At 40.0% G+C, this 72,089-nt stretch overlaps 1 non-coding gene and 3 pseudogenes across 1 annotated transcript; 1 reads left to right on the forward strand and 3 right to left on the reverse strand.

The window, feature by feature from the left end:
• Nucleotides 1–33,175: 33,175 nt before the first annotated feature.
• On the reverse strand, nt 33,176–33,915 carry LOC116479763 (large ribosomal subunit protein uL30-like 1; annotated as a pseudogene).
• A 9,960-nt stretch (nt 33,916–43,875) lies between these two features.
• On the forward strand, nt 43,876–44,835 carry LOC116479779 (putative protein ZNF321; annotated as a pseudogene).
• A 16,238-nt stretch (nt 44,836–61,073) lies between these two features.
• LOC116466197 (small nucleolar RNA U2-19) lies at nt 61,074–61,152 on the reverse strand. The gene has a single exon (XR_004247436.1). It is a non-coding gene; the product is annotated as a small nucleolar RNA U2-19 (small nucleolar RNA).
• A 682-nt stretch (nt 61,153–61,834) lies between these two features.
• Nucleotides 61,835–62,375, reverse strand: LOC116481016 (pleckstrin homology domain-containing family B member 2-like; annotated as a pseudogene).
• Nucleotides 62,376–72,089: the final 9,714 nt, after the last annotated feature.

The raw sequence follows: 72,089 nt of genomic DNA on the forward strand, positions 1-72,089 counted from the left end.
AACAATCCAAGTGAGTAATAATGGTGACTTGAACCAGTGGAGTTGCAGTGGGAGTGGTGAGAAGTGGATGGATTCTGTAACTATTTTCAATGTAGTGGTAACAGGCTTTGCTGATGGGTTGAATGTGTGTTGTGAGAGAAAAGGAAGGGTCAAAGATGAATACAAGTGTTTTGGCCTGAGCAAAAGAATGGGTAGAGTTACCATTGATTGAGATGGGGAAGACTGAGGGAGGAAGAGAGGGAGGAGTAAGGTAGGTTGGATGAGAAGAGCAAGTTCTCAATTAAAAATGCAGATGCCCATGCTGTAAAAGCAATTGAAGATGTTCTCGCTAGAAATATACTCCTGGGAGTCATCAGTTTGATCTCATTCAGTCATCAATTGAATATCATCAGGTGATGGTATTCAGTGCCTTGGGATGGGAAGAGATCACTGAGAGAGTAAGTCCAGAGAGTTGCAATGTCTTTTAAATTTTTGTATGTTCGACAACTAACTCAGTACTTGACTTCCAATACTTATTATTAATTGAATGAAGATGTTTGTACTTGTCCCCCTAGGAGGAAGCTATGCACATAATTTCCAAACTAGTTACTGAGGAAGTGTTAAGCCCCCTTGTTATATACACGTAGCTCCCTGATATTTTTCTTGGGACATTTATTTCAGTTTGTACTTCTATGTTTATCTGGATGATTATTTAAGTTCTAGCTCTCCACCTAAGCCTTATGAGGGTAAAGACCATATCCTCTATTCTTCTTCCCCCTGGCATCCAGCACAGTGTCTAAAATATAATGATTAATTTGTTGAGCAAAAAAATAAATGGAAAATACTTTTTTATATTAAAGTCATTTTATTTGGACTTATCTATTGAATAAACTTGCTTGGACTCTTAAAGTCTACTTTAAAAAAAATCTAATGGGGAAAACCACAATAAGCTTAATCTTCATTTTCAACTAGTAGCATTAAGTTGATACTCCTTCCTTATCTGCTCATCTGCCCAGCTCAATCATCAGTAGATAGAGAGTTCACCACATACTCTCCTTACAAAGTCTGTATATAACCTCACACCCTCCCCAGACACTGTCTCAGTTGCCCACTACCACATCATCTGATTGGTACTCATGACAAAACTCATCCACTATCCCTTATCTAAATCACATCAGGTGACCTCAAATCAGCTTTATGCCCCCATTGGGCTAAATCCATAAAAATAATATCACATTTATGGATATTATATCTGCAAAGTCAACATGGCTAATTAGCACCCATATCCAGCAACTCCTTGCTGTTCTTGCTGAAAGGAAAGGCTTTGCTATCATTGGGCCAGCTGTCACTTAGTAATAGCTGGTCTACGATGCTACTGCAGCAGATGCTTCCCAGCCCTCCCTCCCCACAAATAAAACCCACTACTTAGTGAAGGATTCTTTGGTGTCCAGCTTTTGTAGTTCAGAATTTCTCTTGAGTCCTAGAATGTTATTATGTTTCAAAAAAGCCATTCTTTCTGAGATGTCTGTATATTTCTCTGATTTTTTCATGATTTCCTATAGCATTAGCTCTCAGAAGTTTTTAACCCAAACTAGCAAGGGTATTGCTGGTCCATTGCAACACTCAAACTACAAGATCCTTTCTAGCCTCCATTCATTTCAAATGATTCCAGCCCTGAGAAATCAAATAAGGAGACTAGAATTTGGATGAGAGAGTTTGAGTGCTCTACAGTGCAAGGCTTCAAGGGGTTGGGAGAATCTGATTTGAAAAGCATGTCTGGGTGGAGGATGCTAGTGGTGCTTTTGAGGTCTGCTCAAGCAAAAGATGGTATGAGGTCCCAAGTTCTGGAGCAATGTGTGCTTGCTCTTTTCGTTATTTTAATTACTACTGATTGTGCATTGTCTTTGTGCTTAATAATTGTATAGATTTTATTATTCAATTCCCTCACAAATCCTACAATGCAGGTATTATCATTTTTCCCCATTTTACAGATGAGGAAACTGGGCACTAAGTTATATACTTCAAAAAGTCTCATAGCTAGCAGATGGTATAACCAATATTTGAACCTCTATCTCAGAATTTGTCCACTTAACTATTTCCTTATTTTTGCCTCTTGGTGTTCAGTACCAAAGAGGCTTGCTACTGAAGCCATACCTTAGGGCATAAGGATTGGAAAAGACTTGAAAGGCACGCAATTCCTGTTTTCCTATTTTTATCTGAAGCTAGTCTTACATCCCCAGATAAAATGGGAAAGAACTGAACTGTCTTGATTACTGCTGTTTCCAATGCCTAGGCAATATTTGGTGTACAGGTGCTAGACAAATATTAGTGGAAGGAATACATGATTTGGAATCAGAAGTTCAAAGCCATCATCATATAGTCTTTTTTCCTAGCACCAATATTTCCATAAATATTTAAAAACCTCATGAAAGTCCATAAAGACTTTCATGAGGTTTTTAAAAAGAAATGGCATTCAGTGGCTATCTGTGGTTCTCTAATGTCATGGTGCTCAGGGTGGATCTTTGCAGAGCACACTGTCAGAGGACCCCTGTTTATCAACTTTTTTGTTTTTTTTAGAGACAGGGTCTTGCTCCTGTCACCCAGGCTGGAGTGCAGTTGCATGATCATAACTCACTACATACTCAAACTCCCGGGCTCAAATGATCCTTCCACCTAAGCCTCCCAAGTAGCTGGGACTAGAGGTGTGTGCCACCACATGTGGCCTGTTTATTAACTTCTTGAGTGATCCCTGATTTTAATTGGAAAAGTTCCCTTTGCTTTCTATTCTGAACTTCAGCACAGTACACTGATGATGTTTAAACAGCTGCTAGTTTCCACTCTAGAGGAGTCTACTTTTCAATGATGAGCAGGAGAATGCCAATAAATAGGGCTGAGGCAGGGTTCCTGGAATAAAGTGTGAGACTCAGCTTATCCTTATGGGATGTGTCAGGTGAATCATAGGGCCGTCATGGAACTCCTTGCTCACCTACGCTCCGGAGAGTTTAGAAGATGTCCTCCATATCGTTAGTTACAAGACCTATCTGTATATAATTACTTCCTGGTTTTGACGTAGATGACCCAAAATCTTCTGTCATGATCAGGCTCTCTTCCAGTGTTTCAGTCAGTTTTGCTGATAGGAGATATTTAGATAAGCCTTTTAAAAACAGTCATCTAAACTTTTAAGCTCTGTGCTACCTGAATATATGTCTAGCCCATCCCTTGTGTTAGTTTACTACTGGGCAAATATTCATAAAACAATGAAAAACAGTTCTATATTGTACTATTGAAAACCATACTTGAAGCTAACCCCATATCCTTGATTGCCCATTCCGCTGTCCTGATGGATCTCTTCCCTGTCTTCCCTTTAGTTACCAGAAAAGCCCCCTCGAGTAATGGTTTTCAGCTGGAGGGAATTTTGCCACCAGGGGACATTTGGCAATGTCTGGAGACATTTTTGGTTGCCACAATTTGGAGGATGCTATGGGAATCAGAGACCAGGGATGCGCTAAACATCCTTCAAGACACAGGGCAGCCCCACAACAAAAATATTCCTTCTCAAAATGTCAACAGTGCTGCTGTTGAGAAACTTCACTCTAGAATATGGGGGATGTTAATATCATGGGGATCACAATAAGGACATCTCTTGTTTACACATCAAATTTAATTTTATTGACATTAAAATAATAAACCTGGTATTTATAAATAGGTAGAGGAAAACACACTCTCTTGACAGAAATGATAAAGATGAATTATAAAGTACCAACTTCATGCTAGCCACTCTGTTGGGTCCTTTATGTGTATCTTCATCTCATCCTTACAATTCTATGAAAGAAGTATTGCTCTTTCCCCCGTTTTACAGGAAGGTAACTGCAGTTCGTAGGTGAATAAATGTGCTTAAGGCCACATGGATACAAGGGAGTAGAGCCAGGATTTGGATCCTAGTATGACTACAAAGTTCACGTTCTTTCCACTATAGCTTCAGAACGATCATTTCCCATTCGGAAGGAGAGCACAGAAATAAAATTCTCAAAAATTTCAATCTCATCTTTGATGACTTTTTTTATTTCCTTTCAATTAATTCACTTGACCAGAAATTCCTGTTCCACAGCAAGTCAGGCAGAGCAGCCCATCCCCTGACTCATTTCCACAGTTTGCAGCCTGCTGTCTCCAGCTTGCCTTTCAAGCACAATCCTCCCATGCATGGGAAAGCTGTGGTGCACTGGAGACACCACATTGTTCTTGTGGTTTGTGGCCAAACTCCCTCACTGAGCCTCCCTTTTAACTGTTTCCTGGCTCGTTTGTGAATAATTTTGTGGGCTTTTCCCCCAGAAAATATCAAAGACTACCATTTTGATGTTCTCTGGTGAAGGCAATGGCCTTTTTTCAATTTTCTCACTTATCTAATATTGTTGGGATAATGTTTAGCCAAGCCCTACCCACCCCATTTCAGAATATCTGCTTAGCTAGGTCTAAATATGTATATAAAACTTTTGAGTCACTTTAGTACTGTACCATAAGGATGTATACTCTTTTACACTATTATAAATATTTCTTCTGGCTTTCTCAGTATGAGCAGCCAGGGCTAATACTTCAGGGAGATCCTTCTCTTCTCCTTAAACTGAAATCATGATTCCTGTGCTGTGGGGCCTTGAAGATGATGAAATGAAGTTCATTAAACTATCTAGCTGTGAACTCCTAAGAACAAAAGATTGACTACTTGGCAAAACAATTTAATTGAAATCCTCATCCACATCTCAAAATAAATTTCACTAAGCTCAGTGATGTACAGAAATAAAACATTCTTTTTTTTTTGAGATGGAATTTCATTCTTGTTGCCCAGGCTGGAGTGCAATAGCACAATCTTGGCTCACTGAAACCTCCGCCTCCCGGGTTCAAGTGATTCTCTTGTCTCAGTTTCTCTAGTAGCTGGATTACAGGCAGATGCCATGATGCCCAGCTAATTTTTGTATTTTTAATAGAGACAGGGTTTCACCATGTTGGTCAAGGCTGGTTTCCAACTCCTGACCTCAGGTGATCCACCTGCCGAGACCCCTCCAAAGTGCTGGGATTACAGGCGTGAGCCACCACGCCTGGCCAACATTCTTAATACTAGATGAAAATATGGGTGAGTATTCATTTTATCTCTAGATGAAGAAAGACTTTTATGTACAAAAGCAATGAAAATATTCTCAAAGGAATAGAGCAATAAGTTGAAGAACCAAAGCATAGTAGACCTTTCTTTATAAAAATTAGAAATAAAATTAGAAGTCAGCCATGGAGATAGAGATTGAAAGGGAGAAGGGGAGGTGTCTGGGCCTAGGATGCTGATAGTGCTGTGTTTGTTGATCTGGGTTTGATTACATGATAGCTACACTTCTCACTGAGCAGTACACTTATTTTATATTCGTCCATAACTATATAGTCAATAAAAAGCCAAAGGCAAACAGGTAAAAATATATTTCATGGGTATGACAGATAAATGTAAAATAATAATGAAACTTTAATAATAAAAAAATTGACCATGGAAAATATAAATGACTAATAAACACCAAAACAGTTTAAAATGTAATTATTTTTAAAAATAAAAGCAATGCATGCATATGATTAAAAACTCAACAATACAGAATAACAGAAGGAAAATTAAGTTTACCTCATTCTTCCTTGACTCAGTCTTGCTCTTCTGGAAGAAATCACTATGAACAGGTTCTTCTTCATTCTTCCAGAAAATTTCTATGTATATTAATAATGGAATTATACTATGGTAATGTTCATATTATTATCCTTCCTGAAAATGTCTATGCATACACATATATACTTAAACCAAATGAAATCATACTGTACTGCATATTCAATTACTTTTTTTTTTTTAGCTGAACAATGTCTTCTGAAGGTTGTTGCTTATTAGCACATGAAATTCTACCTCAATTATTTTTATGGCTTCAGATTATTTCAGTATATCATGATCTAGTTAAATATTTCTCTATTAATGCACATTTAGGCTGGTTTTTGTTTTTTTTTTGTGATTACAAGCAATGTTGCAATTAAAATTTCTACATTTATCTTTGGATATTCATTTGAAAAATTGTCAGAAAAATTCTTAGAAATGGAATTGCTGAGTCAAAGGGAGTTATATGAATATACACACACACACCTTTTGCATTTTGCAAAATATTTTTCAAATTGCTCTCCATTACAATTATTTGTTAATCAAAAAATTTTAAAAAGACAGGAAAAAATTGTTCTCTAAAGAGTTTGCTCCAAAATTTTGTTCAGCGGAAGTGCTGTCTTCCCATACCTTTCCAAACATTAGGCATCTGCAATTTTATTATTTATTTACATACTTCCATTTTTTAAAGACAAGGATCTCACTCTGTCACCCAGGCTGGAGTGCAGGCTAAATTTTTTTTAAAAAAAATTTTTGTAGTGACACGGTTTTGCTATATTGATCAGGTCAGTCTGAAACTCCAGGCCAAAGGCAATTCTTCTGACTTAGTCTTTTGAGTTGTTGGGATTACGGGCGTGAGCCACTGTGCCCAGCTCAATTTTATTAATCTTTGACAGTCTAATAGTTAAAAACGGCTTTTTATTTTAATTTGCAGTTTGTAATCATATGCAAAGTTGAGCATTTAGGAAGAAATATTTAACCTCAGAACTTGAGCAGAGTGAGGAGGTTGTCCATGATGGAGTGGGGTGGGGAGAGAAGAGGGAGCAGCATTGAATGGAGCCCAACTGGGTACATCACTGACATATGGGGAGTATTTAAAGCCACAGCAGTGGATGATAGGACCATGGTGAGAGAAAGAAGAGAGAAAAGGCTGAGGATGGAATCTGCCTTTGGTTTTAACCTGACCACAGCTTCTCTAAAACCAAGATATCCATTTCTTTTTATCCTCACTAAGACCTCCCAACCCACCTAATTTTCTGACAAATGACCTGCCACTGATGTTTGGGGCTATTTCACAGGTGATGGGGGTCAGTTCGTAGGTTTGACCTTTGCTCTAGGAGCAAGGAATTGCTAACATTCTCCTTTCAGGTCCCTAGTGGTTTTGATTCCATTTGATTTCTGGCTCAACAGCTATGGCCTTGTAGAGAGGCCCTCACCTCTCCCCTCATACTTATCTGCATCCCTTTGAATTTTCCCAGCCTCTCAGAGCAGCTCTGCGGCTGAGAAACAAAGCTGGTGGATATTCTCACCAGTTCCACAGCCTGTTGCCAGAGGACTGCTCTAATTTGGTATCTGGCTCCAGCTCGCCGTCCTCTGACCTGCTTGGATTCAGCTGGGACTCTGATTTCCTTGGTTCTACATTGGCTATTGCTACCACCCTGGCTCTGAGTGGAGCTTCCTCAATCTGCCTCTCACCCTTCTACTGCTGCCGAAGGAGACATTTCTGAAAATTTGCTGCAAATGTGAATATTTTCTGCAAGGGCCTGTGGCTGACCCAGGCTACTGACGCAGTCAGCCTGCTCAGCACTGCTTCGCTGGAACAAACCCTTGACCCCTCTTCCTTTCTCTCAACTTGGACTTTCAGCCCTTTCTATTCCACTTTATTCTGAAGCTCTGCTCGGCTGGCTTAGCTGTTAATTTTTTTTTTTTTTAATTCCATAGCTTTAACTCTTCTAAGAATTCTGCCATTTTCTCTTTTGATAATTAAGTACTCTCCACCAATGTAGTCCCCTAGGAGGGGAGGGGTTCAGGAGAGAGGAGAAAAAAACAGAAGATAATTAGCATGAATTAAGCAAAGATTCTGTGCCAGGCACCAAAGCTAAGGTGCTTCACACATTATCTCCTTAATCTCCTCAAAACTTTGAGAATGGATCATTGTTAGCTCATTTTACAAACAGGAAAATGAAAGATTTGAAAGGTAAGATTATTGGACTCTAATCATTCAATAGAAAGAATTGAAATTCAGCTAATATAAATGTAAAGGCTGTTCTATATTTAGTGTGTGAGGGAGCTTCATGTTCCATAAGTTGGATGATATATTTCTATTATGGCAGACCAAAACCCCAGTGGATGTTTTGGTTTTGTTTGTTTTTGCTTCTGTAACCACGTCAGATTATAAAACTGTTTGGATTTTGTGAAGTCCCTTAAAACATTTTTATATGAGTGGAATCATCCTGAGAGTATTGTTTTTCAGCATTAAGCCTATTGCATTTATTGCCGGCTAACGCCATAGGTGTTCTTCCACATGGGCATTTGCACAGCTGCCTGTAACCACTCTGTACTCACTGCATTTGGACTTTACAGTTATCTGCATCACAACCATTTTATTAGTTTATGCTCTAATAATTTCTTGTCTTTGGGATTTTTTTTTCTTAAAAAATTTCAGAAGTTTTGGCTGGGCGCAGTGGCTCACGCTTGTAATCCCAGCACTTTGGGAGGCCGAGGCGGGCGGATCACGAGGTCAGGAGATCGAGACCACGGTGAAACCCCGTCTCTACTAAAAATACAAAAAAATTAGCCGGGCGTGGTGGCGGGCGCCTGTAGTCCCAGCTACTCGGAGAGGCTGAGGCAGGAGAATGGCATGAACCCGGGAGGCGGAGCTTGCAGTGAGTCGAGATTGCGCCACTGCACTCCAGCCTGGGCGACAGAGCGAGACTCCGTCTCAAAAAAACAAAAAAAACAAAAAAAACAAAAAAAATTTCAGAAGTTTTAAAATGGCAATATAATTTGCTAAGCAAAAATAGCATTTTAGTATAGTTTCATTTTGGATAGGCTCTAATTATGAATGAGATTAAGCATCTTTTGACTACTATGTAAAAGCCATTTATAGGTCCCTCTTGTGAATGACACTCATTTTCTTTGTTCATTTTTCTAGTGGATCATTGGTCTATTCTCACTGATTCACAGAAATTCTTCATATATATATTGAGGAAATTAGCGCTTGTGATAAGGGTTGCAAACATTTCTCCCAGTTTGTTGTTTGTGTTTTGAACTTTATATTTTAGGATACACAGAACTTTCAATTTTTTTGTTGTCCAATTTATCATTTTTTGAGAGTTTTATAACAAACTTAAAAAGAATTTTCCCTACTTAAAATTGTAAGGAGATCTTTTCATGTTTTCCTCCAGTATTTTTACACATTTCTTTTAAAACTATCATCATTTTGTCATGATTTTGTGATAGGCTCTTAATGAATCTCCCTGCCTACAACCTCAGGACCGCCTGAATCCATCTTTCCCCTGGTGGCCACCATGATCTTTAAAATGCAAGTTGGATCCTTGTTACTTTCCTGTTCAAAGTAGTTCATGGTTTTCATTACCCACAGATTAAGACCAGCTCCTTAACATGGTGCACCCAATGATAGGATTGTTATTATTTCTTCTCTGTTCCCTCTTACTTTGATGACTATTCACAAGATGCTCCTTTTGTCTGGAAGCTTCAGCTATGTGCCATCTCAAGTTCCATCTTCTTGGAAAATCCTTGTAAATCCACCACTGTTAGACTTAGCCATCATCTCCTTGATGAAGCCTGTCTCTGCCCAAGGTAAGTCTTTCCTTGTCTGAGCTCCAGAACTCTGTATGTACTTCTATTGTATGTTCCTCATGTGGTGGCGTTAGCTGGTTTACTTTTCTTCTCTATCATCAGGGCAGGGCTGTGTTTTATTAATATTTGCACTCCTAGCGCATGCACAGATTTTGGAACATAGCAACAGCTCAATGGTGGTTTGCTGGAATGAATGAGGTTCCTTGTTTTGTTTCAGTATTATTCAAAGTAGGATTAGGAAACACATCAGAATAACCTAGGGTACTTATTTTGAAAAATGGAAATTATTGGACCCACCCTAGATACACCACATCAGACTCTGTAGGGAATGAAGCTCAGGAATCCTTATTTTTTTTACTAAACTCCATACATGATTTTTACACATACTGAAGTTTGAAAACTACTCTTACTCCTTATGCCTACAAAGGGCTTTTAAACATGACACCTTAGAATGGAGGACCATTTGGAGAGAAGTATTAGGTATTAGGGTGCAAGGGAAGTGAAATAAATTATGGTATGTCCATAAAATGGAATATTATGCATGTGTTAGAATTTATAAGCTAGATATATTTTCTCTTATGAACATTCTCCAAGAGCTGTTGTTAATTGAAAAAAAAAAAAGAAGGAAAAAACAGGACTATATGGTTATACATATGCTCAGAAAACCTTCTGAAAAATTACACAGAGAACTGTTAAAAATGCTTATCTCTAGGGAGTGAGATTGGGGTGGCTGGAAAGTTGTAAGCTTGTATTGTTATCTGTGCTATTGTATACTGTTTAAACTTTTTCATGTACCTACTTCATTTTTTTTTTTTTTTTTTTTTTTGAGACTGAGTCTCACTCTGTCGCCCAGGATGGAGTGCAGTGGCATGATCTCGGCTCACTGCAAGCTCTGCCTCCCAGCTTCATGCCGTTCTCCTGCCTCAGCCTCCTGAGTAGCTGGGACTACAGGCCGGCCACCACGCCCTGCTAATTTTTTTTGTATTTTTAGTGGAGACGGGGTTTCACCATGTTAGCCAGGATGGTCTCAATCTCCTGACCTCGTGATCCACCTGCCTCAGCCTCCCAAAGTGCTGGGATTACAGGCGTGAGCCACCACGCCCAGCCTTCACTTTTATATTATTTAAACTTAAAGTCTTTCTTGTTGTATCGCATATTAAAGCAAAAAGGTAAAAAAGTAATAAGGTAATAAGTTGCTTTTCTATATCTACTTTTACAATATAATAGAAGATAATAAAATTTTTATGTATCTTCAGAGTTGGCAAACAAGTAATTCAGTGAAAGAAGTTCAGGCTGTGGAAATCCAAAGACCTAGGTTTTTAAAAAAAGATTGACATGAAATTCACATGACATAAGTGTAACCATTTTATTTTATTTTATTTTTTCATTTTTTTTAGAGATGGGGGTCTTGCTATGTTGCCTAGGCTGGTATATAGTGGCTATTTACAGGCACAGTCATAGCCTCAGCCTTCCAAGTAGCTGGTACTACAGGTGTGGCCAACATGTCTCGCTAAGCTGAACCATTTTAAAGTAAGCAATTCAGTTTGTGTTGTGCAACCAACACCTTTATTTAGTTCCACAATATTTTCATCACCAGTTTCATTATCAGCAATTTTATGGGCAGCTAATAATCTGTGTTCTGTCTCTATCCTGAGTACTCATGTGAATGAAATCATTTAATGTGACCCCTTGTGTCTGGTGTCTTTCACTTAGCGTAATGTTTTCGAGGTTCATCCACATTGTAGCATATCCCAACATTTTATTCCTTTTTTGATGAGTTATATTTTATTGTACAGTTGTAAGACTTGGTTTTGAGACCAGACTCCACTTAGTTCTTGCCTTGAGGTGGGCAAGACATTAACCTTTCTGAGCCTCAATTTCCTGAACTGTAAAATGGGGATGGTAATAAGAATTTGGATACCTGTATCACAAAATCGTGTGTATGAAATGGAGGACTGCACATGAAAGTGCCTGCTACATGATCAGGCCAAACAGAATGTGCTGGACCCAGATCCAGACGCAGACCCACACCCAGACCCAGCCACTGGAGTGGAGCTGGAGGGAAGAGCTGCAGGCAATAACCCTGGCTGCAGGCTACAGAAAGAACTCTAGCTAGAAGAGAGCGAAGCACTAAGGATGGTCATCTATGCAAATTGTCAGCAAGAGGGAAGCTTGCCAAGAGAGAAAGGCAGTGACTCCTTGATGGCTGGAACTCAGTCTCAGGGCATCTAGGCGTCCCCGAAATCTGAGATTTCTGTGAGGAAACAGTTCCTTTTGGGGGTTAGGGACTGGTCTGTTATCTCAGTGGGGACAGGCAGGAGTGGTCATCCAAGTCGGATTTCTGAATCTAAGGAAGCCGACTAGCAATAGGCACTCAGACATGAGGGAATGAAGTGGACCTCAGCAATTAGAATAAGTCAGTCTGGCCCTAAGATTCACTTGTGCTGTGTTGTTGAACTAGGGTTTACTTTCTGTCCAGGGGCAAGACTGATCCCAAAGACTCCCTCCTTAGGAGGGAAAGGGGAGCCGTTGGTTGTGAGGCAAGGGCATACATGAGTGACATTTTGCAGAGATTCAAGCGATATGTGGTCATGGCTTTATTTCTCTTCCTCATAATTCCATATGTTATAGAATTGGTTCATATAACAACCTATATAAGTTGGTACAAAAGTAACTGTGGTTTTTGCATTGTTGAAATTTGCCATTTGACACTGGAATACATTCTTAAGTAAATGTGGCTATGTTATACATCATTCTAATGCATATTTCTCATTTTACTTTTTTTTGCTAATGACTTATTACTTGCTGTTTATTTTATATTGATTTTAGACTATGGAAATAATGCTAGACAAAAAGCAAACTCAAACGATTTTCTTATTCAAATTCAAAATGGGTCATAAAGCAGCAGAGACAACTCACAACATCAAAAATGCATTTGGCCCAGGAACTACTAATGAACAAATGTGCAGTGCAGTGGTGGTTCAAGAAGTTTTGCAAAGCAGAAGACAGCCTTGAAGATGAGGAGCATAGTGGCCAGCCATCGGAAGTTGACAACGACCAACTGAGAGCACTCATGGAAGCTGATCCTCTTACAGCCACAGAGAAATTGCCCAAGAACTCAACGTCAACCATTCTATGGTTGTTCATCATTGAAGCAAATGGAAAGGCAAAGAAGCTCGATAAACGGGTGCCTCATGAGCTTAGCAAACATAAAATAAAATCATCATTTTGAAGTATCATCTCTTAGTCTACACAACAACAATGAACCATTTCTCCATTGGATTGTGAAATGAAAAGTGAATTTTATATGACAACTGGTAATGACCAGCTCAGTGATTGGATCAAGAAAGAAGCTCCAAAGTCCCAAAGCCAAACTTGTACCAAAAAAAGGTCATGGTCACTGTTTGGTGATCTGCTGCCGGTTATGATCCTCTACAGCTTTCTGAATCCCAGTGAAACCATTACATCTGAGAAGCGTGCTCAGCAAATTGATGAGATGCACCGAAAACCGCAATGCCTGCAGCCGGCATTGGTCAACAGAAAGGGCCCAATTCACCACGACAATGCTTGAGGGCACGTCACACAACCAATGTTTCAAAAGTTGAACGAATTGGGCTACAAAGTTTTGCCGCATCCACCATATTCACTGGACCTCTCGCCACCAAACTACCACTTCTTCAAGCATCTCAACAACTTTTTGAAGGGAAAATGCTTCCACAACTAGCAGGATGCAAAAAATGCTTTCAAGAGTTTGTTGAATCCCAAAGCTCGAATTTTTTTTTTTTTTTGAGACAGTCTCGCTCTTTCACCCAGGCTGGAGTGCAGTGGCGCAATCTCGGCTCACTGCAGGCTCCGCCCCCCCGGGGTTCACGCCATTCTCCTGCCTCAGCTTCCCGCCTAGCTGGGACTACAGGCGCCCGCCACCTCGCCCAGCTAATTTTTTGTATTTTTAGTAGAGACGGGGTTTCACCGAATTTTTGTACTACAGGAATAAACAAACTTATTTCTTGTTGGCAAAAATGTGTTGATTGTAATGTTTCCTATTTTGAGTAATAAAGATTTGTTTGAGCCTAGTTATAATGATTTAAAATTCATGGTCCAAAACTGCAATTACTTTTGCACCAACCTTAGATGGTGACTCCATAACATAACAATAGGCAGTTCAGTCATCAAGAGTAGGTCAAATTGGTTATTCAAAAAAAACTCATTTAAGTATTTTTCCATTTTTCAGCTAGCACTTTTATAAGTACAATCATGGAATAATAATAATATAATTATTTTATTTTAATAATAATATAATTATTTTATTTTAATAAAATAATAATTACACAATTAATTAAATAATAATGAAAGCCTGTAATTCTTTTATTTTTTATTGATTTACTTTTTTTGAGATGGAGTCTCGCTCTGTCGCCCAGGCTGGAGTGCAGTGGCTCAATCTCGGCTCACTGCAAGCTCCGCCTCCTGGGTTCACGCCATTCTCCTGCCTGAGCCTCTCCGAGTAGCTGGGACTACAGGCGCCCGCCACCACGCCCGGCTAATTTTTTTTTTGTATTTTTAGTAGAGACAGGGTTTCACCATGGTCTGGATCTCCTGACCTCGTGATCCACCCACCTCGGCCTCCCAAAGTGCTGGGATTACAAGCGTGAGCCACCGTGCCCAGCCCCTGTAATTCTTTTAGATCATTTAACAGCTTATGTGATTTGAGAATAGCAATGATTTGTACCGATTCCCCCAAATTCACAAACTCATCATCAGAAGGGGGAGAAGTTGGGTGAAAGGGAGGTACTGACTTGTTTGAGAATCATGTGATGAATAGCTTCTTTGCTTCTAGGATTACTCTTCTGTCACTGGATGATATGTCTGCAATGGAATTTGCTGACAAAGGACAACTTTGCTTTTATGTGCCTTTGCTTATGGGATGGTTAATAATCTCCTGTGCCTGCCTCCTCATTCAGCCGCTACAAGACTGCTCAGGGGACTCAGAAACAGAAGGCCTCTGTGCTCCCCTCTGTTTAATTATACTCTGCATTCCCAGAGAAATGAAGTGAGCCTTCTGACTTAGAACAACCTTGTGACCACAGCCTTGGCCTTTGTCCTATGTGGTGCCACTTCTCCGTTAATCATATTGTGCTTACTCAGCTGTCTGGGGTACAGCTGTTCTTAGCTTAGCTGCATACATATAGTTGAATTAGAGATGGTCAGCTTAGCTACAGACTCCCCTGCAGTTCACAAGCTTGCTTTTTCAGTTCTAATGTCCAAGATAACTGCATCCTCCACCTCTTAAACCTACTCATTCTCTGACGCCCCCAGCCTCTTGAGATTGAGTTTAATAACGATGACAACTACTATCAAAACACCTACTGTGGGCTAGATATGTCCATCACAACTGTTATACCTTTTTGACAGCTTCCTGTGTGCCAGCCGTTATTGCAGACACTTTACATATATTATCTCCTTTGATTTTCCCAACAACTCTATGCATAGATACTATGATTAGTTCCATATTAAAGGTGATAAAACCAGAGACCAGGGAGGTTTAGTAACTTTCCCAAGGTAACATGCCTATTAAGCATTAAAGTTAAATGGGAACTTACATAGTCCGGTTTCAAAAGCTGTACTCTGGACTGCTACCCTATACATTTTTTGCTTTACAAGCACTATCTCTAATTATTCTTCATTCATTCAACAAATATGTCTTGAGCATCTACCAGGAGCCAGAACAATTCTTGGCACTAGAATATAAATGATCAGAATAGAAGGAAGTCCTTGTCTACATGGAGCTTCTGTTCTAGTTGTAGAAATAGACAATAGCTAGCATAAGTAAAATATATTGTATGTTAGAGTCTTAGTCTGTTCAGGCTGCTGTAACAAAATATCATAGAACAAATGGCTTATAAACACAGAAATATATTCCTCATGGTTGTAGAGGCTGGAAATTTCAAGATCAAGGTGCCAGCAGATTTGTTGCATGGTGAGAGCCAGCTTTCTGGTTCGCAAATGGTGTTTTCTTGCTGTGTTGTCACATGATGGAAGGGCCGAGGCTTCTCTCTGGGGTTTCTTGTGTAAGGGCACTAATCCCATCCATGAGGGCTCATTACATAATCACCTCCCAGAGGCCCCACCTCCTAATGCCATTACATTAGAGGTTAGGGTTTCAACATATGAATTGTGGGGAGGACACACTAGGTTCATTGCAGTTAACTAGTGATAACTGCTAAGAGGAAAAACCAATGCAGAGAAGGTATCTGGGAGAAGGAAAGGTTGAACTTCTTGGCAGAACACGAAAGACAGATCCTAACTAAGAGGGTGATATTTGAGTACAGAAAGCCAAACAGAGACCTGGAGAAGAGCACTCCCAGCAGAGAGTAGAGTCAGTGCCAAGGTCGTGAAGTAGAAGCGTGCTTGGTGTGTTTGAAGCATAGCAAGGAAACCTGTGGAGCTGGTCTGTGGTGAGTGAGGGGAGAGAAGCAGAATAAGAGGTCAGAGACCTAACAAGAGATCAGATCTGATAGGACTATGGTAGTAAGGACTTGGGCTTTTACTCTGAGTGAGATGGAAGAACCCCTCTGAATCTCACAGATTGACACGATCTGACAGGCTGATGGGCAGGAAATAGACTGGAGGGAGAGCAGCAGTGAAGGCAGGGAGAGCAGCAGTGAAGGCAGGGAGAGCATTCAGGAGCTTTGCATTAATCCAGTGAGGGCGGATGGTGGCTTGGGCCAAAGTATGTAAGATAGTCATCGTTATTATTTTCAGAGAAGGTGTTCTTATTTCAGTTTTACAGGTTAAGAAATTGAGACTCGGCCGGGCACGGTGGCTCACGCCTGTAATCCCAGAACTTTCAGAGGCCGAGGTGGGCAGATCACGAGGTCAGGAGATCGAGACCATCCTGGCTAACATGGTGAAAACCCGTCTCTACTAAAAATACAAAAAATTAGCCAGGCGTGGTAGCGGGCACCTGTAGTCCCAGCTACTGGGGAGGCTGAGGCAGGAGAATGGCGTGAACCTGGGAGGCGGAGCTTGCAGTGAGCTGAGATCGCACCACTGCACGCTCCAGACTGGGTGACAGAGCGAGACTCCGTCTCAAAAAAAAAAAAAAAAAAAGTAATTGAGACTCAAAGAGGTTATGTAACCAGACCAAAGTAAACTAGCTAGTGAGAGCAGCACCGGGAGTCCAATTCTGATTTTCCTGAGTCCATGTTTTTTTCTCTGCTGCAGCAAGAATCTTTGAAGCACAGTCCTCAGTTTGAAGTCAAAACTAAATTCTCTCTGGGATACTGAGGATAAAGATCCCTTGAATTTTGATGAATGATGTCTCCCAATTCATTGACCTGTTTACTTTTTTTATTTTTATTTTTATTTTTATTTTTTTTCATTGACCTGTTTATTAATTCATCCATCAACTCACACCTCTAGGGAGAGTTGCTATTGAATGTTTTCTGCGTCAAGTCAGGACTGATGCAGATGTGGGGTGGGGGAAGAGGGAGGGATTGCATTAGGAGATATACCTAATGCTAAATGACGAGTTAATGGGTGCAGCACACCAACATGGCACATGGATACATATGTAACAAACCTGCACATTGTGCACATGTACCCTAAAACTTAAAGTATAATAATAATAAAAAAAAGCTCAATATCATTGATCATTAGAGAAATGCAAATCAAAACCACAATGAGATACCATCTCACACCAGTCAGAATGACTGCTACTAAAAAGTGAAAAAAAAAAAGGACAAACAGATGCTGGTGAGGTTGCAGAGAAAAGGGAACACTTATGCACTGCTGGTGGAAATGTAAATTAGTTCCACCATTGTGGAAAACGATGTGGGGATTCTCAAAGAGCTAAAGACAGAACTACCATTTGACCCAACAAGCCCGTTACTGGATATATACTCAAATGAGTATAAATCATTCCATTGTAAAGATACATGCAGCCACGTGTTCACTGCAACACTTTTCACAATAGTGAAGACATGGAATCAACCTAAATGCCCATCAATGGTAGACTGGATAAAGAAAATCTAGTACATATACACCATGGAATACTATGCAGCCATAAAAAAGAATGAGATCATGTCCTTTGCAGAAACATGGATGGAACTGGAGGCCATTATCCTTAGCAAACTAATGCAGGAACAAAACAAAATACCATGTTTTTACTTATAAGTGGGAGCTAAATAATGAGAACACATGGACACATAGAGAGGAACAATGCATACTGGGTCCTACTTGAGGGAAGAGGGTGGGGAAGGGAGAGGATCAGAAAAAATCTATTGTGTATCAGAGCAGTGTATAGAAAATATATACTGTTGGTGTATATATTTGGTATATATAGTTGGTGTACACTGTTGGTGTAAGTGTAAAGTTGTTTTGGTATGCATTGGGCAGTGCCTATGAAAAATTATTAAGAATTTTAATGGCTTTTGTACTGACTAAGCAATTCAATTCCCAGATACCCGTTTAAAGAACAGCTAGGAAATGTGTGTAAGAAGTCTTATTCAAAAATTTTAATTGTACCAATGTTTTAATTAGGCCAAGTTTGAAAAACAAAACATTGCCAAATACCTGAGTTTCTATCAATAAAATAATGGTTACATAATTTTAGGGTACAACTATAGTTTTGAATATTATGCTTCAGTTAAAAAGAGTAAGATACGTCTATCTTACACATAAAGACTCTCAGGACATACTGTTAAATAAAACCAGGAAGTAGCTGAGTAATACACACAATATGATATAATTTAAGGGGAAAAATAGCACCCAGTAAAACTAAACCAGTGTGGTTAAACACGTATAAAAAGGTCTAGAAGAATATGCTGTCAATAGTCTTACTTCTGGAAAGGGGGCTGGAATTGGAGGTTGGTCAAGAGAGCACAATTACATTATATAGCTTAATATTTAAAATATGAGACTGTATTCATATATTAATTATACAATTAATAAACTCAGAAATAAGAGCAATACATACTGTAAAAAGAAGCAAACAAAAAGTACAGAAGTGTATTAAATAGAAAGTGAACGTTTCTCTGTGAAACCTCTAGAACATGACCACCACAAAACCTTACATATCTTCTCCTAAAAATGTTTGTGCACGTACACAAACAACTCATTTTTGTTTTCAAGAAATAAGATCATGTTCTAACTCTTAATATTTTAATGTATTATAATATCTGACACCTTTTAAGAATAATTCACTCATTTAACAACTGTTTATTGAGCACATACTCAGCACCAAACACTTTTCTAGGGTTGCCACTATTGTAGGCATGTAGATCTAGCTCTTCCCTTTGACAAAATTGTGCAACGTTCTACTAATTGGATTCACTGTGATATTACATTTTGCCAATACCTGATTGATGGAAATTTAGGTTTTTCCTACTTTTATACATGACAAACACTGCCATGATACACTTCAATGTTCAGAACTTGTACAGACATCTTTGCGCCCTTGTTTTGATATTTCCCTAGGATAAATTCCCCATAGTGGAATTGCTGGGATAAAGGGAGTACACAATAAAATATTACTATGCCTTTTCACATTGCCTGTAGAAATCTTGTAAGATCAAGGTATGAGAATTCTTGATCCCAAATGACTTCAACAATATTAGAAATTGTGTATCTTTTAAGTCTTTGGTGATGTGGAAGTCAGAAAATTACATCTCCGTTGGTTTTTCTTTTCTTTTCTTTTCTTTTTTTATTATACTTCAAGTTTTAGGGTACATGTGCACAACGTGCAGGTTTGTTACATATGTATACATGTGCCATATTGGGGTGCTGCACCCATTAACTCGTCATTTACATTAGGTTTATCTCCTAATGCTATCCCTCCCCCATCCCCCCACCCCACAACAGGCCCTGGTGTGTGATGTTCCCCTTCATGTGTCCAAGTGTTCTCATTGTTTGATTCTCACCTATGAGTGAGAACATGTGGTGTTTGGTTTTTTGTCCTTGCGATAGTTTGCTGAGAATGATGGTTTCCAGCTTCATCCATGTCCCTACAAAGGACATGAGCTCATCATTTTTTATGGCTGCATAGTATTCCATGGTGTATGTGTGCCACATTTTCTTAATCCAGTCTATCATTGTTAGACATTTGGGTTGGTTCCAAGTCTTTACTATTGTGAATAATGCCGCAATAAACATCCATGTGCATGTGTCTTTATAGCAGCATGACTTATAATCCTTTGGGTATATACCCAGTAATGGGATGGCTGGGTCAAATGGTATTTCTAGTTCTAGATCCCTGAGGAATCGCCACACTGACTTCCACAATGGTTGAACTAGTTTACAGTCCCACCAACAGTGTAAAAGTGTTCCTATTTCTCCACATCCTTTGCAGCACCTGTTGTTTCCTGACTTTTTAAGGATCGCCATTCTAACTGGTGTGAGATGATATCTCATTGTGGTTTTGATTTGCATTTCTCTGATGGCCAGTGATGATGAGCATTTTTTCATGTGTCTTTGGCTGCATAAATGTCTTCTTTTGAGAAGCGTCTGTTCATATCCTTCGCCCACTTTTTGATGGGGTTGTTTTTTTCTTGTAAATTTGTTTGAGTTCATTGTAGATTCTGGATATTACCCCTTTGTCAGATGAGTAGATTGCAAAAATTTTCTCCTATTCTGTAGGTTGCCTGTTCACTCTGATGGTAGTTTCTTTTGCTGTGCAGAAGCTCTTGAGTTAAATTAGATCCCATTTGTCAATTTTGGCTTTTGTTGCCATTGCTTTTGGTGTTTTAGACATGAAGTCCTTGCCCATGCCTATGTCCTGAATGGTATTGCCTAGGTTTTCTTCTAGGGTCTTTATGGTTTTAGGTCTAACATGTAAGTCTTTAATCTATTGTGAATTAATTTTTGTATAAGGTGTAAGGAAGGGATCCAGTTTCAGCTTTCTACATATGGCTAGCCAGTTTTCCCAGCTCCATTTATTAAATAGGGAATCCTTTCCCCATTGCTTGTTTTTGTCAGGTTAGTCAAAGATCAGATAGTTGTAGATGTGTGGCATTATTTCTGAGGGCTCTGTTCTGTTCCATTGGTCTATATCTCTGTTTTGGTACCAGTACCATGCTGTTTTGGTTACTGTAGCCTTGTAGTATAGTTTGAAATCAGGTAGCGTGATGCCTCCAGCTTTGTTCTTTTGGCTTAGGATTGACTTGGCAATGCGGGCTCTTTTTTGGTTCCATATGAACTTTAAAGTAGTTTTTTCCAATTCTGTGAAAAAAGTCATTGGTAGCTTGATAGGGATGGCGTTGAACCTGTACATTACCTTGGGCAGTATGGCCATTTTCACGATATTGATTCTTTCTACCCATGAGCATGGAATGTTCTTCCATTTGTTTGTATCCTCTTTTATTTTATTGAGCAGTGGTTTGTAGTTCTCCTTGAAGAGGTCCTTCACATCCCTTGTAAGTTGGATTCCTAGGTATTTTATTCTCTTTGAAGCAGTTGTGAATGGGAGTTCACTCATGATTTGGCTCTCTGTTTGTCTGTTACTGGTTTATAAGAATGCTTGTGATTTTTGCACATTGATTTTGTATCCTGAGACTCTGCTGAAGTTGCCTATCAGCTTAAGGAGATTTTGGGCTGAGACGATGGGATTTTCTAGATATACAATCATGTTATCTGCAAACAGGGACAATTTGACTTCCTCTTTTCCTAATTGAATATCCTTTATTTCCTTCTCCTGCCTAATTGCCCTGGCCAGAACTTCCAACACTATGTTGAATAGGAGTGGTGAGAGAGGGCATCCCTGTCTTGTGCCAGTTTTCAAAGGGAATGCTTCCAGTTTTTGCCCATTCAGTATGATATTGGCTGTGGGTCTGTCATAGATAGCTCTTATTATTTTGAGATACGTCCCATCAATACGCAATTTATTGAGAGTTTTTAGCATGAAGGGCTGTTGAATTTTGTCAAAGGCTTTTTCTGCATCTCTTGAGATAATCATGTGGTTTTTGTCTTTGGTTCTGTTTATATGCTGGATTACATTTATTGATTTGCATATGTTGAACCAGCCTTGCATCCCAGGGATGAAGCCCACTTGATCATGGTGGATAAGCTTTTTGATGTGCTGTTGGATTTGGTTTGCCAGTATTTTATTGAGGATTTTTGCATCAATGTTCATCGAGGATATTGGTCTAAAATTCTCTTTTTTGGTTGTGTCTCTGCCCGGCTTTGGTATCAGGATGATGCTGGCCTCATAAAATGAGTTAGGGAGGATTCCTTCTTTTTTTATCCATTGGAATAGTTTCAGAAGGAATGGTACCAGCTCCTCCTTGTACCTCTGGTAGAATTTGGCTGTGAATCTGTCTGGTCCTGGACTTTTTTTGGTTGGTAAGCTATTAATTATTGCCTCAATTTCAGAGTCTGTTATTGGTCTATTCAGAGATTCAACTTCCTCCTTGTTTAGTCTTGGGAGGGTGTATATGTCGAGAAATTTATCCATTTCTTCTAGATTTTCTAGTTTATTTGCATAGAGATGTTTATAGTATTCTCTGATGGTAGTTCGTATTTCTGAGGGATCGGTGGTGATATCGCCTTCTTCATTTTTTATTGCATCTATTTGATTCTTCTCTCTTTTCTTCTTTATTAGTCTTGCTAGTGGTCTATCAATTTTGCTGATCTTTTCAAAAAACCATTTCCTGGATTCATTAATTTTTTGAAGGGTTTTTTGTGTCTCTATTTCCTTCAGTTCTGCTCTGATCTTAGTTATTTCTTGCCTTCTGCTAGCTTTTGAATGTGTTTGCTCTTGCTTCTCTAGTTCTTTTAATTGTGATGTTAGGCTGTCAATTTTAGATCTTCCCTGCTTTCTCTTGTGGGCATTTAGTGCTATAAATTTCCCTCTACACACTGCTTTGAATGTGTCCCAGGGATTCTGGTATGTTGTGTCTTTGTTCTCATTGGTTTCAAAGGACATCTTTATTTCTGCCTTCATTTCATTATGTACCCAGTAGTCATTCAGGAGCAGGTTGTTCAGTTTCCATGTAGTTGAGCGGTTTTGAGTGAGTTTCTTAATCCTGAGTTCTAGTGTGATTGCACTGTGGTCTGAGAGAGAGTTTGTTATAATTTCTGTTCTTTTACATTTGCTGAGGAGTGCTTTACTTCCAATTATGTGGTCAATTTTGGAATAAGTGCAGTGTGGTGCTGAGAAGAATGTATACTCTGTTGACTTGGGGTGGAGAGTTCTGTAGATGTCTATTAGGTCTGCTTGGTGCAGAGCTGAGTTCAATTCCTGGATATCCTTGTTAACTTTCTGTGTCATTGATCTGTCTAATGTTGACAGTGGGGTGTTAAAGTCTCCCATATTATTATGTGGGAGTCTAAGTCTCTTTGTAGGTTACTAAGGACTTGCTTTATGAGTCTGGGTGCTCCTGTATTGGGTGCATATATATTTAGGATAGTTAGCTCTTCTTGTTGAATTGATCCCTTTACCATTATGTAATGGCCTTCTTTGTCTCTTTTGATCTTTGTTGGTTTAAAGACTCTTTTATCAGAGACTAGGATTGCAACCCCTGCCTTTTTTTGTTTTCCATTTGCTTGATAGATCTTCCTCCATCCCTTTATTTTGAGTCTATGTGTGTCTGTGCATGTGAGATGGGTTTCCTGAATACAGCACACCGATGGGTCTTGACTCTTTATCCAATTTGCCAGTCTGTGTCTTTTAACTGGAGCATTTAGCCCATTTACATTTAAGGTTAATATGGTTATGTGTGAATTTGATCCTGTCATTATGATGTTAGCTGATTATTTTGCTCATTAGTTGATGCAGTTTCTTCCTAGCCTTGATAGTCTTTACAATTTGGCATGTTTTTGCAGTGGCTGGTACCAGTTGTTCCTTTCCATGTTTAGTGCTTCCTTCAGGAGCTCTTGTATGGGAGGCCTGGTGGTGATAAAATCTCTCAGCATTTGCTTGTCTGTAAAGGATTTTATTTCTCCTTCACTTATGAATCTTAGTTTGGCTGGATATGAAATTCTGGGTTGAAAATTCTTTTCTTTAAGAATGCTGAATATTGGCCCCTACTCTCTTCTAGCTTGTAGAGATCTGGTGTTAGTCTGATGGGCTTCCCTTTGTGGGTAACCCGACCTTTCTCTCTGGCTGCCCTTAAAATTTTTTCCTTCATTTCAACTTTGGTGAATCTGACAGTTATGTGGCTTGGAGTTGCTCTTCTCAGGGAGTATCTTTGTGGCGTTCTCTGTATTTCCTGAATTTGAATGTTGGCCTGCCTTGCTAGATTGGGGAAGTTCTCCTGGATAATATCCTGCAGAGTGTTTTCCAACTTGGTTCCATTCTCCCCGTCACTTTCAGGTACACCAATCAGACATAGATTTGGTCTTTTCACATAGTCCCATATTTCTTGGAGGTTTTGTTGATTTCTTTTTATTTCTTTTTCTCTAAACTTCTCTTCTGGCTTCATTTCATTCATTTGATCTTCCATCACTGATACCCTTTCTTCCAGCTGATTGAATCGGCTACTGAAGCTTGTGCATTCGTCACGTAGTTCTCATGCCATGATTTTCAGCTCCATCAGGTCCTTTAAGGACTTCTCTGCATTGGTTATTCTAGTTAGCCATTTGTCTAATCTTCTTTCAAGGTTTTTAACTTCTTTGCCAAAGGTTCGAATTTCCTCCTTTAGCTCAGGGAAGTTTGATTGTCTGAAGCCTTCTTCTCTCTACTCATCAAAGTCATTCTCCATCCAGCTTTGTTCCATTGCTGATGGGGAGCTGCATTCCTTTGGAGGAGGAGAGGAGCTCGATTTTTAGAATTTTCAGTTTCTCTGCTCTGATTTTTCCCCATCTTTGTGGTTTTATCTACCTTTGCTCTTTGATGATGGTGATGTACAGATGGGGTTTTTGTGTGGATGTCCATTCGGGTTGTTAGTTTCCCTTCTAACAGTCAGGACCCTCACCTGCGGGTCTGTTGGAGTTTGCTGGAGGTCCACTCCAGACCCTGTTTGCCTGGGTATCAGCAGTGGAGGCTCAGTTGGAAATGCAGAAATCATCCGTCTTCTGCGTCGCTCATGCTGGGAGCTGTAGACTGGAGCGGTTTCTATTCGGCCATCTTGGAACCGCCCCCACATCTTGGTTGTTTTAATTTGTATGTCTTTGGTGATAAATGTGGTTAAGCCTATTTCAAAGCTCTATTAACCTTTTATATCTTTTTGTGAATTGCCTGTTCACATCTTTTGTTTATTTTCTGCTGAAATATTCATCTTTCTCTTATTCAAGTATTCTAAAGACATTAAACTGATGTTTGCCAAGTATTTTCAAAATCTTGTGCATTGAAATCTCGTGCTTCCTTTAAAAACATGCATGGCTGAAGACTGGCTGGGCTTAATGATTGCATAGCTAATTAGTGGTAGGACAGAAATGGACTCTAAGGGACCTGACTCCCGGTATAGGGTTTTATCCCACTTCACCCTAGTGCTTCCCAGAAAAGATAAAAGAGTTTTGTAATAATCAAAAGTAAAAATGTTAACATATCAGTCACTTTTCTATTAGCTTAAAGCAGCAAAGGGTAAATTATGTTGCTTGTCAGTGTTTTACAACACTTCTCCTAACAGCTTTAAAGCCACAAATTCTTGGCTAAGTCTTGCTGATTCTATGAATATTAAGGTCCTAGGTATTACAGTTTTGAATTAGTCAGAATTCTTTGTGCTACTAGTTACAGATAACTAACTTGAATCAGTTTAAGGCCAGCAGAGGCATATTGGAAAGATTTTAGGACAAGTCACTATCTGTGCGAAGAGCTGACATGTGATGCCTACTTTGGGGCTTAGGGTCTTGATCACTAATAACCTTCAAGACTTGCTCTTTATCGCCCCTGGTTTCTGTCCTGTGGAAGATTGATTTGTCAACATGGAGGTAAAAATGGTGACCAACGGTTCCTGAGCCTCACTCTCCTTGATAATACTACTACACAATGACTTGATTATATTAGGTTGGTGAAAAACTAATTGTGGTTTTGCCACTAAAAGTAATGACAAATTAGAAGTAATGGCAATGCCATTAAACGTAATGACAAAAACCGCATTACTTTTGCACTAACCTAATACTACTACTAGATTATTCCCATTTCACTTTGCCTCTGCTATTTTAAAACTCAACATTGATAGTGACACTAATAGTGTCGAATTTTAAAAGAGCAGAAAACGATTATAACTAAGTCACCTTTAGTCTAGCGCCCACTGCTTGCCTATGAGAAAAGGCAGCATCCATTCAAGCCCCGTGTTTGGAGTGGGCAAGGACATTCCCCAGAAGGAACAGGGGAGACATTCTGAAGATGGAAGGGGCACTTGCCACTATCCCAGTCTAGAGGGACCCATGTGCTAACCTGCTCCCCATCTCCCCTCCAATAGTTTAGTGTTTCTATGTCACACATACCTATTAATCTAGTTCAGGGAGAGCACATGCTGACTGATTAGTTGTGGCTGTCTCATGGGATGATAGGAGTCTGGTTCTGAGATCTCAGAAAATAGAGTGCTCTCATCAGATAGTTACGTCTGCCATAAATGTGAGAAAGGAGGAGCAACACTTGTTTTGGGTAATTTCCATTCCTGTTCAAGTTCTTCTGTGTTTCAAACGTAATTAAAAGGCTAAAAAAGGTGCTTCATTTTTTCCCTCAGTAGAATTGTTGAGAACGAGGATGTGCTCTTCACTATGTCAGTGTTAATCGCAAATAGTAAGAGATGAGTGAAAGGTGGCTGGGATGTGGCATGGCAGAGGCTGTTTTTTTTTTGAGTATGCTAATGTGGGTACTTGTAAAAACTGATACTGCTTAATATTCCAAACTCTGTGATTCTTTCCTTATGTTGCTTACTAAAGTTTTATTCAGCATCCACTCTGTGACAGACACTGTGCTGGGCTCTAGGAATATAAAAGAGAGAAAAAAATAGCTCTTGTCTTCCAGGAGCTCTTTCTTTATTAGTGGTGAGACCCAAGTAGATGAAGGAATTTCAAGTGGTCAAGTAGAGTGACTTATTTCTAGAGGTGTGCGGGGTGATTTAGAAGCACAGAGGCTGGGCAGCTAAATGAGACAGGTAGGAAAAGAGGGCTTCTCTGAAGGGTAGCACTTGAGCAGTTTGGAAGGACAAGATGAAGATGCTAAAGAATTAAGGAAGAGAATGGAAGGGATTCCAGGGGAATTTTAGAGGGCAAGAACTGAAATGTCATGGAGGTAGTAAACAGCATGACATACGTAGGGAGTAATTAGTTGTTCAGTGAGGTTGGAGCAAAGATGTGTAAAGGGTGTGACAGGGATAAGATTAGAGTGACAGGCAAAAGCAAGGACAAAAAGAGCCTCAAATGCTAAGCCAAAGAGACTGGCCTTTATCCTGGAAATTGTAGAGCCATAAAGGATTTTCAACAAGAGAGTAGTGACAAGTTCAGATTTGTAATTTAGAAATATCTCTGGAACTCTACAGGATTTGAATGGACTGAATGAGTTGAAATTGTGGGCAAAGGGACCCCATCAGAGACTCTTGCTGAAACCTTGTCAGATAAGAGATGACAAGGACTTAACCAGAACAGTGACCTGGAAGAGGAAAGTACAGAGCAGGTGCAATTAGTATTGGGAAGGTGAAATCCTCAGGACAAAGTAACTAGCTAGATGGGGGTGGGCATGAGGGAAAAGGGAACAGTCTAGGTTGGTTCTCAGGCTTGTTAACCAAAAATAAAATCCTAAGCCTCCCCACCTACTGAACTGACCCCCTCTTGGTCAAGGGGACCCCAGGAAAACCTGCAAAACTGCATTCCTGTCCATGATGAAAAGTGAAGTCATACCCTCTCCCTTTTGGGGTTTAGGCACAATTGACCAGCATTACCATTGAAATAATGATCATAAGACTGACAAAACAGATTCTTTGTTTCAATAAGATATCAAATTCCAACCTGACTCTGGTATAGCATCACATGACAGATAGCACACCCTGAAGGAATTGAAAATATTTTACCCCTAAATATATTTCTTTGATATATTTTGAAATGTCCTGCAAAGCGATGTCTTGTGGAGGAAACCTGCATCTGTAAAGAATCTTCATTAATGCAGCCAGAACTTCCCTTTCTAGGTCTTTCCTAGATCTAGGAGAGATTAAATGAGAGTCTGACACCTTAAAGGTCTGAAGAGAGACATTTACCATCTATTCTCTCTGAAGGCTGCTATCTGGAGTCTTCATCTATATTATTATCTTATTACAACATTGGTCTCCACAACCCCCCCTTATCTTAACTCAAACATTTCTTTCTACAGACTTCAAATCTTTAGACAAAGCTTAACTCTTTCAACCAACTGCCAATTAGAAAATCTTTGAATCCACCTATGACCTGTAAGCCCCCTCACCCAACCCTTCACCTCTCCTCCCACCCCCCAACTTCAACATATCTTGCCTCTTTAGGCTGAACCCATGTATACCTTTCATGTATTGATTTATGAATTTACTTATAATTCTTGTCTTCCTAAAATGCATAAAGCAAAACGGTAACCTGACTGCCTTGGTTATACTCTTTCAAGATAGCTTGAGACTGTACCCTGGGGCATGGTCACTCATATTGGCTCAGAGTAAACCTCTTTAAATATTTTACAGAACTTGGTTATTCTGTTAACATGCTTCTGGCTTGGATACCTGGGAGAAGGCTGATGTCTGTTTCCAAGACGGAGAACCCAGAGGGAAGTGTTTGATTGATGACCAAATGTAAGGAAGGCTTGACTTTTAGAGGGATTTTAAATTTATCTAAACTAGTGGCATTAAGGCTTACAAAAGTTAATGATAATCCCATATTATTGATGCAACTGCATTATTTTAATCATCTAAATTTGCATATTGTCCTATATGAACATATTTAAGTTTTTTCAGTTCTAAGCATATATTAAATCATTTCAATAACTGCAATTACTGGAAAGATCCCTTTGTTTCCATTTCCCCAGATGACAGGTTACAGAAGGTCATTTAGTAGGCCTGATAATCATTAACTAATATAACTTAATTGAAGTTTCAAATTCTGTGTTGACAGGAATTGAATATTCAAAGGCAATGACATTGATTAACTGTAAGAGATTACTTCTTTTCAGATGATGCAATAACTGATGTTATTTCCAGATGAAAAAGAAAGAGATTTACATGCTAAGTATTCTCCTTGTGTTGCTTTCAATAGGGCCATCTAAAAAGAATCAAAATGTCAGGTTTTCAGTGCAGCATCAGAACTAAGGTGAAAAAGTTCCCTTTTCTAATAACAGAACTGTTACCACAATTAATAGTGAAAAGAAGTCCAACTGGATGAATAAAGGAGTCCATCATCTCCTGAACTGGAAGCAGACATTCCAGCATCTTCCAGGGTCTTCACTCTCTTATTCTCTGCCTGATATGCTGACCTTCAAAAGACAAAAACGTGTTGTGTTGCATGTTATTTGAAACCATCCACACTCCCGTGAAGGTCTAGATGTAGGGGTAAGCACAGTCAACAGTGAAGTGTCTGTGTGCTCTACCCATGGTGGTTGTTCGTTTGGCTGAGACTGCTGGTTGCCTTCCCAGTCTCTCCTCCTTCTCTACCTTAGCAACAGACTGTATTTGGGACAGCCATATACCAAGCTAATGACAGCCATATACCAAGCTGCATTTCTAAACTTTCCTTGCATTTATAGGTGGACAATCAATAAAATGTATGAGGAATGTTGTTGGATGGGGCTTCCTGGAAATTCCTTAAAAGGGCCTGATTCAGCTGGGATGAGTTCCTTTTTGCCACCTAATAATAAACAGCCCTAATTTATAAACCACTATAGTCAGGTCACATTGCAAACAGACAGAAGCAATTCCTCACTGGTAAAAATTACGATAAGCATTGAAAAGTTGTGCTTCAATACTTCTCTGAACCATAAAACAAATCCTCTCATCATCTTTATGTGATACAAGAGGGTAAACACTGCTATTTACATCTGAAGGACCAGTTACAAAAAGTCCTCAGGCCTGAATGTTTTTAAATTCAGTAGGTAAGGGACAGAAAACCCTGCTACAGCTGGATCTGGGCCCTGAGTGAAAAGATCTTTGTTCTTTTCACTGGATCCTTCAGTAACTGAAATAAAGTAATTAGAAAGTCTTTTTAGAAAGTCAGTTTATCTAACAGATTAGTGGTTTATAATTTAATAACATAGCAGTCCATATGTTGTTATGAAGTACCTGTGAGAGAAAGAAGAATGGAGATGTGGTTAAGAGTGGAATCCTAGCTCAATCACTTTCCGACTCTAGGACCCTGAACCAGGTGCTTTAAAAGAAAAAGCTTTATCTAAAATGAGAATGATAGTGGTGACCAACTCAGAGAGTTGTATGAAGATTAAATGAGGTAATAGATGTTCGGTTCTTCACACCTGTCTTGGAAACTAATAAATAAGCAGTTCATGTTAGCCATTATTATTTTATGGCCCACAGAAACCAACATTTTAGCTATAATTAGGTTCAGAGATAAGAAATAGAAAGAGCTCAAGTAACAGTAGCTTAGACAAGGTAAAAATAATTGTCATGTAAAAGTCCAGATTTCTGTTATCTGTGCCTGGAATGGTGGCTCTTCTCCATGAGGTTCTTCCTCCAACTTAAATATTATCTCTGCTATTTACTTTTTCCTAGCCAAACCTTGATTTTTTTTTTTTTTTTTTTTTTTTTAGATGGAGTCTTGCTCTTGTTGCCCAGGCTGGAGTGCAGTGGCGCGATCTTGGCTCACTGCAACCTCCGCCTCATGGGTTCGAGTGATTCTCCTGCCTCAGCCTCCTGAGTAGCTGGGATTACAGGTGCCCACCACCATGCCAGGCTAATTTTTGTATTTTTAGTAGAGATGGGGTTTCACCACCTTGGCCAGGTTGGTCTCAAACTCCTCACCTCGTGATCCACCCACCTCAGCCTCCCGAAGTGCTGGGATTACAACCGTGAGCCACTGTGCCCGGCCACCTTGATTTCTTCAGAGTATATATTTAGTAACTTTATTTCTTCTTTTGCACATGCATATTCTGCTTATGTAACTACTAGCATTAAAAATCCTGAATTCAAAGAACAATGTCCAAGCACATAAGCAATTAAGATTATGTCATTAGAGGTGGGTAGAGATTAGAAATCTACTATAGCATCATTGGAATCCAAGTGAGAGGTGAAGCTTCTGGAGTTTGAAGCCTGATGGAATCAAGTCTGTGAAAAAAAGAGTTGCTAGTGAGAAAAGCAGAAAGTTAATTACTGTCTGAAGATATCATTGTTAGAGTGTGAGAAGAAGAAAAGAGATGAGCAAAACAAAACAAAACAAAAAACAAAAGCTAAAGAGTGAATATTCTTAATCTAACTGTTTATTTCCAGACACACATGCAAACTTTTTAGGAGCACACACAGATGCAATAGACCCATATATAGAGGGCAGCAAGACTGAATATAAGATTCAGCATAAGGAGAGATTGTGTATAAAGTGGTATGGAAAGATTGGACGGAGAGGAGTGTATGTTCATTTGTAGCATGTTATGGACAAAGCCCTAGATTTTGGTTTGAATGGTGGTTTCACTGCCACTAAGTTACCATATATTACTTAACAATAACTCTTATACAAAGATGAACACCAGAAAAGAAATAAACTCTAACAGGCCAATTATTACAAAGAAAATCACTTCCCAAACAGAAAATATGAAGGGGGAAAAGATCACAGTTATAATATGAACAAAAAGGATGAACTCAGAAATTAATGAGAAATGTACACTCTTAGGGTTTTGGAGATTGGGGGTTTACACGTCAGCTTTAGAAGTAATGCCATTTTTCTGGGCTCTGCCTCCTCATCTAGAAATAAGAGAATCAGGTTACACAATTTTAGAATCTCTTTCAGTTTTAATAGGCTGTGTCTATACACATTTCCTTGTTGAAATTTTCAATGAACTTGTCTGTAGCATAAGTATTTCCATGACCTTTCATTGCCTCTAGTAAATATCTTGACTAATCATCTAGAACATAAAAACAAAAACATTGTTTTTAAAACCTGAACAGGAAGAAGAATTGTTTAAAGTAGTTATCTTTTTATTTCTCTATTTTGTTTGGGGGAAATAAAGATCTGAGTGCCTGGGATGTGAGATGTCTCCTGATGGTTAGTATGATTTGCAGTGCTATATCCCTTCTGGCTTTATTTTTATGAATATATTTCTGAAATTTTAGTGAAAGGCAAATAATGGAATGTGGTTGTTTTGTAATGGAGAGAATAATACATTTAGGTCAAAAGAACTATGTCTGACTCCAGCTTTGCTGGTTAGTAGTGGTTAGTACCATTTGACCTTACATTAATCAGTTCACTACTAAATAGAAGAGTCCTGATCTATACAATGAGATAATAATATAACCTCTGCAGGGTTGCTGTGAACATAGAAAGGAGTAGTATAATGTCATTTTATAAAATGTAAAATGTTATGTATACTTCTTAAATTATTTCACTAGCAGATTGCAAAAATTCTATTTTGAAAGTTTCCTATGTATGCATGTTTTACTTGATCTGAAAAGAAGTACCCTATTGTTTGTGCAGTCAGTATTGGCTTGGCTTTGTTGCCTCCAAATTGAGTGCTTTTTCAACATGCTGGAAGACATTTTTAGAGGTAGTGTTTTCCCCCTCTGTTGAATAGATGATTTTATGTATTCAAATGCCTCCTCTGAATTGCACTCCAAGAGTTTTGATAAAGAATGCTGCTTATGGCAAAATTATACAAAATGGAAAGCCTACGTTTCTGACAAAGTAACCTCATCTGTCTAGATTTTGCAAACAGTGGGGTCAGGATGACTGGGATTAGGGGTTCCTTCAATATTGCTTGAGTTTTCAAACTCGAATGCTTCCAGGGGCCAGGGCCTTGTGGGTAATGAATGACAACCCCTAGAATGATAATCTTTTACTTTCTTCTCCTTCTTCTTTTTTTTTTTTCTTTTACAGAGACAAATGAACATTTATTTTTGTGCCTTTCTCCCTACATGTATTTCAAGTCTTTTACAAAACAAGGCCCCAGGAATCCCCAGATTCAATTATGTCCCTGGGCTTGGTCGACTGCTGCAGGAGTCTTAGGGAGCCTTGTACAAAAGCTAGAGTTACTCAGTTACCAACATTAAACCCTGGGCTAGAAGATGCAACAAAGCAGGACGCCTTCCTCCATGGAATGTGCTGATTTCAGAGAGGCGCCAGCCAATGTAGAAAACGCTGGAATTTTTCCTTGGAACTGGACTGTGAAGAGAGGTGCTTGCCATGAACATAAGCTACTGTCTTCTTCTTCTTCTTTTTTTTTTTTTTCAAGACAGAGTTTCACTCTTGTTGCCAGGGCTGGAATGCAGTGGCACGATCTCGGCTCACTGCAGCCTCCACCTCCTGGGTTCAAGCGATTCTCCTGCCTCAGCCTCCTGAGTAGCTAGGATTACAGGCATGCTCCACCACGCCTGGCTAATTTTTGTATTTTTAGTAGAGACACGGTTTCTCCATGTTGGTCAGGCTAGTCTTGAACTCCCAACCTCAGGTGATCTGCCTGCCTCGGCCTGCCAAAGTGCTGGGGTTACAGATGTGAGCCACCACAGCTGGCCAGCTACTGTCTTTTCTTTGACCCTTCCTTTCCAGTTTTTGAAGATAAAGCAGGAAATAATCTCTGAAGATACTCGATAAAAATTTCCCCCCAAAACACAAAAACACATGTTTCCACTTCATTGATAAAAATTTACTGCAGTTTGGCATCTGGGTCTAGTTCAGCTGGCAGATGAGCTGATTGATGAGTTCACCCCAATAGCCAGGTGTGCCCATATCCTTGAGGAAGCCCACTCTATTTTGGGTAGCATGATGGGCCACTGAGAGGTGGAAAGGGTGCAAGAACCACGAGATCTCCTAGAAATGCTTCCCTGGGAGGGCAATTTCATGAATGAGGTCTTCGAAGCAAATGAGCCAAGCTTCCCTAGGTGCTCCTCAATCACTGTGTTGTGTGTCAGAGGGATGGTCTTATTCTTGACCTTGGCTTGTCGATGTTTCAAAGAGAGTTCCCAGACACACTTCAGATTTGGAAATCCCCAGGTCACATAAGGTTCCACTATACACAGCATTTTTAGGTTCTAGGGGGTGACTTTTACAAAGACACCACTAAAAATTTTCTTTAGGTGAAGTCTTGCAATGGTTCTCTGCACCAGTAAACTCACGCTATCAATCCTTTCTATGTGAACAACAAAGGCCAAGGAATGTTTATCTGGCAATTCCAAGATGTGAGGTTTTACCTAGTCGTCTGAGACACACGTCGTCACGTTTCTGCCACCAGGAATCGTGTAGGAATGATTCCAGTCGTTTAAATCTGAGCCCTTTTCCTTTCCTCTGCTCCTTCTTCACCAAACTGCCTGCTTTGTTTGGGTGGCTTTGAGGGCTTGAGAAGCCTTCCTCTTTTTCAGGAGATTTTCTAGAACCAAAGGAGATTTTCTTTGCTCTGGCTCCACCATCTTTCTAGTGTTGCTCTTTTACTTTCTTCTTAATTGAACAGCAACAAAACCAGCATAAGCTCATTGATAAATGTCAAGAGACACTTTCATCCTATTGGGGAGAAGAGAGAATGTTGGGGATATTGTAAAATCAACTGCAAATACCCATCTAAAGGGGGTGTCTACTACTCAGTGATAACCAATTATTGCCGATCTGACTTTTCAGGAAGGACTCCATATCTTTTTATGTCTAAAATGCTCATAGATAGTTCAAATTTCAAAAATCACTGTGCTGATCAATGTTGTTTATGGGGGGGAAATGTTCTGTGCTGGCTTCCAGTGGCCAGGTGATGACCACTAAGTGAGACATGTATTATTGGAGGAAAACATACATTTTTGCAATTAGTAAGAGTCTCTCATGCATCCCTTTCCATCCAGAATTCTCTCTCACATTTTAGCTCTCATAACACTGAATCTATAATTATTTACTAAATGCATTATTTCTTCTAGTTTTCTCTTGACTAGAAGGTAGATTGGGGAAGGCAAGGAATTAGATTTCTGAGGTCCCCAGGTCAGTGTTTCTTAAACTTGAGTTCAGCAGAAGAGTCTCTTAAGGTCTTAGTAGCAGGGATTCTGATTCGTTGAAGCAAGGTGAATCCCACATATACACTTTTTAAAAAAATACAATTTCAAGATGATTTGGTTGCAGAATAAATCTCACATGACACTTTGAAAAATGTTGCCTTAAAGCAGTGGTTGGGCTCTTCTATTTTTCTCCTTTGGCCAGGATCTATGGACTGTTCAGTTTGCACACATTTCCTTCTTCCTTCCTTCCTTTCATTTCTTTCTTTCCTTCTTTCTTTCTTTTTTGATGGAGTCTTACTCTGTCACCAGGCTGGAGTGCAGTGGCACGATCTCGGCTCACTGCAACCTTTGCCTCCTGGCTTTGAGCAATTCTCCTGCTTCAGCCTCCCAAGTAGCTGAGACTACAGGCGTGTGCCACGATGCCCAGCTAATTTTTTTGTATTTTTAGTGGAGACGGGGTTTCACCATGTTGGCCAGGATGGTCTTGATCTCTTGACCTCATGATCTGCCCACCTCAGCCTCCCAAAGTGCTGGGATTACATGTGTGAGCCACCACGCCTGGCCTGCACACATTTTCATAAATAAATGTGCTCACTCAGTCCAGGTGGATCACAGGTAAAGAAGGCCAGTTTTGTATCATGCTCTGCTCCTCCTGCTTGATGGAGTGGGAACAGAGGTGGGGCAGGGCACAACAAGGCTCCAGGACCCACTACTCTATGTTATCTAGCACAGAGCTGGGTCCCTTTATAGGATACTCTTTACTGTTCTTTGTTATTAAAAATTTACTGTTACACCAATGCATAATTTTAAAATTCTCACTTTTAGGAGAGTGATCAAAAGAAGCCAACTTGCTTTCTTACTTTCCTGGTCAATAGCAAGAATTCATGCATGATTTGAAGCTCCTGCAGCATATTAACCCAAACAAAGCATTGGTAAGCCAGAGACGGTGCAACCTTCCAGGCACGATTCTAATTGTTCCAGGAAAAGGCCAGTTCTCTGTGATATGAGTGCTCAAAAAAATTATTTTTTTGGTAAACCGGTATTGTCTATTCCTTACTTCAGATGGAAAAGTAACATTTATGTAAAGCAGCATTGTAAACAGAGATGTCCTTCTTTCCTTCCTTCCTTCTTTCCTTCCTTCCTTCTTTCCCTTCCATTCCCTTCCCTTCCCTCCCTCCCTTCTTTCTTTCCTTCTTTCCTTCCTTCCTTCTTTCCTTCCTTCCTTCTTTCCCTTCCATTCCCTTCCCTTCCCTTCCCTTCCCTCCCTCCCTTCTTTCTTTCCTTCCTTCCTTCTTTCCTTCCTTCCTTCCTTCCTTCCTTTCTTCCCTTCCCTTCCCTTCCGTTCCCTCCCCTCCCTTCCCCTCCCCTCCCCTTCTCTCCCCTTCTCTCCCCTTCTCTTACCTCCCTTCCTCCCTCCCTCCCTTCTTTCTTTCTTTCCTTCCTTCCTTTCTTCCCTTCCCTTCCCTTCTCTCCCCTCCCCTCCCCTTCCCTTCCATTCCCTTCCCTTCCCTTCCCTTCCCTTCCCTTCCCTTCCCTTCCCTTCCCTTCCCTTCCCTTCCTTCCCTCCCTTCGTCCCTCCCTCCCTTCCTTCCTTCTTTCTTTCCTTCCTTTCTTCTTTGAACAGGGTCTCACTCTATCACCCAGGATGGAGTTCAGTGGTGTAATCATAGCTCACTGCAGCCTGGAACTCCAGGGCTCATGCAATCCTCCTGCCTTAGCCTCCCAAGGAGCTGGGACTACAAGTATGCACCACCATGTTTGGCTAATTTTTAAAATTTTTTATGGAGACAGAGTCTCACTCTGTTCCCCAGGCTGGTTTCAAACTCCTGACCTCAAGCAATCCTCCCACCTCATCTCTCAAAGCCAACATGCCCGGCCCTTTTCTTAAATATTCATATAGGAAACTTTGTTACATTTATTGCCAACAAAGAATAAGTATTGTCAGGATTAATATACCCATGAAAATCTAATTCTGACTTCTGCCAAGCACAGTAATAAGTGGGAAATGTATTTTGACTATTAAGTATAACTTTCTTTACAAAATCTCTGATTTTAAATGATTGCCTGACATTCCATCTTGGCATCTTTAGCCAAATTACCAAGTTTTCATTGTTTGTTCTGTTTTGTTTTTGAGACTGAGTCTCCCTCTGCCGCCAGGCTGGAGAGCAGTGGTGCGATCTCGGCTCACTGCAACCTCCGACTCCCTGGTTCAAGCGATTCTCCTACCTCAGCCTCCTGAGTGGCTGGGATTACAGGCACGCGCTACAGTGCCCAGCTAATTTTTGTATTTTTAGTAGAGACGGGGTTTCACCATGTTGGCCAAGCTGGTCTCGAACTCCTGACATCGTGATCCACCCGCTTTGGCCTCCCAAAGTGCTGGGATTATAGACATGAGCCACTGTGCCCTGCCTAATTTTTCATTGTTAATGAACCACTTTGACGGGGAAATTCACAGATTTTCTTTCTAGGTAAGCTAGGTGGCTTTCACATAAATACTCACTTAATTCCATCGACAACCTGGAAGGAGGGCTTTGTTTCTCATTCTACAGGTGAAGATGCTAGGGCTCAGTGAGGCTAATAAAGTTTCTCAGAATCACAAACCAAGTCAGTGCAAGAGCAGACATCAGCCATGCCTTAACTGTATACTACTTTGCAGAGGGCATGTCAATTGAGATTCTTTTTGTTGCAGTTAACAAGAAGCAGAGGGAGTTTTGTAGTAACTCTCAGATGGATGGGAGGTTAGACAACTGAAGAACGAAGACAAGTCTTAGAACAGCTTCCAGATATCTAGCCAGCAGGATCCACTCTGGGCTTCTCTTTAGAATGAAAAGCTCAAAAGTTGTCTTCCTTGTCTTAATTCAGCTTGCTGGCAATTCAAAGTACCAGGAGAGAAATTCCTATTGTCCCAAATGAAATCACACACTCCTTTGCTGGGGAAAGGCAACAAAGGTCCTGATCACATTTAGTGCCACCAAGACTGCCTATCCCTGGGAGAAATAATTCCCCTACATGAAATAAAGTTGCCCTTAGGAAGGGAAAATGGGTGCTGAGATATATCCTTCCTTCCAAAAAGTCAACAAAAGTCCACATGCACTGACTGAGGGAGTTAGTTACATACACAAAAAGGAAAAGTCCATATGCAGTTGTCCTTTAGGACATCAACCTCTTATAATACTAAGAATATTCCCTAATTTCTCTTAATAATCTATTATAGAGCTTTCATACCTGGATTCACTCAGATCCTTCATGAATGTCTTCTTATATCATGGATCCAAGACCACCAACTCTGATAAAATTTTTGCCAGTAGTTTTGACATAACTACTTTAGGCAAAAAATAGTACAATTGACCCTTGAACAACGTGGGGATTAGGGATGCCAACCCCCGTGCAGTCAAAAATCTGAGTATAAGTTTTGACTTCCCAAAAACCTAACTATTAGTAGCCTGCTGTTGACTGGAAACCTTATTGATAACATACATAGCCAATTAATACATATTTTGTATGGTATATGTATTAAATACTGTATTCTTATAATAAAGTAAGTTAGAGAAAAGAAAATATTATTAAGAAAATCATAAGGAAGAGAAAATACACTTTCTATTCAGTAAGTGGAAGTGGATCATCACAAAGGTCTTCATCCTCATCGTGTTTGTGTTGAGTAGGCTGAGGAGGAGGAAGAGGAGAGGTTGCTCTTGCTGTCTCATGGGTGGCAGAGGCACCACATATAAGTGAACATGCACAGTTCAAACCCATGTTGTTTGAAGGTCAACTCTACTTTGATTTGATCTAAATGACCACCTTTGAGATTCCAAGAATGTCTATATTCAGAACATGATGCACAAAGACTTTTACTCACAGACTTCGCGATTTATAAAATGTAATATGCCCTCTCCTGTTCTTGGAAGTTTTGTCACATTTCTGACTCTTTGCATGTATCACTCAACTACAACAGGATGAAGCAGTCTAGTCATAGCCTGAGCCAGGTAAGTCTCAACCACTCAGGTGGCAACAGACAGAGCTTGATGTGCAAAGAGTGTGACAAATGATATTAGACTTCTAAATGAAATCTGTAGAGTATCCTGATGGAAAAATCTAAGAATGAGAAATACCCTTCATTTCTAGTCAGGTTGAGAGTCAATATCAGAAAAGTTTGTCAGTGGTAGTAGGGTTTGGACCACTGAGCTGGAGTTCGGAGGCAAAACTCCAAGTCACTCATTCATGCTCTAAACGCTCCATTAGTCTACAGAAAAGGCTGTCCCAGATAGGTGCCCTTTGTCAGTGGAACTTCTCCAGTCCACCTTGTACTTGGTTCACCAGTTACTTTAATTGTGGCTTTCCTAATTCATTGATCTCCTGCATTTGGACTTTGTACTGTGAAGGGAAAATAAATCTTGGGACCCAAAATCACTAAGCCAAGGGAAAAGTCAAACTGGGAACTACATCAGGCAAACTTGTCTTCCATTTTAATTCCTAAATAAGATAGCTAAAAATATGAGTTACCTCCCTCACAATTTGCCCACAAGGAAATTCACTGTAGACCTCAAGATCTTTACCCTAAAACAGTTCTGTTGAATTTCACGAATTATCTTCACAGGTACAAATTGTCATCCCTCTGCTCACCTGAGGCAAATGCATATCTGACTGCTTCTTCTGCCCTATTTATGTAAAAATGCAGATTCACTGAGCCAGTGTATTCAGTGAATACACCCTGTATTGTGTATTCAGTGAAAGGCTGATCAAGGATTCAAAAGAATACAGCCTTTTGTCTCTTATCTACCTATGACCTGGAAGGCCCCCACCATTATCCACTTAGAATTGTCCCACCTTACCTGACTGAACCAATGTACACTTTACGCATATTGATTGATGTCTCACATCTCCCTAAAATGTATAAAAGCAAGCTGTATCCCAACCACCTTGGGCACATGTCATCAGGACCTCCTGAGGCTGTGGCATGGGTGTGTCCTTAACCTTGGTAAAATAAACTTTCTAAATTTACTGAGACCTGTCTCAGATATTTTGGGTTCACAGTACCTTAGCCCCCTTCGCCAGAGTTGGCTTACTTTGTAACAAGCTACTGGCTTTTGACCTTGGTTGTATGTCTGCTCTCCATCTTCCGTGTCCAGTTCACTGTGGCACTAGACAGGGCACTAAGGGCACTCTGTTCTGGAGCCTGGCTGGACTCTCCTTCAACTAGGGGAAAATTGGACAAGGAGGAGCTAGGGCATCTGTAGGGATGCTGTATCCCTCCTGTTGACCCTCAGGGTTAGTCCTGGGACAAGCGGTGAGGAGGGGAGGAAAGCAGAGGCTGGAAATTGGCCAAAGCTTAACATTCGCCTGTGAATATCCCCACCTGGGTCAGCCTTTCAGCCTGGTTGATATTCTATTTGTTCTTCTTAACTTTACGAGCTCCTGAGGAGAGGTAATTGTAAGTTTACGAGCTCCTGAGGAGAGGTAATTGTAAGTCTACATAGGAATCTAGGTGCAGCTAAATCATGTTTGTGACCTGGCTAAAAGTTTTTGCTCTGAATTTTCCTCACATGTATAATAGGCTTATTTAGCCTCAGTAATACAGTGGGATATTTGGGGAGGGAGAATAAATTAGATATAGTACTTCTTAATTCCTATTTCAAGAGTCTCTATTCTTAAAAGATTATCTTGTTTAAACATTCAGATTATATTCCGCTAAAGATTTTTTTAGTCTCTTTTTGGACTTTCAAAAACTTCTGACAGTAATTTCTACGGGCTTGGAAATTTACTCTCACAGGGAGTTGCAAAATGACGCCCCAGGCTTTTACTGGACCATCAGGCATGATTTGTTTTGCCATTTACTATGTTTGTATTTCAATGATTACATTTAAAAAATATTTCTAAGTGGTTCTTCATAATTGTTTGTTCATGCGTCATGTTCCTGACATTCTTCTTTATTTTTATAAAGACATTTATTGTGTTTATTTTTAATTCCCATTCTGTCTGTTCTACTGGTTCTGCTCTCTCTTTAGTAGGATGTTCTGTTTATCGTCTGTCTGTTGCAGGCTGCTGTTCCTCAGATGTCACATAATTTCCCCCCTCCCAGCTGTAAATTTATCTTTATTGCTTTGGGACAACAATAGTTCTATGGCAATACTTAGCTGTGGGTTTTTTTTTTTCTTTGAATGTAAAACACTGGTGAAGAAAGCACTTAATACTTGCTAGCTAGGGTGTATTTTCTATGGCTACATAACAAATTACCCCAGACAGTGGCTTAAAACTACACGTGTTTATTATGTCATAGTTCTATAGGTTAGAAATCTGCATGGGTTCATCTGGGGTCTCTAGCTCGGGGAATCCATGTCAGGCTGGCCTCCTACATCTGGAGGCTCTGGGAAAGAATCCACTTCCAGGCTCATTCAGGTTGTTGGCAGAATTGCTTCCTGCAGTTGTTAGATGGATTTAATCTTTTCTTGTCTTCAGTTGGATCACTGTTACCTTCTAGAAGCTTCCCTCTGTTACTTGCCATGGGGCCCCTCCATTTCAGAGCCCCTGTACTGCCTCATCAACTCCTTCTCATGGTTGGAACAGCTCTGACTTTCTCTTTGGCTACTCTTTTAAATGAGTTTAAATGGCACATGTGATTAGATTGTGCCCACCTGGGAAAACCTCCCTTTTGCTTAATTCAAAGTCAGCTGTCTAGTGCAATAATTCGCTAATGTGCCATCACAAAATACCAGAAACTGGGTGGTTTAAACAACAGAAATGTATTGTCTCAACAGTTCCGGAGGCTGAAAGTCTGAAATGGAGACATTTGGCGGGTTGGAACCTTCTGAGGACTGTGAGGGAGAATTCATTCCATGCCTCTCTTAGATTCTCCCAGCCTTATGCATTCCTTGGCTTGTAGATGGCTTTCTCTCTACTAGTAAGGGGAAGACATTACTAGTATCTGTCTGTATACAAATTCCTTGGCTTGTAGACGGCCTTCTCCCTTACTAGTATCTGTCTGTATACAAATTTCTCCACCTTTTAAAAATCAAGACATAAGTCATAATGGATTAGGGCCCACCCTAATGACCTATCTCATTTTAACCTGAACATCTGTAAAGCCCCTATTTTTCTTTCTTTCTTTTTTTATTTTTATTTTTTGAGACAGAGTCTCACTCTGTCACCCAAGCTGGGGCATAATGGTGCCATTACGGCTCACTGCAGAGGTTCCAGGGTTCAAACGATTCTCCTGCCTCAGCCTCCCGAGTAGCAGGGATTACAGGTGCATGCCACCACACCCAGCTAATTTTTGTATTTTTAGCAGAGACTGGGTTTTACCATGTTGGTCAGGCTGGTCTTGAACTCCTGACCTCAAGTGATCCACCCGCCTAGGCCTTCCAAAGTGCTGAGATTATAGGCGTGAGCCAGCGTGCCCTGACCATCTTTCTAAATAAGGTCACGTTCTCGGGACTGGGAGTTAGGAATTCAGCATCCTTTAAAACCCATAAGAATTAGTAACCTGAATTAATCTGCCAAATAAATGAGGGAACAGAGGCCAAAGAGGGTAAACCACTATCAGATGGACTAGAACCCAGGCACAAGGACTCATTACTTCAGCCCTTCATCATCTGTGTGTGTTCACAGTCCCCATTTAAATATATATGTTGTATTAAGGACTACAATAGTAATTTGGAGTTTGGGAAAATTTCATATCCTGCGTTGATGGACTGGAAGATGAGACGTGCTTTAGGCAGAGCCTGTTTATCAATAGGTGAGTGGCTATGAAATGGGGGTAGGAACCCATAGGGAAGAAACTAGATGATCTGCTGAAAATGAGAAGAAAAATGAGCTGCTGGACCTGCCAGCTGGCACCACTGCTCAAGTGGATTATGAACTGAATATAGAAAATATTAGAGAACAAAGAGCTGTATGAGTGTTCACAGCTGCTCTCCTCACATGCGTGACCCCTTCTCAAACGTATTTTCTGGACGAATCACTCTCAGCAGGAAAGTGGTCTCTCTACTAGGAATAACAAACAAGACAGTCTCTACAACTACTTGGGCAAAGAGAAGCTTTGCCATGGAGAGGTCTGCTCTTACCTGTGTTTTGCAGAATGCTCTGCAGAGAAATACTCACTTTGTTCATGATTTGTCTAATTCCTGGAAAACATCAGCACTGCAATTTAGGATTAGAATCTGTTGAAAAGATGTGCCGGCATTAAAAAAAAAGTAAGAAACTATGCTGTGAACTGCAGAGTTTCTGAGAAATCTGGAATACTTTGGCCCACACATTTCCTCTCAATTGAGAACACAAGGTTTGGAATTAGGCCAGGTGACCTAGGTTATAGCTCTGGCTCTAACTACATGACCTTGTCCAAGTTACTTAATGTTCATAAACCTCCATTTATCTATCAATAAACAGGACTAATAATACATACATACCTCATGGGGATGCTGTGAAGATGAGATGAAATCCATCATCAAGGAATGTTAGCCAGAATCAGAATCCTTATCACCACTACATTCTCAAAGTCTCCTTAGATCCAAATTGAACATTTATAGGAATAATTTTTAAAAATAAAATCTATCTTTTCTTTGTAAATTTGCTCTTTAGTTTAATGCTTAATGTTTTGGTCAGTTGAATGAACTCTTTCAGCATCCTAAAATTATGTTAATATTGAGGAAAATATTGCTTACTAAATTTTTTGGATTAGAAGATAGTGCATGAATGCAGTAAATTCTCTGGATTCAGAGTCCAGAGTGCTCGCCATTACACCACAGAGCCCCACGATAAAACGCAGTAAATTCTCTTGCCAGGATTGCAAGCTGACTCAATTGAAAGAATACTGTTTTATTTTTCTTATTTATTTATTTAGACAGAGTCTCTGTAGCCCAGGCTGGAGTGCAGTGGTGTGATCATAACTCACTGTAGCACTGAATATCAGGGTTCAAGTGATCCTCCCATCTCAGCCTCCCAAGTAGCTGGAACTACAGATGTGCACTACCATGTCTGGCTAATTTTAAATTTTTTGTAGAGATGGTGTCTTGCTATGTTGCCCAGGCTGGTCTCAAACTCCTGAACTCAAGTGACCCCTCTACCTTCGCCCCCCAAAGTGTTGGAATTACAGGCGTGAGCCACCACATCTAGCCAGGGAAAAGAATGCTAAGTGTGAACATCAAGAACCTTGATGTTATTTAACAACCTTGTCACTAGCCAGTGATATGTCCTCCAGTGCCTTAAATATTGGCTTCCTTATTCATCAGGTTTAGTAACTAATGAGGCATAACTGAGTAAGCAATAAAGGACTCATAAAAGAAAGGGTCTCAAGTTCTCTGGTGCTGCTATATCGGGGACGTGGGGTCCCCACAGACCCGGAAATTCCGGCCCCTCTTTGTCAACTCAGAGAAAATTGAGACGTCCGGGATTGATTTCCAAAGACTCATGTTATGTAAAGAAGCCACCAAGAAGAGCAAAGAAAAGGAGCCAGGGATAGCAGCTCTTCCTCAGGGACACTTGAGTTTCAGGGATGTGGCTATAGAATTCTCAGTGGAGTTGGGGGGTCGAGACGGGCGGATCATGAGGTCAGGAGATCGAGACCACGGTGAAACCCCATCTCTACTAAAAATACAAAAAATTAGCCAGGCCTGGTGGCAGGCGCCTGTAGTCCCAGCTGCTTGGGAGGCTGAGACAGGAGAATGGCTTGAACTCGGGAGGCAGAGCTTGCAGTGAGCCGAGATCGCGCCACTGCACTCCAGCCTGGGTGACACAGCAAGACTCCATCTCAAAAAAAAAAAAAAAATTCTCAGTGGAGGAGTGGAAATGCCTGAACCCTGTGCAGAGGCCTTTATACAGGCATGTGATGTTGGAGAACTACAGGAACCTAGAGTCTGTGGATAGCTCTTTAAAATCCATGATGGAGTTCTCATCAACAGGGCAAGGCAATACAGAAGTGTTCCACACAGGGACGTTGGAAAGACATGAAAATCATCACATTGGAGATTTTTGCTTCCCAGAAACCGAGAAAGATATTCATGACTTTGGGTTTCAGTGGCAAGAAATGGAAAGAATTGGCCATGAAGCACCCATGACAGAAACCAAAGAGTTAACTAGTAGTACAGACTGACATGATCAACGGCATGCTGGAAACAAGCCTATTAAAGATCAGCTTGGATTAAGCTTTCATTTGCATCTGCCTGAACTGCACATATTTCAGACTGAACGGAAAATTGGTAATCAAGTGGACCAGTCTATCAATGATGCTTCCTCAGCTTCAACATCCCAAATAATTTCTTGTAGGCTCAAAACCCATCTTTCTAATAAGTATGGGAAGAATTTCCTCCATTCTTCATTATTCACACAAATACAGGAAGTACACATGAGAGAAAAATCTTTCCAATGTAATGAGTATGGGAAAGCCTTTAATTATAGTTCACACTTAAGGAGACATCACATAACGCATTTAGGAGAGAAAAAATGTAAATGTGATGTATGTGGCAAAGTCTTTCATCAGAAGTAATACCTTGTATGCCACCATAGAGTTCATACTGGTGAGAAACCTTACAAGTGTAATGAGTGTGGCAAGATCTTCAATCAGAAGTCATCCCTTCAATGCCATCAAAGACTTCATACTGGACAGAAACCTTACAAATGAGAAGAATGTAACAAAGTTTACAGTTGCAGATCACAACTTGAAACACATAGGAGAATTCATACTGGAGAAAAACCATACAGATGTAAGGTTTGTCACAAGGCTTTCTGGGATAATTCATGCCTTTCACGCCTTAAGAGTTCATACTGGAGAGAAACCTTACAAATGTAAGGTTTGTGACAAGGTTTTCTGGCATGATTCATGCCTTGCACAACATCAGAGAGTTCATACTGGAGAGAAACCTTACAAGTGTAATAAGTGTGGCAAGACCTTTGCTCAAAATTCAGCCCTTATAATGCATAAGGCAATTCATAATGGAAAGAAACCTTATACATGTAATGTGGCAAGGTTTTTAGTCAAAAAGCAAATCTTGTATGCCATTATAGATGTCATACTGGAGAGAAACCGTACAAGTGTAATGAGTGTGGCAAGACCTTCACTTGAAATTCAGCCCTTGTAATTCATAAAGCAATTAATACTGGAGACAAATCTTACAAGTATAATGACTGTGGCAAGGTTTCTTTTTTTTTTTTTTTTTTTTTTGAGACGGAGTCTTACTCTGTTGCCCAGGCTGGAGTGCAGTGACGCGATCTTAGCTCACTGCAAGCTCCACCTCCCGGGTTCACACCATTTTCCTGCCTCAGCCTCCTGAGTAGCTGGGACTACAGGTGCCCACCACCACGCCTGGCTAATTTTTTGTATTTTTAGTACAGACGGGATTTCACCATGTTGTCCAGGATGGTCTCCATCTCCTGACCTCATGATCCACCTGCCTTGGCCTCCCAAGGTGCTGGGATTACAGGCATGAGCCACCACACCCAGCTGAATGTGGCAAGGTGTCTAATCAACAATCAAACCTTGCACAACATCAAAGAGTTCATACTGGAGGGAAACCTTACAAGTGTAATAGTATGGCAAAGCCTTTAGTGGGCAGTCAACACTTATTCATTATCAAGCAATCCATGGTATAGGGAAACTTTACAAATGTAATGATTCTTACAAAGTCTTCAGTAACGCTACAACCTTTGCAAATCATTAGAGAATCCATAATGAAGAGAGGTCTTACAAGTGTAGTAAATGTGGCAAATTTTTCAGATATTGATCATACCTTGCAGTTGATTGGTGAACTCATACTGGAGAGAAACCTTACAAATGTGATGGTTGTGGCAAGGTCTTCAGTCAAGCTTCATCTTATGCAAAACATAGGAGAATTCATACAGGAGAGAAACCTCAAGTGTGATGATTGTGGCAAAGTCTTGACTTCACTTTCACACAGGATTAAACATCAGAGAATCTATACTGGACAGAAATCTTAAAAATGTCATAAGTGTGGCAAGTTCTTCAGTCCGAGGTCAATCCTTGCAGAACATCAGAAAATTCATTTTTGAGATAATTGTTCCAAATACAATGACTATAGAAAATCATAAAGCTTTAATTGACATTAGAGCCAATTTAGCATTGACTTGAGATTGAGTTGACTTAACATTGAGTTCAAGCATTAATTGACATTAAAGTGTTTATGCTAAGAAGATTGGGCTGGGTAGGGTGGCTCACGCCTGTGGTCCCAGCACTTTGGGAGGCCAAGGCTGATAGATCACAGCCACGCCTGGCTACGAGGGGGTGGAGGCCGCTGTGGGGCGGGGGCCTGGCTAGAAGACGCGGCACCTTGAACAGGATCTGGGCGCGGCAAGAGTGAGGAGGCTGCCTGGGGGCCCGGCGGACAGAGGGAAGGGGCGGGGCCACAGGGTGATCGTCATCTTGGGGGCGAGGCCTGGAAGAGGTGTTCTGAAGGGCAGGGCCTGGAGGGGGCGGGTCCTGGCTTTCTCCTCAGTTGGGCCCCAGATGTCGCCTGCTGTCATCCTCTTGCCCTGCAGGACTGGATCCTCCGGGTACTGATTGGTGGATTGTTTCTGATGTGCTGTGATATTACCCCTAATATCACAGGGATGCTTCCTCCGTTTTAAGTTATTATTTCAAACAATCGAAGGTAAAACAACATATTGTATTGGGCAACCTGTAGTGAACGCTGAATCGTTTTTCCTCTTAAGTTGAAAATGGTTTTAATACAAAGCGCCTTTTCTGAGCAGGTAGAGTCACGCATCCTGCAGGCAGTGCAAGCTCCCCTCCGTCTGGGGCAGGGCGGGGGAGGGGGCAGGGACCTCGGTAAAGGGGTGGAGTGGGGCGCTGGTTGCAGCGGGGACTGACAACTAGAACGGCTTATTAAGTAAGGTCCTGGGTTGTTTGAGTGGATAATGGAAACTGAACGGTGACGTGCAAAACTGCCTATTACACAAAGGAGGTGAAGGACAATTTTATATTTCATGGAAATAAAGTCAGGGCCCGGAGCAGTGGCTCACGCCTGTGATCCCAGCACTTTGGGAGGCTGAGGCAGGAGGACGGCTTGAGCCCAGGTGTTTCAGATCAGCTTGGGCAGCGTGGTGAGACCTCATCTCTACTAAAAATAAAAAAAAAAATCAGCCAGGTGTGGTGGTGCACACCTGTGGACCCAGCAGCTCGGGGCGCTGAGGTCGCAGGATCCCTTGAGCCAGAAAGTTGGAGGCTGCAGTGAGCTCTGATCTGGCCACCACACTCCAGATTGGATGACAAAGCTAGACCCTGTCTCAAACAAACAAGCAAATAAATGAGAGGTTTATTTAAAATAAACCTTTAAAAATAAAGGAAGAGATTTTCTTTCCTTTTGTCTCTTTTCTTAGCACATTCAGCTAGAAAATTTGTAAATGCATTTTCTCTGTCTTCTGAGGTGTGTGTGTGTGTGTGTGTGTGTGTGTGTGTGTGTGTGTGTTCTTACAGAGTTTTTCTCTTGTTACCCAGGCTGGAGTGCAAGGCATGATCTTGCCTCACCACAACCTCCATTTCCCAGGTTCAGGCGATTCTCCTGCATTGGCTTCCCAAGTAGCTGGGATTACAGGCATGAGCCACTATGCCTGACTAACTTTGGTTTTTTTGAGAAACTAAATCTTTTTTCAGTTTAATGACCCAGGGATGTATTTCTGAAAGACTTGGGCGCTTTCTTTGGAAGGCAAACGACAAAGGAGACAGTACCTTTATCTAGAAGAAATGGATAAATTCCTGGACACATACACCCTCCCAAGACTAAACCAGGAAGAAGTTGAATCCCTGAATAGACCAATAACAGGCTCTGAAATTGAGGCAATAATTAATAGCCTACCAACCAAAAAAAGTCCAGGACCAGATGGATTCACAGCCAAATTCTACCAGAGGTACAAGGAGGAGCTGGTACCATTCCTTCTGAAATTATTCCAATCAATAGAAAAAGAGGGAATCCTCCCTAACTCATTTTATGAGGCCAGCATCATCCTGATAACAAAGCCTGGCAGAGGCACAACCAAAAAAGGGAATTTTAGACCAATACTCCTGATGAACATTGATGAGAAAATGCTAAGTAAAATACTGGCAAACTGAATCCAGCAGCACATCAAAAAGCTTATCCACCAAGATCAAGTTGGCTTCATCCCTGGGATGCAAGGCTGGTTCAACATATGCAAATCAATAAATGCAATCCATCACATAAACAGAACCAAAGACAAAAACCACATGATTATCTCAATAGATGCAGAAAAGGCCATTGACAAAATTCAACAGCATTTCCTGCTAAAAACTCTCAGTAAACTACGTATTGATGGAATGTATCTCAAAATAATAAGAGCTATTTATGACAAACCCACAGCCAATATCATACTGAATGAGCCAAAACCGGAAGCATTCCCTTTGAAAACTGGCACAAGACAGGGATGTCCTCTCTCACCACTGCTATTCAACATAGTGTTGGAAGTTCTGGCCAGGGCAATCAGGCAAGAGAAAGAAATAAAGGGTATTCAATTAGGAAAAGAGGAAGTCAAATTGTCCCTGTTTGCAGATGACATGATTGTATATCTAGAAAACCCCATCATCTCAGCCCCAAATCTCCTTAAGCTGATAAGCAACTTCAGCAAAGTCGCAGGATACAAAATCAATGTGCAAAAATCACAAGCATTCCTATACACCAATAATCGACAAACAGCCAAATCATGAGTGAACTCCCATTCACAATTGCTACAAAGAGAACAAAATACCTAGAAATACAACTCACAAGGGATGTGAAGGACCTCTTCAAGGAGAACTACATGCTCAATGAAATAAAAGAGGACACAAACAAATGGAAGAACACTCCATGCTCATGGATAGGAAGAATCAATATTGTGAAAATGGCCATACTGCCCAAGGTAATTTATAGATTTATAGATTCAATGCCATCCCCATCAAGCCACCAATGACTTTCTTCACAAACCTGGAAAAAACTAGTTTAAAATTCATATGGAACCAAAAAAGAGCCCGCATTGCCAAGACGATCCTAAGCCAAAAGAACAAAGCTGGAGGCATCACACTACCTGACTTCAAACTATACTACAAGGCTGCAGTAAACAAACAGCATGGTACTGGTACCAAAACAGAGAGATAGACCAGTGGAACAGAACAGAGACCTCAGAAATAACACCACACATCTACAACCATCTGATCTTTGACAAACAAAAACAAGAAAGGGGGAAAGGATTCCCTTTTTAATAAATAGTGATGGGAAAACTAGCCATACGTAGAAAGCTGAAACTGGATCCCTTCCTTACACCTTACACAAAAATTAATTCAATATGGATTAAAGACTTAAATGTTAGACCTAAAACCATAAAAACCCTAGAAGAAAACCTAGTAAATACCATTCAGGACATAGGCATGGGCAAGTGCTTCATGACTAAAACACCAAAAGTAATGGCAACAAAAGCCAAAACTGACAAATGGGATCTAATTAAACTCAAGAGCTTCTGTACGGCAAAAGAAACTACCATCAGAGTGAACAGGCAACCTACAGAATGGGAGAAAATTTTTGCAATCAATCCATCTGTCAAAGGGCTAATATCCAGAATCTGCAAATAACTTAAACAAATGTACAAGAAAAAATCAAACAACCCCATTCAAAAGTGAGCAAAGGATATGAACAGACACTTCTCAAAAGAAGACATTTATGCAGCCAACAGACACATGAAAAAATGCTCATCATTTGTTGACCATCAAATAGTCATCAGAGAAATGCAAATCAAAACCACAGTGAGATACCATCTCACACCAGTTAGAAGGGTGATCATTAAAAAGTCAGGAAACAACAGGTGCTGGAGAGGATGTGGAGAAATAGGAACACTTTTACACTGTTGGTGGGACTGTAAACTAGTTCAACCATTGTGGAAGACAGTGTGGCTATTCCTCAAGGATCTAGAACTAGAAATACCATTTGATCCAGTGATCCCATTCCTGGGTATATACCCAAAGGATTATAAATCATGCTGCTATAAAGACACATGCACACGTATATATTGTGGCACTATTCACAATAGCAAAGACGTGGAACCAGCTCAAATGTCCATCAGTGATAGACTGGATTAAGAAAATGTGGCACGTATACACCATGGAATACTATGCAGCCAGAAAAAAGGATGAGTTCCTGTCCTTTGTAGGGACATGGACGAAGCTGGAAACCATCATTCTGAGCAAACTGCGGCAAGGGCAAAAAACCAACCACCACATATTCTCACTCATAGGTGAGAATTGAACAATGAGAACACTTGGACACAAGGCAGGGAACATCACACACCCGGGCCTGGCATGGGTTGGGGATGAAGGAGGGATAACATTAGGATAAATACCTAATGTAAATGACAAGTTAATGGGTGCAGCAAACCAGCATGACACACGTATACATATGTAACAAATCTTGTGCACAGTTACCCTACAACTTAATGTATATATATTTAAAAAGAATGAGTTTAAGAATAGAAATTTCTAGAAATTAGTTGGCAATCTACAACTGGGATTTCAGCAGTAAAGACTGAAAATGTCAAAATTAGGATAATCGCTTGGACAGAATATTTGATGTTATTAGAGTGAATGATAAGTTTGATGATAAATTTATAGATATGAAAAGAGCTAGATGGCCATAAATTATCTTTGGGAAGAAGAGTGGGAACTAGAGGAAGAGAGGTCAAGGAAGATTCACAATAGTCTATGCGTCATTATAAATGTGCACATGTCCTCATGGTCAGGCAGTAATGTTTGAAGATACAGGTGAGTGCCTGAAATGAAGAAATACAACTTTTGCTAAAACATGCTGATCAAAAATAAAAATAAAAAGAAGAAGGCTGGTTGTGGTGGCTCACGTCTGTAATCCCAGCACTTTGGGAGGCTGAGGCGGGTGATCACCTGAGGTCAGGAGTTCAAGAACAGCCTGGCTAACATGGCGAAACCCTGTCTCTACTAAAAATAAAAAAATTAGCTAGGCATAGTGGCACATGCCTGTAATCCCAGCTAGTAGTGGGGCTGAGGCAGAAGGATTGCTTGAACCTGGGAGATGGAGTTCGCAGTGAGCCAAGATCATGCCACTGCACTCCAGCCTGGCCAGAGAGTGAGACTCTGTCTCAAAAAAAAAATAAATAAATAAATAATAAAATAAAAGGAAAAGTAGAAGAAGAAAAAGAAAAGAAAGACAAGAGAAAACAGTCTTTGGGCCTAACAAAGCACTGAGTAGGCATGAGGTCTGAGAGTCGATATCCATTGAATTTAACCCTTAAAATTTTTTGTGGCTTTCAACACTGCTGGTTCATCAGAGGAGTAGATGAGTTACAAACCATCTTGCTGGGAATCAATGGGAAAGTGAATGATGCGAAAGTAGAGAGAAATCCTGTGAGTTTAGGAGTGAAAAGAAGGGAAGACTCCACATGGTAGCCAAAAGGGATGAGGAGGGGAAGGGAAAAGAAATACGCAGTCTATGGAGATAGAGAGAAGGAAGCATATTATCAGGGAACAGTTGAGGTAAGATCACAGGGCATTCACATAATCAAGTGGAGTTAACCTTTGAAATGTTAGCCTAAAATAGTAATAATCTTTAAATATTTACTTATTTGGCAGAATGATTAGCTTAGAAGCAAACTCTTTGTTAAAAAGCAACTTCTCTGTTTCTGGAATTCATCATTATTTTAAATAAAGGTAGACTGTAACTAGACTAAGTTATAAATGTGTTGGTGTTAAAAGGTGTGATATTATCTTATTAATTTGAATGACTGGTGCTGATTTCCTCCAATTTAAAAATTTTATTTAGCTAGTTCTAACAATCGCCAGGGAGTCTTGTTTTGCTTGACAGCTGCCTCTGATGCTGGCACACGGTGACCTCTTTCCAACATTCTGCATCCAGCCTTTATGAGAAGGAGAGCTAACAAACTAATTAGACTGGTAGCTTAAAAAAATATCAACCTTGGTACACACCCAGGCCAAAAAGTCTCACATGTACAAAAACAGACATTTGTGTCTGCCCAACTGTCCAATACTGCTAGCCTCAGGCTTTTATCTTACACTTAAAAACTGGTTTTATTTTGCACTTTGGCATACTGTATAGAAGTTTGACACATTTGTAAGATAAAAACTACATTTGAAATGATGAGATCTACATTGGGAAAATTATGCGTGAACAAATTTGGAGATATAACCAAATAATTTGTCATTGATGGAAATGTGCAAGCTCTGTCTCCCGAGTTCAAGTGATTCTCCTGCCTCAGCCTCCCGAGTAGCTGGGACTACAGGTGTGCACCACCATGCCTGGCTAATTCTTGTATTTTTAGTAGAGATGGGGTTTCACCATATTGGCCAGGCTGGTCTCGAACTCCTGGCCTCATGCAAGTGTTGGGATTACAGCTGTGAGCCACTGCACCCACCCAAAAAGGGGTTAATTTCTTGTACCGCATAAAGAAAAAAAAAAACATGTATTAATAGTTGGCTTGTGAAAGATGGTATTTTCTGCCCAGCTCCTGGTAGAATTGTTTTTGCTGAACATGACTATCACGTCAGTGGGGTTTTAGTTATCAGTGTCAGAAGGGAAGTCAAAGATAAGGCACAATATTTCTCAATCCACTGGCCACGTGCATCAGAATTACTCAAGGTGTTGTTTAAAAAATGCAGCTTCCGGCCGGGCTCATGCTTGTAATGCCAGCACTTTGGGAGGCTGAGGTGGGTGGATCATGAGGTCAGGAGAGGGAGACCATCCTGGCTAACATGGTGAAACCCTGTCTCTACTAAAAATACAAAAATTAGCTGGGTGTGGTGGCAGGCGCCTGTATTCCCAGCTGCTTGGGAGGCTGAGGCAGGAGAATCGCTTGAACCCAGGAGGCGGAGGTTGCAGTGAGCAGAGATGGTGCCACTGCACTCCAGCCTGGGCAACAGAGCAAGACTCTATCTAAAAAAAAAATGCAGATTCCAAGTTTTCATACTGGATCTATTGAATCTCTGCAGGACGGTCCTGATAATTTACTATTTTAATAAGCACTTAGGTGTTTCTTATGAAAACCAAAGTTTGAGAACTAGATTTTGAAACATACAACTATACTTAGCCTCAGTACTGTTTAGAGGGAACAAAAATTGGCATATCCTTTATAATGTGCCAATTTTTCATGCAATCTCTTTACCAGAATTTAAAATGTACACATCCTTTGACACAGCCATTCTATTTCTAGGAATTTATCTAACAGAATAATTGAATAAGTGTGCAAGGACATATGTTAAAAAAACTGTCCATTACAAAATTGGCTATTGTAGGAGAAAAGTGGTAATAACTTAAATGCCTACCAAGGAATGTTATGTATCAAATATTGTTCTAAGCACTTCAAAAGCAGTTAAGTCATTTAATCCTCATAACATTATATAGTAATAGAATATAAAACATATATTAAAATATAATCTTAATAATATTATTATCCCTCAATTTACAGATGACAAAGCTGAGACACAGAACAATTAAGTACTAATAAATCACACTGCTGTACGTGGCACAGCCAGGACAGAAAGCCAGGTAGTCTGGCTCTAGAGTCTGTGGGCTTAATCCTGCACTATTTGCCTCTCTCAACATTCTGCTGCCTTCGCATAATCATTAAATGTATTTTTAACTTACAAAAATTAAATTTAAAACATGAATGAGCTAGTATAGGTGGCTTTCTTTTTCTTTTTCTTTATTTATTTTATTATACTTTACGTTCTGGGATACATAGCAGAACATACAGGTTTGTTACATAGGTATACAAATGCCATGGTGGTTTGCTGCACCCATCAAACCGTCATCTACATTAGGTATTTATCCTAATGCTATCCCTCTCCTAGCCCTCCACCCAACGAAAGGTGCCGGTGTGTGATGTTCCCCTCCCTGTGTCCATGTGTTCTCATTGTTCAACTCCCACTTATGAGTGAGAACATGTGGTGTTTGATTTTCTGTTCCTGTGTTAGTTTGCTGAGAATGATGGTTTCCAGCTTCATCCACGTCCCTGCAAAAGACATGAACTCATACTTTTTATAGCTGTATAGTATTCCATCGTGTATATGTGCCACATTTTCTTTATCCAGTCTATCATTGATGTGTATTTGGATTGGTTCCAAGTCTTTGCTATTGTGAACAGTGCTGCAATAAATATACATGTGCATGTGTCTTCATAGTAGAATGACTTATAATCCTTTGGGTATATACCCAGAAATGGGATTCGTGGGTCAAATGGTATTTCTGGTTCTAGATTCTTGAGGAATCACCACACTGTCTTCCACAATGATTGAACTAGTTTACACTCCCAACAGTGTAAAAGTGTTCCTATTTCTCCACATCCTCTCCAGCATCTGTTATTTCCCGACTTTTAAATGATCACCATTCTAACTGGCATGAGGTGATATCTCATTGTGGTTTTGATTTGTATTTCTCTGATGACCAGTGATGATGAGCTTTTTTTCATATGTTTGTTGGCTGCATAAATGTCTTTTTTCAAGAAGTGTCTGTTCATATCCTTTGCCCACTTTTGAATGGGTATTTTTTTCTTGTAAATTTGTTTAAGCTCTTTGTAGATTGTGGATATTAGCCCTTTGTCAGATGGATAGATTGCAAAAACTTTCTCCCATTCTGTAGGTTTCCTGTTCACCCTGATGATAGTTTCTCTTGCTGTGTAGAAGCTCTTGAGTTTAATTAGATCCAATTTGTCAATTTTGGCTTTTGTTGCCATTGCTTTTGGTGTTTTAGTCATGAAGTCTTTGCCCATGCCTATGTCCTGAATGGTATTGCCTAGGTGTTCTTCTAGGGTTTGTATGGTTTTAGGTCTTACGTTTAAGTCTTTAATGCATCTCGAGTTAATTTTTGTATAAGGTGTAAGGAAAGGGTCCAATTTCAGTTTTCTGCATATGGCTAGCCAATTTTCCCAGCATCATTTATTAAACAGGGAATCCTTTCCCCATTTCTTGTTTTTGTCAGGTTTGTCAAAGATCTGATGGTTGTAGATGTGTGGTGTTATTTCTGAGGTCTCTATTTTGTTTCATTGGTCTATGTACCTGTTTTGGTACCAGTATCATGCTGTTTTGGTTACTATACCCTTGTAGTATAGTTTGAAGTCAGGTAGGGTGATGACTCCAGCTTTGTTTTTTTTGCTTAGGATTGTCTTGGCTATATGGGCTCTTTTTTGGTTCTATATAAAATTTAAAATAGTTTTTTTCTAAGTCTGTAATGAAAGTCAATGGTAGCTTGATGGGGATAGCATTGAGTCTGTAAATTACTTTGGGCAGTATGGCCATTTTCACAATATTGATTCTTCCTATCCATGAGCATGGTATGTTTTTCCATTTGTTTGTGTCCTTTTTTATTTCCTTGAGCAGTGGTTTGTAGTTCTCCTTGAAGAGGTCCTTCACATCCCTTGTAAGTTGGATTCCTAGGTATTTTATTCTCTTTGTAGCAATTGTGAATGGGAGTTCACTTATGATTTGGCTCTCTGTTTCTCTATTATTGGTGTATAGGAATGCTTGTGATTTTCGCACATTGATTTTGTATCCTGAGATTTTGCTGAAGTTGCTTATCAGCTTAAGGAGATTTTGGGCTGAGATGATGGGGTTTTCTAAATATACAATCATGTCATCTGCAAACAGAGACAACATGACTTCTTTTCTTCCTATTTGAATATGCTTTATTTCTTTCTCTTGCCTGATTGCCCTGGTCAGAACTTCCCATACTATGTTGAATAGGAGTGGTGAGAGAGGGCCTCTTTGTCTTGTGCCAGTTTTCAAAAAGAATGCTTCCAGCTTTTGCCCATTCAGTATGATATTGACTATGGGTTTGTCATAAGTAGCTCTTATTATTTTGAGATACATTCCATCAATACCTAGTTTATTGACACTTTTTAGGATGAAGGGGTATTGAATTTTATTGAAGGCTTTTTCTTCATCTATTGAGATAATCATGTGGTTTTTAGTCATTGGTTCTGTTTATATGATGGATTACGTTTATTGATTTGCATATGTTGAACCAGCCTTGCATCCCAGGGATGAAGCCGACTTGATGGTGGTGAATAAGCTTCTTGATGTGCTGCTGGATTCAGTTTGCCAGTATTTTATTGAGGATTTTCACATCAATGTTTATCAGGAATATTGGCCTGAAATTTTCTTTTTTTGTTGTGTCTCTGCCAGGTTTTGGTATCAGGATGATGCTGGCCTCATAAAATGAGTTAGGGAGGATTCCCTCTTTTTCTATTGATTGGAATAGTTTCAGAAAAAATGGTACCAGCTCCTCTTGGTACCTCTGGTAGAATTCAGCTGTGAATCCATCTGGTCCTGGGCTTTTTTTTGGTTGGTGGGCTATTAATTACTGCCTCAATTTCAGAACTCGTTATTGGTCTATTCAGGGATTTGACTTCTTCCTGGTTTAGTCTTGGGAGGGTGTATGTGTCCAGGAATTTGTCAATTTCTTCTAGATTTTCTAGTTTATTTGTGTAGAGGTGTTCATAGTATTCTCTGATGGTAGTTTATATTTCTGTGGGATCAGTGGTGATATCCCCTTTATCATTTTTTATTGTGTCTATTTGATTCTTCTTTCTATTCCTTCTTTATTAGTCTGGCTATTTTGTTTATCTTTTCAAAAAACCAGCTCCTGGATTCTTTAATTCTTTTGAAGGGGTTTTGTGTCTCTATCTCCTTCACTTCTGCTCTGATCTTAGTTATTTCTTGTCTTCTGGTAGCTTTTAAATTTTCTTACTTTTCCTTCTCTAATTCTTTTAATTGATTTTAGATCTTTCTTTCTTTCTCTTGTGGGCATTTAGTGCTATTTGCCTCTCTCATTTGCTGAATTAGCTGTGTTTGCTGAATTTGCTGCATTCGCTGTGTCCAAGAGATTCTGGTACATTGTGTCTTTGTTCTCATTGGTTGCTAAGAGCTTATTTATTTCTGTCTTAATTTCATTATTTACCCAGTAGTCATTCAGGAGCAGGTTATTTCTGTTTCCATGTAGTTGTGTGGTTTTGAGTGCGTTTCTTAATCCTGAGTTCTAATTTGATTGCACTGTGGTCTGAAAGACTGTTTGTTATGATTTCCATTGTTTTGCATTTGCTGAGGAGTGTTTTACTTCCAATTATGTGGTCAATTTTAGAATAACTGCGATGTGGTGCTGAGAAGAATGTATATTCTGTTGATTTGGGGTGGACAGCTCGTAGATGACTATTAGGTCTGCTTGGTCCAGAGCTGAGTTCAAGTCTTGAATATCTTTATAAATTTTCTGTCTTGTTGATTTGTCTAATATTGACAGTGGGGTGTTAAAGTCTCCCATTATTATTGTGTGGGAGACTTAAGTCTTTTTGTAGGTCTCTGAGAACTTGCTTATGAATCTGGGTGCTTTTGTATTGGGTGCATATATATTTAGGATAGTTAGTTCTTGTTGCATTGATCTCTTTACCATTATGTAATGCCCTTCTTTGTCTTTTTTGATCTTTGTTGGTTTAAAGTCTATTTTATCAGAGACTAGGATTGCAACCCCTGCTTTTATTTTTTTGCTTTCCATTTTCTTGGTAAACCTTCCTCCATCACTTTATTTTAAGCCTATGTGTGTCTTTGCACATGAAATGGGTCTCCTGAATATAGCACACTGAGGGGTCTTGACTCTTTATCCAATTTGCCAACCTGTGTCTTTTAATTGGGGCATTTAGCCCATTTACATTTAAGGTTACTATTGTTATGTGTGAATTTTATCCTGTCGTTATGATGCTAGTTGATTGTTTTGCCCATTAGTTGATGCAGCTTCTTCATATTGTTGATGGTCTTTATAATTTGGCATGTTTTTGCAGTGGCTGATATGGGTTTTTCCTTTCCATATTTAGTGCCTCCTTCAGGAGCTCTTGTAAGGCAGGCCTGGTGGTGACAAACTCTCTCAGCATTTGCTTGTCTGTAAAGGTTTTTATTTCTCCTTCATTTATGAAGCTTAGTTTGGCTGGATATGAAATTCTGGGTTGAAAATTCTTTTCTTTAAGAACGTCGAATATTGGCCTCCACTCTCTTCTGGCTTGTAGGGTTTCCGCAGAGAGATCTGCTGTTAGTCTGATGGGCTTTCCTTTGTGGGTAACCTGACCTTTCTCTCTGGCTGCCCTTAACACTTTTTCCTTCATTTCAACCTTCATGAATCTGATGATTATGTGTCTTTGGGTTGCTCTTCTAGAGGAGTATCCTTGTGGTGTTTTCTGTATTTTCTGAATTTGAATGTTGGCCTGTCTTGCTAGGTTGGGGAAATTCTCCTGGATAATATCCTGAAGAGTGTTTTCCAACTTGGTTCCATTCTCCTCATCACTTTCAGGTACACCAATCAAATGTAGGTTGGTCTTTTCACATAGTCCCATATTTCTTGGAGGCTTTGTTCTTTCCTTTTCATTTTTTTTCTCTAATTTTGTCCTCACACTTAATTTCATTAAGTTGATCTTCAATCTCTGATATCCTTTCTGACACTTGATTGCCTTGGGTATTGATACTTGTGTATGCTTCATGAAGTTCTCATGCTGTGTTTTTCAGCTCCATCAGGTTATTAATGTTCTTCTCTAAACTGGTTATTCTAGTTAGCAATTCCTCTAACATTTTTTCAAGATTCTTAGCTTCCTTTCATTGGGTTAGAACATGCTCCTTTAACTCAGAGGAGTTTGTTATTCCTCACCTCTGAAGCCTACTTCTGTCAATTCATCAAACTCATTCTCCATCCAGTTTTGTTCCCTTGGTGGCAAGGAGTTGTGATCCTTTGGAGAAGAAGAGGTATTCTGGTTTTTGGAACTGTCCAACTTTTTACACCGGTTTTTCCTCATCTTCATGGATTTATCTACCTTTGGTCTTTGATGTTGGTGACCTTTGGATGGGGTTTCTGTGTAGATGTTCTTTTTGTTGATGTTGATGCTATTACTTTCTGTGTGTTGTTTTCCTTCAGGCCCCTTTGCTGCATGTCTGCTGGAGTTTGCTGGAGGTCCACTCCAGACCCTGTTTGCCTGGGTATCACCAGCGGAGGCTGCAGAACAGCAAAGATTTCTGCCTTTTCCTTCCTCTGAAAGCTTTGTTTCAGAGGGGCACCTGCCAGATGCCAGCCAGAGCTCTCCTGTATGAGGTGTCTGTCAACCCCTGCTGGGAGGTGTCTCCCAGTCAGGAGCCATGGGGGTCAGGGACCCACTTGAGGAGGTAGCCTATCCTTTAGCACAGCTTGAGCACTGTGCTAGGAGATCTGCTGCTCTCTTCAGAGCTGGCAGGCAGGAATGTTTAAGTCTGCTGAAGCTGTGCCCATAGCTGCCCCTACCCCCAGGTGCTCTGTCCCAGGGAGATGAGAGTTTTATCTATAAACCCCTGACTGGGGCTGCTGCCTTTCTTTCAGAGATGCCCTGCCCTGAGAGGAGGAATCTAGAGAGGCAGTCTGGCTACAGCAGCTTTGCTGAGCTGCAGGGGGCTCTGCCCAGTTCAAGCTTCCTGGTGGCTTTGTTTACACTGTGAGGGGAAAACCCCCTACTGAAGCCCCAGTAATGGTAAACGCCCCTCCCCTCACCGAGCTTGAGCATCCTAGGTCAACTTCAAACTGCTGTGCTGGCAGTGAGAATTTCAAGCCAGTGGATCTTAGCTTGCTGGCCTCCATGGGGATGGGATCCTCTGAGCTAGACCACTTGGCTCCCTGGCTTCAGCCCCTTTTCCATGGGAGTGAATGGTTCTGTCTCACTGGCATTCCAGGTGCCACTGGGGTATAAAAAAAAACTCCTGAGCTAGCTCAGTGTCTGCCCAAATGGCCGCCCAGTTTTTTTGCTTGAAACCTAGGGGCCTGGTGGCATAGGCACCTGAGGGAATCTCCTGGTCTGTGTGTTGTGAAGACTGTGGGAAAACCATAGTATCTGGGCCGGAATGCACCATTCCTCATGGCACAGTCCCTTACTGCTTCCCTTGGCTAGGGGAGGGAGTTCCCTGACCTCTTGTGCTTCCTGGGTGAGGCAATGCCCCACCCTGCTTCGGCTCACCCTCCATGGGCTGCACCCACTGTATAACCAGTCCCAATGAGATGAGCCAGGTACCTCAGTTGGAAATGCAGAAATCATCTGTCTTCTGCGTTGATCTTGCTGGGAGGTGCAGACTGGAGCTGTGCCTATTTGGCCATCTTGCCAGCCACCTAGACCTCTTTTTCTTAATTAGAAATTTTATTTTCTATTCAATCTTTCTTTTACTCTACCACAAAGGAATAAGGTTTTTCTTTTGAAATAAATAACATTTGAAAAAATATGTTTGATATGATCATGTTCATGTAGAAATGTGTATTTATGTCTGCATTTTAAAATTAAATAATTTTTAAGAAAAGATTAGGCCTTAGAAGTGGGCACACAAAGTTGAAGCTAGTGGTCTGTGAGTGAAGTTCTGAGTGTTTTCTATTTTCTGCCTTTTGCTTGTCTATGGCTCCATTTTATTTTCCCACTAATGAACATATTTTGTTCTTGTAAAATGAAAAACACAACAGCAATATGTGAATGTGCCTACCATGCAAATATGTATAAAGTTTATGCTTTTGTAAGAGTGGCTTTTAAGGATAAATAGATGAAATTACAAATAGAGGTGAGGGAAAATATATCTTCTTACACTGTTTTATAGTTTTGCTTCTTAAAACTGTAGAGCTCATGCATCAAGTAGACTGAAAGATCTTCTGATGCTCAAATTTGGTTATTTTCATCCTGATCCACTTCAATAAGAGCAGATCTCAGAGAACAAATAAACTTTTCTATTCCAACATTCTCCTTCCTGCATACTAGTCCACTGTGTTTCTTGCCTGCCAGTCTTCTCAGCTAGGTTTCTTTTTCATGAGTGAACGAGTTTAGGTGGCTTTCCTTTTTCTTAATTAGCAATTTTATTTTGTATTTAATCTTTGTTTCACTCTACCACAAAAGAATAAGATTTCTCTTTTGAAATAAATAATGTTCTTTGCCTCATCTATTAACTGGATGTGATACATTTATTTCATGAAGTTATCTTGGGTCCTTCAGGGAGGCCAGCTTTATTCAGAACAATCTGAATTATATGCATTGATAAACCAATCAGTTGTGATTCATCCAAGGTGACAGAATTTACAAGGGCTTCCAAGTGGCTGTCACACTAAACTCTGGGCAATGTTAATGTTGGGCTAACTGCAAATTATAACTAGGACATTTCTTGAACTTATTTTTCTTTAGTACAGGCAGGTAAAATTGGTTCTCTTCATTTTATAAATGTCATTCTTCAAAAAGAATCTGGTAGTACAGGATGACTTGCTTGCTTTCTGAATATTTTAATTCTGGATTGTTATATGTTTTGCTGGCAAGTTATTTAAGTTATTTTAATTGATCATATTGTTTTTAAAAATGAGATTTTAAAAATATTTTTAATTTATTTTTTAACTTGGGGGGGAACATGCACAGGTTTGTTTCCTGGCGGGTACGCAGCATAGGCCGCGTATGGTGGAGGCGAGGAAACCACCGATGTCTCATCGGTCATGACTGCAGAGCCCACATACGCTGTGTTTGTCCTAGAATCTTGGAGTGTAAATTTCCAGGCCAAGCAATCATCTGTGCTTTCTGCACAAAGGCTAATTGTTTTCCCATCTCGACAAACAATCTGGAGCATGCAGTCTTTTGACTTTCCATCCGGGGCTGAACATCCCGACATTCCTGCCCGGTGCGGATGTTGATGCAGTCCACAGGCATGTGGACCTTATCCTCGATATTCTGCTGAGTCTGGTCTATTGATCAGGTGACCATCTGACCACAGATCAAACCAGTTCTTCTTCCAGCGCTTCAAAATAGTACTCTGTCGCAGCAACCAGCCACTCTTCACAAACGCCATCTCTTCACCTGCGAACCAGAGTGGAGAACACCAAGACGCCGCAGCGATTCCTTGCCTCCTCGCCTTCGACTGCCGCACGCCCGGCGTCCTGCGCACAGATTTGTTTCAAGGGTATCTTATGTGATGCTGAGGTTTGGGCTTCTATTTATTTGGTCACCCAGATAGTGAACCAAGTGCCAAATAGGAAGTTTTTAAAGCCTTGCCCCTCTCCCTTCGTCTCTCCTTTTAGAGTTCCCAGTGTCTACTGTTCCCATCTTTATGCATGTGTATAACCAAGATTTAGCACTCACTTATAAGTGAGAAGGTGTGATACCTGATTTTCTATTTCTGTATTAATTTGCTTAGGATAGTGGCTTCTAGGTGCATCTGTGTTGCTGCAAAGGAGATAATCTCATTCTTTTTTTTTTTTTTTTTTGGATTTTCACTCTGTCGCCCAGGCTGGAGTGCAGTGGCACTATCTCGGCTCACTGCAGGCTCCGCCTCCTCGGTTCACACCATTCTCCTGCCTCAGCCTCCCGAGTAGCTGGAACTACAGGTGCCCGCCACCACGCCTGGCTAATTTTTTGTATTTTTAGTAGAGACAGGTTTCACTGTGTTAGCCAGGATGGTCTCGATCTCCCGACCTCATGATCCACCCACCTTGGCCTCCCAAAGTGCTAGGATTACAGGCGTGAGCCACCATGCCTGGCTGATCTCATTCCTTTTTTATGGCTGCATAGTATTCCATGGTGTATAAATACCACATTTTCTTTATCCAGTCCACTGTTGATGGGCACCTACGTTGATTCTCTGTCTTTGCTATTGTGAACAGTGCTGTAATGAACATACGGTGCATGTGTCTTTTTGGTGGAATGATTTATATTCTGTTGGGTATGTAACCATAATGGGATTACTGGATTAAATGGTAGTTCTATTTTTAGTTCTTTGAGAAATCTTCAAACTGCCTTCCACAGTGGCTGAACTAATTTACACTCCCACCAGCAATGTGTAGGCATTCCCTTTTCTCCATAGCCTTGCCAACACCTGTTATCTTTTGACTTTTTAGTAATAGCCATTCTGACTGATGTGAGATGTTATCTCATTGTGGTTTTAATTTGCATCTCTCTGCTAATTAGTGATGTTGAGCATTTTTTCATGTTAGTTGGCTGCTTATATGTCTTCTTTTAAGAAGTGTCTTTTCATGTCCTTTGCCCACTTTTCAAATGAGGTTCTTTGTTTTTTTCTGATTGAGTTTAAGTTCCTTATAGATTCTGGATATTAGACCTTTGTTGTATGCATAGTTTGCAAATATTTTCTCCCATTCTGTTGGTTGTCTGTTTACTCTGTTGATAATTTCTTTTGCTGTGCAGAAGCTCTTTAGTTCAATTAGTTCCCGCTTGTCAAATTTTGTTTTTGTTGTAACTGCTTTTGGAGACTTTGTCATGAAATCTTTGCTAAGGCCTATGTCTAGAAAGGTATTTCCTAGACTTTTTCCTAGGTTTTTAATAGTTTCAGGTCTTACATTTAAGTCTTTATTCCATTTTGAGTTGATTTTTGTATATTATGAGAGAAGGGGCTCAGTTTCAATCTTCTGCCATCTTCTGTATATGGCTAGCCACTTATCCCAAAACCATTTATTGAATAGGGACTTCTTTCTCTATTGCATGTTATCTTTGACTTTGTTGAATGTCAAAGTGTTGTAGGTGTGCAGCTTTATTTCTGGGTTCTCTAGGTCTATGTGTCTGTTTTTGTACCAGTACCGTGCTGTTTTGGCTACTGTAGCCTTGTAGTATAGTTTGAAATCAGGTAGTGTGATGCCTGTGTTCTTTTTGCTTAGGATTGCTTTGGCTATTTAGGCTCTTTTTTGGTTCTATTTGAATGTTAGAATAGTTTTTTCTAATTCTGTGCAAAATGACAGTGGTAGTTTGATAGTAATAGCATTAAATCTGTAAATTGGTTTGGGCAGTATGGCCAATATAATAACATTGATTCTTCTTATCCATGAGCATGGAATTTTTTTATTTGTTTGTGTCATTTCTGATTTCTTTCAGCAGTGTTTTGTAATTCTTACTGCAGATAATTTACTTCCCCAGTTAGCTATATTCCTAGGTATTTTAATCTTTTTGTAGGATTACCAATTTTCTAGCAAAATGTTAAATATTAACTCATGAACATTAATCCTTTTTGAATGAGATTTTTTCTAAAATATATTACTACATATTTTACATTTTCCTACCACTATATTTTTTGATAATTTTGTCTATTTCCTTTTTGAATCAAATATATAAATTAACTTTATTGTTACATATAGAAAATAACTTATTGAATGGCTATAATGTTTATAAGCACACAAGTAATTATGTTCTCTGAAACATTCTGCATAATTTGTAATGAACAATAACTCTTTAAAAAGTATTTCAAGTGATTGTATTTAGGATCAAAGTCTTCAGCATTTACATAAGGTCAAGGAGAAGTAGTTATTGGACATGTTTCAAAGGAGCTAAACAGATTTTATTAGGGTAACTAAACCATAACTGGTAATGTATATTGCTTGGTCTTTTATGATACAATGTTCTTTCCATTTTGAGTTTTTAAATCCACCTCATCCCAAATTTTAGATATTAAAAAAATTATTTCTACCACTGCCATTTTACCTGCCATAAAAAATGCTCATTCTTAGCAATAGGTAAGTATATAATATCTAAATAATTGAAAAAAAAAAGACTCAAATATTTTAATTGAATTCATTGGCTATAGGTAGTCCATTCAGTGGTATAATTGAGAGGAACTCAGGATTTATTGCTCTGGGTGGTTAGGAAAAACTGAAAAAGGTGGCTAATATTGGGTTTCAAACGGCCCTTGAAATTGCTTGTGATTATCCACAAAAGCATACACTAAGTTGAAGTACACTAAGGTAACATGGTAGAACGTTATGGCAATGCTTTGTGAGTTGGTGTATCTGTTTGATTCTCATTTTTCCATATCCTCATGTATAAAATGAGACAATAATAGTGATCTATCAAGATTACTGGAAGGTGGTAAATAATGCATAGGAAACTGCCTGCCACATGACTCACAATTAGTATTAGCCCCTTCCCCTTGAATGATAGGTATCAGTGGAATATTTACTGACTTTTTAATATGATGGAATTATTTTTCATTCATTCTCCAAATATTTATTGAACAAGTCAGTCAGGGATTAGGCATGAAAGCAGAAGCCTCTCAATATATTCCAAGTATGAATATTTTCAATGCAGGGAATTAGAGGCTTACGCAATTGTTAGAAGGCTGCAGAAACCAAGGTGAAGGCTGTCAGCAACAATCTCAGCCTTTGCACTATGAGGTTCTCAAGAGTTTGCACAAAAGACACCTGAAATTAACCTCTGGGAGATTCCCTCTGACCTCTCAGTCTGCAGGAGTGATGCAGGTGATTTTCGGGAAGCTTACCTGGAAACTGCTTCAAACCTTCTATCTTGGTCATGTGCCTGCAGCTGCTTCGAGAAAATAATGACTCCTTTCTCTTCCAAATCTTGTGCATGTGCTTCCCATTGCAATGGGTTTCTGGGAAATGTTCTCAGCTTCTCCTGCAGTGGAGACCTTAGAGATGGGTAGCAGTGATGCCAAGTTGACCCTAGGTAATCCAGCACACCTACTATGCACAGCCCTGTGCTCAGTGTTGTGAGGAATACAATGGTAATGCATATGTGGATCTTGTTTCCATCCTGCTCCCAGTGGGAAAGGGAGGATAAGACATGTAAATAAAACCAGTAGCCCAAGGCGGAAGACTCAGGTGGAGGCAGATGCAGGAACAATGCTGGGCAAATTGGTGAAAGAAAGATGTTTTTCAGTCAGAGAAGGGAGAATCAGGGAAGGCTTCATGGAATAGGTGGACTTTGGGTTCAACTTGGAAGAACCAGTAAGTTTGGGGTATAAGTAAATATGGAAAAGCAGGGAATTCCAGGAACATGAAAACATTACAAAGAGAAACACAGAAATAGAAAAGAGTGTAGTGGGTACTGAGAATATTATTAAACTGAAGAAAAGTATTATTGAAAAGGAATAAAACAGAGAGGAAATCCCAAAAAGTAGTTTTTATTTAATCATAAGATACTATTGCCAAATATGAGTTTGAAATCTCTTTAATAGGAAATGGGGAGGAATTTAAGGTTTTGAGAGTATTATGATTCAATTGCCCCATGAGGATGACTCCTTACCACAATTCTATTATGCCTGTATTACTCCTGCAATACCTCTGCTAAACGCTACTGCCTGCCCTGGATGTGCGCGAATTCAGTACACACAACTATACATAGGCACCCTCTTATTTTTCCATTTAATAGGTTGATAGAAGAAATTGAGGCTCAGAAAAATAATGGAACTGCCCACGACCACACAGTTGATGGAAACTGGAATTTGAGGCTTGTAGTTTTTGATTCCAAAGCTAAAATTATTTCCACTACAACTTTCTATACCAAACCTTCCCCCATCCTACCACCTGCAGCCCCACCAAATTAAAAAAAAAAAAAAATCCCCTCAGCTGCTTTTGGCTCCCTTTTTCTAACTGTATAGATCTTATTCTGAAACCTGAGAAATAATCAGAGGGTAGTAAGTTTGATCTCCAGTTGAAGATCAAACTTACAATCTTGGGTTTTTCTTCATATACATGTTACAGTACAAATATTGTGCAGTTTTACATAATAAGAGAAGATTCTGAAAGTTATTTTTCATTCAATCTAATTTCAAGGAAACTCAGTCAGCAAATGTTCTGGTAATGCAAATACTCTCAACCCATGTCCTTTAGGCATGAAAATGGTTCTGGATTAAAGGTGACTATTCTGCTTAGTAGATAATTTAACAAATCTTAAAAAATCACTTCATCTTTGCTTATACATGCATTAAAATATAATCATCATGTTTAAGATGAACTAATCTCTTGTCAAAGTTTACAGTCTCAAACTGTGACCCCAAACATACCCAGCCCATGTTTCTGACCTTTCTCATCAATATTTCCTTTCTCATTCTTGACTGTTTCAACTCTGCGCCATGGTTTTCTCTGCCTAAGATGTTCATCTCCATATATCCAAATTCTGCTCATTCTTTAAACCCCAATATAAATTCCATTTTCTGATGAAGTCTTTGTTCATCAATTGCCCATCATTACCCCACTAAATTTTCTTTCCTCTGACAATCACATAACACTTTTTATCTGAATCACTCCTAGTGATGTCGAGTCACATTTTAATTAGTTATTTTCATTTTTTTATTTGTATACATTTAAGGAGTACAAGTGCAATTTTTTTACATGGTGTATTAGTCAGGGTTCTCTAGAAGGACAGAACTAATAGGACAGATGTATATATAAAGGGGAATTTATTAAGGAATATTGACTCACACGATCACAAGATGAGGTCCCACAATAGACTGTCTGCAAGCTGAGGAGCAAGGAAGCCAGTCCGAGTCCCAAAGCTGAAGAACTTGGAGTCTGATGTTCAAGGGCAAGAAGCATCCAGAGTGGGAAAAAGATGCAGGCTGGGAAACTAAACCAGTCTAGTCTTTTCACATTCTTCTGCCTGCTTGTATTCTGGTCACACTGGCAGCTGATTAGTTGGTGCCCATCCAGATTGAGGGTGGGTCAGCTTTTCCCAGTTCACTGACTCAAATGTTAATCTCCTTTGGCAACACTCTCACAGACACACCCAGGAAGAATACTTTGCACCCTTGAATCTAATCAAGTTGACACTCAATATTAACCACCATGCATGGATATATTGCTCAGTGAAGTCTGGGTTTTTAGTGGGTCCATCACCTGAATAATGCACATTGTATCCAAAAGGTGATTTCTCATCTCCCACCCTCCTCAAACCTCCCATCCTTCGGAGTTGCCAATGCCTATTATTCCACACCCTACGTCCATGTGTATACATTATTTTACATTTCAATTATTAATGTATAGTCATGCACCACATAATGCTTCCATCAACAATGAACCTCATATACCATGGTCCTAATAGTCCTGAGGTACTGCACTGTCCCTTATGGGTTTTTTTACACACAGATCAGGGCTGTGGTGCAGGTATAAATAAGGGACTTAGTATGAAGGTGTTTACGGATAAGAGTTTGAAACAGAGTTTGATAGAAGAGAAATTGATCAGAGCCTTTTATTTTTCATAACTGAGGCTAAACTCCCTAGGGGAATTACCACATATGTCATAAAGCTTTAAATTTGCTGCCTAATATTAGCAGTATACCATGAGTTCTTGTAAAGAATAAAATTATGCTTGCTTCAATTCCATTCTGTAACTCAGACTCTTACTTTTTCAGTCTACACATGCCTATAAAGTTAGAATGAATAAATAATAAAAATAGTAAACATTCAACATAGCACTGTATTATGCACCAGTCTCAGCATTTTACTAAACAATGCAATTAATACTCACAGCATCACTGAGAGGTAGGTAGTAGTTTTTCTTTTTCTTTTTCTTTTTTTTTTTTTGAGACAGGCTTTTGATCTTGTTGCCCAGGCTGGAGTGCAATGGCAACATCTCAGCTCACCACAACCGCTGCTTCCCAGGTTCAAGCGATTCTCCTGCCTCAGCTTCCCAAGTAGCTGGGATTACATGCATGAGCCACCATGCCCGCCTAATTTTGTATTTTTAGTAGAGTCGGGGTTTCTCCATGTTGGTCAGGCTGGTCTCGAACTCCCAATCTCAGGTGATCCACCTGCTTCAGCCTCCCAAAGTGCTGGGATTACAGGCGTGAGCCACCATGCCCTGCCGAGGTAGGTACTATTATCACCATTTTACAAATGAGAACCTGAGGCCCAGAGAGATTAAATAACTTGCCTAATGTTACACAGTGAATACTTGTCAAAGCTAGAATTTAACGTCAGGTAGTCCTAGTTAATTCCCTAGTCAGCTTTTTCAGTCATACTGGATTTGAAGTCCTTCAGAAACAAAAGCAGCTCAAAACAGGTAATCAAACAATTCTGACTTCAGCTGTAATCTTAAAGCAGAAAACTTTCGGCCAGACGCGGTGGCTCATGCCTGTAATCCCAGCACTTTGAGAGGCCGAGACAGGCGGATCTCTTGAGGTCAGGAGTTTGAGAGTAATCTGGCCCATGTGGTGAAACCCCATCTCTACTAAATATACAAAAATTAGCCAGGCGTGGTGGTGCGCACTTGTAGTCCCAGCTACTCGGGAGGCTGAGATGGGAGAATTGCTTCAACCCGGGAGGCGGAGCTTGCAGTGAGCCGAGATCGCGCCATTGCACTCCAGCTTGGGCGACAGAGCAAGACTCCATCTCAAAAAAAAAAGCAGAAAACTTTCGTCATCTGAGGTTTTCTATTCATTGAGGCTTTATAAACTGAATCACTGATTTGTGTGCCAAAGAACCTGCCATTATTTAAAGTGAATTCCGATATAAAGTTGGACAATATATTTTATTCTCATTTTATAATTTCAGTAAAGTGACTTCTTCATCACAAGCATTGCTTTTTAGTTAATGGATACGAAAATGTGTGAAAAAAATCCCCAAACCTCTGAATCTGCAAAATGCAATGTGGAGCTTATCATCATAATGAAATATGTCCATACAACTGTAGATAGTCCTCAACTTATGATTTTTTACTTTCCAGTGAGTTTATCAGGGTATTAAATGCATTTTCAACTTACGATAGTTTTTTATTTGCAATGGGCTTATTGGGATGTAACCCCACTGTAAGTCAAGGCACATCTGTATAATTATTTTGTTATAAATATATAAATACCAGAATGTGGGTGACTATATAGCTAAATAATATTAATCTTTATTGAGTGTTTACCAGGGGCCACATTCTGTACTAAATGTTCTGATTGTGTCATCTTGCCCGATTCTCATGATATCGTGATGAGATCAGTTTTGCTATTACCCTGATTTTAGAAATGAGGTAACTCAGACTTGAAGACATTAACTTGTGTATATGAAGTTTCCCAGGAGATAAGCAGTAGGACCAGGATCTGAGTATGTGTGGGCCGCAGCTCAGCAACATAATGATGCAAAACCACGGCAAACAGTTCAATCCAAAATGAGAACATGAAACCATGTCCCTGGTGGTCCTCAATCTCTCTGTGTGTCAGAATTGCTTGTGGAGGAGTACAAACCAAACAAAAACTTCCATGCAGGAGATTCTTATTCTTTAGGGCTGAGGTGATGTCCAGGTTTCTAGAATTTCACATTTTAACAAAGGTGATTCTGATGCACAATCAGAATGAAGAACCACTACATTCTGTACGTTCTGCATAGTGTCTGTAGAGATGTAGAAATATTTCTTTTTAATTACGTGAATGATACATGAAATTTTCATTGAAAGATTCAAACAATATAGAGGTATACAGAGCAAAACAAATATAGATGCATTTCCATTCTATCATATGCTTTGTTATTCTATTTCAGATATTTCTAGCATGCATTATTACTAATGCACTGATTACCTCAGTTCTTTTGATGTAAGGGTCAGATTAAAATGTAAGATAAGATTTCTGCCAAAACAGATTGCACGTTTCTATTGGTGGATTTTGTATTGTTGTGTATCTTGTCCTCCATAAATCGATGTCATTATCTTCCATATTCAAAAGTTCCTGCTGATTGTGCAGGTGCCCACACAAGGCTGTGGAGTCGGCAGTGTGACTCACAGTACGTGCCTTCATAATTTGTACCCTGCTTAGTCATTCTTGGCAGGAGGTGTCACTGTTTGCAGCTCTGCCTCTTTTTCCCATGGACTACATGGCCATTTGGCTTAAAATAATTCACCTTTTATCTGACTGCTATAAGATATCTTGATCCATCTGCCCAGGCATCTGCCAGCCTTTCCTGTTGAAGAGTTCATTTTGATTTTTCTGGAACTTATGTTCTTTCCTAATCCTAGGACTAGGGATAAAGAGAATGGGGTTCATTGACAAGGTCACCCACAAGGGGATCCTGACTGTACTGGAGCCTAATTCAGGCAACTGCCTGCCATACCATCTTCCTTGCAAGATTTCCCCAGCACTGTGGGGAAGGGAGTGAGCCAACTTAGAGAATGCAGCCAGCTTAGAGACTGATCCTGTAAGGGTTCAAGAACAGCCAGTTGATCACTACTGACCTACCAGTTCATCCTAGTTCAGTGGCTTTTGGTCTCTTATAATTATTTCATTCTACTCTGAAGAACGTTCTTTGGAACAATTTTATAGTGCCTCTTTAATCAGTAAGATCTGGTCAACAAAACAAACCTTGTTAAGTCATTCCAAGAAGTCATGAAGATACTGAAAAGTATTATCTCCAAAATGAGGTAGAAAAACAGAATAAGGGAGAATTTCCATACCCCATCCAGAGTCTCACGGTGTACAGATCTTTCAAGCGCCTCTCTGATCCAGTCTCTACCCTTCTTTACCTGCTCTGTGCCCTCAGAGGCTCATCTGTAGGGGCTATGTCATTGCTTCCAGATGGGCACAGTACATGGGGACCACTGGCAGAAGATCAGCAGGAAGAAAGACAGTAAAGTTGAAGTACTTATTTCCTTGAGTCCATCTTTTTGGGGTCACAGGGAAAAGCTGGACCCATAAAGTAAAGACACAATGCCAGGTAGGTGGCTCTGTCTACACAGCCCTTTTTTCTTTAAAATTTCTCCAGCTGCTCCCTCTTCTCTCCCTTTCAGCCTTTGATGAATAGCAGAGTCCTGCTGCTACCAGCACTGTGGTGTTGCGCTGATGTGGTTTGTCTCTGTGTCCCCACCCAACTCTCGTGTCGAATTGTGATCCCCATTATTGAAGGAGAGGTCTGGTAGGAGGTGATTAGATTATGGGG

The sequence above is a fragment of the Hylobates moloch genome, unplaced genomic scaffold, assembly GCF_009828535.3.
Source record: "Hylobates moloch isolate HMO894 unplaced genomic scaffold, HMol_V3 SCAFFOLD_3, whole genome shotgun sequence".
NCBI lineage: Eukaryota > Metazoa > Chordata > Mammalia > Primates > Hylobatidae > Hylobates > Hylobates moloch.